At 39.2% G+C, this 72,089-nt stretch overlaps 1 protein-coding gene across 1 annotated transcript; it reads left to right on the top strand.

Moving 5' to 3' along the window:
- The first annotated feature begins 29,162 nt into the window (after positions 1-29,162).
- Positions 29,163-70,027, top strand: POMP (proteasome maturation protein). Its single transcript, XM_053708479.1, has 6 exons — positions 29,163-29,312; positions 36,481-36,581; positions 39,385-39,445; positions 40,834-40,935; positions 44,327-44,420; positions 69,744-70,027. The coding sequence occupies exons 1-6, from the start codon at positions 29,310-29,312 to the stop codon at positions 69,809-69,811; spliced, it is 429 nt and encodes a 142-aa protein (XP_053564454.1). The 5' UTR covers positions 29,163-29,309; the 3' UTR covers positions 69,812-70,027.
- The last annotated feature ends 2,062 nt before the right edge of the window (positions 70,028-72,089 follow it).

Genomic DNA, 72,089 nt, shown 5'->3' with positions numbered 1-72,089 from the left:
GTTACCAGTAGAACAGCTTACCACACATCAAATCCAAAAGGATAGACTTTCCTTAATACACCCTCAATACTGATACCAAGCAGAGAGTGGCTATGCCCCAGTACTCTTTCCTAAATGCCAATGTTCTATCTCTGCAGGAGACACATCTCCTTAATGCAAATATCCCAAAATAATTAATCCCACATTTAACCAAATTTTGTAATTATATACTGGAGGGGAATCATATCCCGAGAGAGTAATTGTTAGCAAAAATAGTAGTGATTCCCAAACGCGAAAAAGATCATAAAAGATGTCAAAATTACCAACCAATATCACTAATTAACCAGGACTTAAAGCTTTTTACCTAGCACATCAACTAAAGGGAATTCTCCCCGGTTTGATACTCCCAGATCAGGTTGGGTTTATTAAAGATAGGGAAGCCCCAGACAATATACGCAGAATCTCATTCATTATTTAGGGAGACAACGGACACCTTCTCTGCTGTTATCATTGGGCGCAGAGAAGGCGTTCGACAGAATTGACTGGAGATACATGAATTCTGTTTTACAGAAGATGGGTTTTGATGGTCCCTTTATGACAGCAATCCGAGCGATTTATTCTTTACCCCAAGCCCAAGTGACTACGGGAAGCTATAAATCTGACACCTTCCCTATTCTTAATGGCACGAGACAGGGCTGCCCTTTATCGCCTCTGTTATTCGTGCTCTGTATTGCTGGCAGCTAGGATAAGAACACACCCAGACATAAAGGGAGTTAAAATAGCAAAATCAGAATATAAACTAAACTGTTCGCGGATTACATTTTACTAACGATTACAAAACCTCTCATATCCCTACCTAATTTCTATGCAATATTAGACTTTTTTTCAGCTATCTCAGGCTACAAGATTAATTCGGATAAATGTGAAATTCTCCCCATAGCCATTCCCTGCCAGACCCAGAAACTATTGGAGCTAAACTTTGACTTCAAGTGGGTCAAGCATACACTTAAATATCTGGGAATTCACCTTCCGCAGCAGACACAACACTTGTACAAACATAACTATCCACCACTATTTCGAAAGATTAGGCAAGACATCTTGAAATGGAGTAAGTATAACTTCTCCTGGCTGGGAAGGATAGCGGCAGTGAAAATGAATATTTTGCCCCGACTACTTTATTTATTCAGAGCATTGCCAATAGCGGTTGTCAAATCAGATATAGAAAAGATACAGAAAGATCTCTTAGCCTTTATTAGTGGGACACAATCAGCAAGGATCTCTAAATCTTTAGTACTCTGACATAAATCACTAGGAGGGGTAGGGGGACCAAATTTGATGGAATATTATAGGGCAGCTAGAGCAGCGCAGGATGCCATGCTACTAAAAGGTCAGAGGAAGCCATTTGGATCACATTAGAGACAGAGTTAGAGGGGAGAGGGGACCCGGACTCCATTCTTTGGGATATAAAACAGACTAGAGTAAGCAATCAAACCCCGGGGGCGCACACAGGTGAGCTTACAATTAATCTATGGACAAAACTGAGGAAGAGAGAAGATATGCTTCTGAGAAATTAACTGTTAACGCCAATTAGGTATCTGTTACAGGGGGACACACGTAAACATCTCCAGAAATGGGAAAACAAGGGCTTAAATAGAGTGGCTGAAATTCTAGAGAGTGGATCGGTTTTGTCATTCTCCCACTTATGGGAGAGGATTGCACCCCTCAAGCTACACTGGTACCTTTATCTACAGCTACAGTCCTCTCTTAGAGATTTCCTTAAAAATGCACCAGGTAAGGTGTCCACGGTGTTAGAGGCCTCATGCATTAGCCCCCACAGATCCAAACACTCTATATCTAGGCTCTATGTGGCAATGTAATCCCCCCAAATGCACCCAAAACCCACATAATGTAAGCTTGGGAACGGGAACTAGACATAATTAAAGATAGGCAGGAGTGGGAAACACTTTTCCAGGAGGGAGAGAAGGGCCTACTAAGCGTTGATTTAAAGGAAAATGCTATGAAAACGGTCTTCCGATGGTACTTGACTCTAGTTAGGACCTCTCGTATGAACCCTCAGGGGAACGACTTGTGCTACAGGGGCTGCGGAGAAAGAGGTACATATAGTACATAGTGGCGGGTATAGGGTCTCTTAATGAGCCTCTATCAGAACTGGTTGATTTGTTTTTGCAACCTCTTGTACTGGCACTTCCCAGCCATATCTTGGAAATCTAACTATACACTTATGTCTATGGATGTTTCATCCCTTTATACGTCCATTCCCCATGACAAGGGGTTACAGGCGTTGGAAATTTTTCTCAGACATAGGTCCAACTATGATGAAGTCACCATAGTTTTTATGCTTATGGCCACCGAATATTTATTAACACACAATTATTTTTTGTTTGAAGTACGTTTCTATCTCCAAAGAGGTGGAACAGCTATGGGCGCTAAATTTGCGCCATCCTATGCCAACCTTTTTCTAGGTTGGTGGGAGCTATTCCACATCTTTGGAGATAGAAACCCTTTCTGTACTAACATCATATATTACGGACGGTACATAGACGACCTAGTTTTTGTATGGGAGGGGGAAAAGGAATCTATAAACAGATTCCATCATTATGTATCAAATAACAATCTAAATCTCAGTTTTACTATTGAGTCCAATGTTGATTCTCTGAATTTTTTGGATCTGACTTTGAGACCAGTTGATGGGAATATTGAGGTACAACTATACCGTAAACCCACATCAGGCAACAGCATTTTGAAATATGATTCCTGCCACCCTCATCATCTTTTGAAATCTATTCCCAAAAGCCAACTCATTAGGGTAAAGCGAAATTGTTCTGATCCTATAGTGTATGAACAAAAGGCAGCAAATACAATAGAGAGGTTAAAACTACAAGGTGATCCCAAAGTAGTTTTGGAACAAGCCAAAAAGGCTGTGGATAAGATACCCAGGATTCAACTCCTCAAGTACAAAAAGGAAACAAAAAAGAACAAACACACAACTACACCCACTTTCACCACTCCGTACAGTATGGAATATGGCAAGATTTGTAATTTGATTAGACAAAGTCTTCCCATACTCCAGAATGATGAGAGGTTGAGTGAGATTGTGAAGGGAGGCTGTAATTTTGTTTCACGAAAAGCGAAAACACTTAGAAACATACTATCTCCATCAATGTTGCCTAAGGTAATATCTGGTACATGATTACAGAAACGGAATGGTTGTTTCAGGTGCAATGCTTCCAGATATAAAACTTGTTTCCATATCATACAAGGTAATTCTTACAGATCAGAAGTACTAGATAAGGAATTTGACATTCACCATTTTGTAAATTGTAATAGTACACATGTGGTGTATCTCCTGACTTGCCAAGGATGCAAGATACAGTATACAGGTCGAACTAAGAGGTCTTTGAAGGATCAGTTTATGGAGCATCTTAGATCCATTGAGGATCCGGATGCCTGTAGCTAAACATTTCAGGCATCACCATAATTCGGATAGTACTTTACTTAAAGTCCAAGGCATTGACTTTATACCTAGGCACCCTAGAGGCGGAGACAGAGAAAAGAAACTAGATGAAAGAGAGGTCTTTTGGATCCTCCATCTTAAAACTAGGGTCCCTTCAGGTCTAAATTCAAGGATGGATGTCAATATGTTTATTAAATATTAAATATCAAAAGTGAATACAACACACACATACTAAGATCCTTTATTCTTAAACTAGGGTCCCATATCACATAATATGTTATAGAGAATGTTATCACTAATAAGCATAGTGTGCATTTTATACAATATGTATCTTTTGTTCATATTGTATTTAGATTGTACTATATATACAATGGTTGATGATGTGCTTAAATAAACTACTATTCATGTATAGCTAATTAACAGGGCTGAGGTTGTGTAGCATTTAGTGGAGGATTCTCTAGGGGTTAATTTTGACCATATAATTGATTTTTTCCTATTGGGTGTTATATCCTATTTAATGAGCTATTTACCCCCTGCTCTCCATCAGTGAACAAGTGCCCCAGAGGCATGAAACGCATATGGTGTCACAGGAGGGTGATGTTCCCCCTGTTTTCCTTTGCTGAAATGATTTTATTGGACTACCGTCCACTTTCATGCTTTTAAGTCTGTGTGCTTAATAAAGAACTTGCTTTTACCTTACATACCGGAGTGCTGAGGACTTGTTTGTTTCCTACATATGTACAGAGTCTGGACAGGGACGTGCCTCCTACGAGCACCCACATTGGCTGTTATGCCGGTTACGTGGTAGCGCAGAAGAACGCCACGGTGTGAGCCTGACTGGAGCATCCTACCGCATCCTGTGTGTTTTTCGTTTCATTTTCTGTGAAGGGTAAGTGGCTCATCAGTGTTTTAATTTGGAGAGTACAAACTGTATATTTTGAATATCCAACACCGTGTGTAGCCTAAATATAGCGCTGTCTGAAGATTTCATTACGGATTGAGGAGTGGGCACACAAATGTTTGATTTGGATTACGGCAGCCCTTAACATTAACTTTTACGTTACCCAGCTTTGTTTCGAGCTATTTGTATATTTATTGACGTCCTGTTTTGACTACTACTACAATTTATTTTGGACTTTGCAAGTTTTACATACTTTCTACCTACCTTTCTATGACGAACTTTACTTGAGAGTAATACAGTGCCTTTCTAATATACACTGGATGGACAATATTGGGTCAAAAATGTCATAAAGTATTTAATGACTCATTATATGCGTTAGCAATATAGGAGTGTTTTACGCATCATTGCAGCCAACTGACATTTGTTTTCCTTGTATGAGTACAGTTTCAACATATCGGGACTCTAATACCTTTTGTTTATACATCGTGTGCACCCGTTTTGTCTTTTATACGACCGACGTGATATAACTATCACGTTATATGGATGTTAATATCTCTTTTTTGTAAAGTGTGTTTAAACCGATGTGGCTACCGCAATGATATTCCACATCAAGTGCTTTATATGCTATACTAGAAAATGTTGACGAAGGTTAGGTATTGAATCACTGCACTACAGTTCTGTTATGACTCTGGGTTAATATGGTTAAATATGAATATCCTATAGAAAATGTTTTATTTATAGTGGTTGAAATCTACAATAACTACATACAATAATTTATACTTGCATGTATACACAAACAGGATCATATGTTTGGATGCAGTATTATAACTGTTTAAATGAATACTCTCCTTCATCTATGTATGCATGTCGATTTTGACTAAAAATTATAGAGGGTTTTCTTTTGGCTAACAAAATCTACCATACCTATATACACACTAACTCTGCAACTAGTGTTCCTTTGGAATTTCCATATTAAACGCTTCCACTATCTGGTTTATATAGATATCAGCAGAGAATGGAGTGCTCTGTTTTTGAGGACTTCACAAAGTCACTCGATCCCTCTGCTGATACTTTACAATCTTGGCTTAAAGGGACAGTATACACTCATTTTCATATAACTGCATGTAATAGACACTACTATAAAGAATAAGATGCACAGATACTGATATAAAAATCCAGTATAAAACAGTTTAAAACTTACTTAGAAGCTGTCAGTTTGGCTCTGTTGAAAAGGCAGCTGGAAAGCCCACTGCAAGTGTGAAACAAGACATTCCCCCCCTCCCCCTTGTTTTGCATATGAAAAGACCCTTTACACAAACAGGAGCAAGCTGGAGAAGGTAGCTGACAGTATTCACATAAAACTTTGGGACTTGGTTAGGAGTCTGAAAATCAGAGCAATGATATTTAAAAATTAGCAAAACTATACATTTATTTAAAAAAAAAACTTTATGGGCTATATAAATAGATCATCTACAAAACATTTATGCAAAGAAAAAATGAGTGTATAATGTCCCTTTAAAGATGCAGAACATGATTTGGAGAGTCTTTTTATACAAATGGATAGGCTGAGAAAAAAAGACATAAGACTAGAAATGGATATTAAGACCTATCTTATTTACCAACAGAGGGAACATATACCCAGGGGTCTCAGGATAAAAAAGTTTCCATCATTTCATGTTATGTGTCTTAAATTCATTGAGGAGTGGAACACTGCACTCACTTCATGCTCACAGACATTAATTGTCTATACTAGTCAATTATAAAAAGCAGCAGAGATTAGTCTTGATAAAACAAATGCAAAATTTGCAAGTTGAGTTAAAACAGGTACAGACAGAACCAGATTTTAGTTTGTATGATATCCAGTTTAAGGAGAATATGCAGAAATTTCAAAGAGAACTCTGGGAGTTTAAGACACAAACAATTAATAGGGACAAAATGGACTATGACTCTGAGAATGTGTATCTTTGGTCCCATAGGACTTCTAATTCCAACAATAACAAAAACAAAAAAATTCAGGTACATGAAATCTAAACAGGACAAGAGGGTATCGTTTAATGATACTGAGTATGATTATGACACTTCGGATAGTGACTCAGTGGTAGAAGTATTAGATCAATCATCAGTACTACACACGCCTAGCATTCACACACACGAACAGTCAAAAAACGGATTAGGCCCACCTCACTCTATTCTAAAATTAAAAAAAGGAAAAGAATACGTAGAGGGGGCCAAAACAGACACCGCAATAGATGTAGAAACAACAAAGAGATAAACACAAAGAGTAAGGAGGAAGCAAACACACAGGTATCTACAAAAGACGTGATAAATCTTTCAAGTTACATTTTGAGTAAAGATGAGGAGAGGGTTTTATCACGAGGACTACGTTTTTCTCCATCTTGTCATTTTAATCTGTTTCAGACCATATTAGATCTTAATAAATTTGTGAGATTACTCAATCTCAAAAAACATTTTTTGAAGGACGGGAATGATTCAAAGTTGCTGTCTGATTGTCAGGGTGCCAGGAATCAGACTGAGACGAGAAGTGCAAAAATAATCACACCTTTATTAATAGCGAAAAATAATTAAAAAAGTCCACAAGTCAAATAACAAGCCAGGAGTCAAAACCAGAGCTGGTAGCAGACGAGCCGAGTCAGGAGCCAAAGCGAATAGTCAGACGAGCCGGAATCAGGAACAAGGAAAACAGCAGGAAGGACGTCAGGAAGCCAGGTAATACACAGGAACTCTCAAAAACAGGTCTGAGACAACGCAAAGGCAAAGCATACTGAACAGAGGTCCTTTAAATAATAAGTGATGACATCACAATTCTGAGACTGCATCCTGTCTCACATGGATGATGCACACCAGTCTAGCCATAAAAGGAAGTGCAGGAAATGAGCAGCATCCCCCACAATGCATCAAGTCAGGAAGAGAGGTGAGTAAAATGGCTGCCAGCAGCACATGGCAAACACAACAGGGAAAAAACCCTGACAGTACCCTCCCCTCAACGACCCCTCCCCCGCAGGAGGACAAAAGGCTTATTGGGGAAACGGGCATGGAAGGCACAGAGGAGGGCGGTAGCATGAACATCAGTGGAGGGAACCCAAGAACACTCCTCCAGACCGTAGCCCCTCCAGTGAACCAAATACTGTACATGGCCCCTGGACATACGAGAGTCTATAATGCTGCTGACCTCATACTCTTCATGGTTGTCAACAAAGATAGGACGGGGACGAGGCAACACAGTGGTAAACCGATTACAAACCAATGGTTTCAAGAGGGAGACATGAAAAACATCGGAGATGCGCATAGCAGGAGGCAGGTCAAGAGCGTAGGCCACAGGATTAACCCGTCAGAGTATTCGAAAAGGACCAACATATCGGGGAGCGAATTTATGAAAAGGCACACAAAGGTTCAAGTTGCAGGAGGACAGCCAAAGTCTCTCACCAACCTGGTAGGAAGGTGCGGGCAGACGCCTACGATCAGCCTGGAACTTCTGGCGCTGCATAGAACGATGAAGGCAATCCTGAATCTGCACCCACGTGGAACGGAGTTGCCGGAGATGCTCCTCCAAAGCCGGAATACCCTGAGACATGAATGAATCGGGCAACAAGGATGGTCGAAACCCTTAATTCGCCATGAACAGGGATAACTTGGAGGAAGCATTAATAGCACTATTACGAGCAAACTCTGCCCAATGTAACAGTTCAGACCAATTATTGTGGTGATCTGAGACATAGCAACGGAGGAACTGTTCCAGAGCTTGATTAGACCGTTCCGCAGCCCCATTGGATTGAGGGTGATATGCCGAGGAGAAGGAAAGCTGGATCCCCATTTGAGCACAAAAGGAACGCCAAAATCTGGAGACAAACTGGCTACCCCGGTCCAACACTATCTCCTTGGGTAACCCATGTAAACGGAAGACCTCCCAGGCAAAAATCGAAGCAAGCTCCTGAGCGGTAGGCAGCTTCATCAAGGGAATGCAATGTGACATTTTAGAAAAATGGTCAACCACCATAAGGATAACAGTATTGCCATTGGAAACAGGGAGCTCGACAATGAAGTCCATGGAAAGATGTGTCCAAGGACGCTCACCATTAGCAATAGGTTAAAGAAGACCCACAGGAAGACGTCGAGGAGTCTTATTCTGTGCAAAAACTGAGCAAGAGGCAACATACACAGCAATATCAGAACGAAGACCTGGCCACCAGAATTGTCGAGTGACAGACCAAATCATTTGGTTCTTGCCTGGGTGACCTGCGGCTTTAGGATAGTGGTAAGTGTGCAACAGTTTAGTTTGAAGATTCTCAGGAACAAAACACTTACCACTAGGTTTCTCAGGAGGTGCTTTGGTTTGTGCAGCAAGGATCTCCTCCCCCAAGGGAGAAGTCAAATTAGTAAGTATGGTAGCCAAAATATGGTCAGGAGGTATAACAGGAGTAGGTACAGACTCCTCCTTGGACAGAGGCGAAAATTGTCGAGAGAGGGCATCAGCCATAACATTCTTACTACCAGGCAGGTAGGAGACCACATAATTAAACCGAGACAAAAATAGCGCCCATCTGGCCTGTCGGGGCAACAAACGTTTTGCTTCAGATAGATAAGTTAAATTCTTTTGGTCAGTAAGAATGAGCACTGGCACGCTATTACCCTCAAGAAGATGCCTCCATTCCTTGAGTGCCAAAATTATGGCCAGTCATTCCCTGTCGCCAATTTCATAATTGCACTCCGCTGGAGACAATTTCTTAGAGAAGAAACAACACGGATGCAAGGAACCGTCAGGCGTAGGACATTGAGACAAGAGGGCACCTATTCCAGTCTCAGACGCATTGACCTCAAGAACGAAAGGCAGGACAGGGTTAGGATGAAGCAGAACTGGAGCGGCAGCAAAGGCAGTCTTAAGACTATCAAAGGTCTTAATGGCAGTAGGTGACCAATGGAGTTGATCATTCTCTTTATGGGCCATGTCTGTGATAGGTTTGACCAAGGAAGAAAAGTTTTTAATAAACTTTCTATAGTAACTTGTCAGGAACCATGGAGAACCATGCAACGGAGATAACATAACCTAGGAAGGTTACTTGAGTCTGATGGAACTCACATTTCTCGAGTTTAAAAAACAGGCCGTTCTCACGTAGTCTCTGAAGAAACCATGTAACATCAGAACGATGAGCCTCAAGTGTGGGTGAGTGTATGAGGATGTTGTCTAAGTACACCACAACACACTGTTGCAACATATCTCGTAGGACATCATTAATAAATTCCTGAAAAACAGCAGGAGCATTACATATCTTACATTAAGATACTCATAATGCCCTTTCCTGGTGTTAAATGCTGTTTTCCATTCGTGGCCCTCCTTAATCCTAACGAGATTGTATGCTCCTCTGATATCAAGTTTAGTAAAGAACGTAGCCCCTCCAGTGAACCAAATACTGTACACAGCCCCTGGACATACGAGAGTCTATAATGCTGCTGACCTCATACTCCTCATGGTTGTCAACAAAGATAGGACGGGGACGAGCCAACACATTGGTAAACCGATTACAAACCAATGGTTTCAAGAGGGAGACATGAAAAACATCGGAGATGCGCATAGCAGGAGGCAGGTCAAGAGCGTAGGCCACAGGATTAACCCGTCGGAGTATTCGAAAAGGACCAACAAATCGGGGAGTGAATTTATTGGAAGGCACACGAAGGTTCAAGTTGCGGGAGGACAGCCAAACTCTCTCACCAACCTGGTAGGAAGCTGCGGGCAGACGCCTACGATCAGCCTGGAACTTTTGGTGCTGCATAGAACGATGAAGGCAATCCTGAATCTGCACCCACGTGGAACGGAGTTGCCGGAAATGCTCCTCCAAAGCCGGAATACCCTGAGACATTAATGAATCGGGCAACAAGGATGGTTGAAACCCATAATTCGCCATGAACAGGGATAACTTGGAGGAAGCATTAATAGCACTATTACGAGCAAACTCTGCCCAATGTAACAGTTCAGACCAATTATTGTGGTGATCTGAGACATAGCAATGGAGGAACTGTTCCAGAGCTTGATTAGAACGTTCCGCAGCCCCACTGGATTGAGGGTGATATGCCGAGGAGAAGGAAAGCTGGATCCCCATTTGAGCACAAAAGGAACGCCAAAATCTGGAGACAAACTGGCTACCCCGTACCAACACTATCTCCTTGGGTAACTCATGTAAACGGAAGACCTCCCAGGCAAAAATCGAAGCAAGCTCCTGACCGGTAGGCAGCTTCATCAAGGGAATGCAATGTGACATTTTAGAAAAACGGTCAACCACCATAAGGATAACAGTATTGCCATTGGAAACAGGGAGCTCGACAATGAAGTCCATGGAAAGATGTGTCCAAGGACGCTCACCATTAGCAATAGGTTGAAGAAGACCCACAGGAAGACGTTGAGGAGTCTTATTCTGTGCATAAACTGAGCAAGAGGCAACATACACAGCAATATCAGAACGAAGACCTGGCCACCAGAATTGTCGAGTGACAGACCAAATCATTTGGTTCTTGCCTGGGTGACCTGCGGCTTTAGGATAGTGGTAAGTGTGCAAAAGTTTAGTTTGAAAATTCTCAGGAACAAAACACTTACCACTAGGTTTCTCAGGAGGTGCATTGGTTTGTGCAGCCAGGATCTCCTCCCCCAAGGGAGAAGTCAAATTAGTAAGTATGGTAGCCAAAATATGGTCAGGAGGTATAACAGGAGTAGGTACAGACTCCTCCTTGGACAGAGGCGAAAATTGTCGAGAGGGCATCAGCCATACTCATAATGCCCTTTCCTGGTGTTAAATGCTGTTTTCCATTCGTGGCCCTCCTTAATCCTAACGAGATTGTACACTCCTCTGAAATCAAGTTTAGTAAAGACCGTAGCTCCCTTGAGGCGGTCAAAGAGTTCCGTAATGAGCGGAATAGGGTAAGCATTCTTAATGGTAAGACGATTAAGACCCCTATAATCAATACATGGTCTTAACTCGCCACCCTTTTTCTTCACAAAGAAGAAGCCAGCCCCTGCAGGAGAGCAGGATTTGCGGATGATTCCCCGTGACAGAGCATAAGCAACATACTCCTCCATAGCACAATTCTCTGCAACAGACAGAGGGTACACCCGGCCCCGAGGAGGAATGGCTTCCGGGTTGCAGGTCTATGGCACAATCGTAAAACCGGTGAGGAGGCAACGTAACGGCATGCACCTTGTCAAACACGTCTAGGAACTCTTGGTACTCCTCTGGCAATTGAGATACCGAAGAAGTGCACAAGACTTTAACTGGTTTCCGAAGACAAGTGGAAATACATTGCGGGGACCACGACAAAATTTCGGAACTGCGCCAGTCGAAACTGGGATTGTGCTTTTGGAGCCAGGGATAACCCAGAACAACCGGAAATTGCGGAGAGTTTATCACCTGGAACTGGAGGGTTTCAAAATGGAGAGCCCCAACAGCCATGGACAACGGAGCAGTTTTGTAAGTAACGAGTGCGGGCTGAAGGGCCCTGCCATCAATGGCCTCAATAGCAAGCGGAACGGACCGAGGCAAAACAGGAATGGAGTGCTTTGATACAAAAGCACTGTCAATGAAATAGCCCGCAGCACCGGAGTCAACAAGAGCCTGAGTGACTATGGAAGAGTCCACCAAGGAAAGGACAACCGTGACCAAAGGTTTCTCCTTTAGCAGTTCCGGGGACGAGGATAAACCACCCAAGGTCTGCCCCCGACAGGACCTTAGGTGTGAGCTTTTCCCGGCCGTGTAGAACAAGACTTCAAAAGGTGGCCCTGTAACCCACAATAGAGGCAGAGCACCTCCCTCCTCCTAAAGGCCCTCTCCGCCGCGGAGAGATGCATGAATCCCAACTGCATCGGCTCAGCAGTACCTGGTGACTCGGGACCAGGAGGCATGGGAGGAGAGGGAGGCATGGGTGGGAACGAACACGTAGGAGACAACGGAACAGGAGGCTTCCGCAAGCACTTCTTGAAAGAGGGCCTCTCTCTGAGTCTGATGTCAATTAGGATAAAAAAAGACACCAATGCCTCGAGATCCTCTGGTTAATCTCTGGCAGCAACTTCGTCTTTAATCGCATCAGAGAGCCCCTGAAAGATGGCGGCAACAAGGGCTTCATTGTTCCAACCTACCTCTGCGGCAAGCGTATACGGAACTCAATAGCATACTGAGCAACAGATCTTGTACCTTGCTGAATGGACATGAGTCCTTTAGCAGCAGAGGCGGAGCGAGCCAGAACATCAAATACCCTTCGAAAGGAGGCCACAAATTCAGGGTAATTTGAAATCACAGGTTTATTAGTCTCCCACAAGGGATTAGCCCAGGCAAGAGCTGTGTCAGAGAGTAACGAGATGAGAAATCCCACCTTAGCTCTGTCAGAGAGAAACGCCTGAGGTAACATCTAAAAGTAAATGCCCACCTGGTTCAAAAACCCTCTGCACTGAATAGGATAGCCTCCATATCACTGAGGCAGAGGTGCAGAACCGGACATGCTCCTGGTAGGCATAGGTGCAGCAGCGGAAACAGGAGCAGCCATAACTTGCGGGTCCAAATGTGCAGGGCGAGTCAGCAGGGTTTGCAGGGCTAGTGCAAATTGATCCAAGCGGTGATCCTGTTCATTCATCCTGGAAATGATGGCAGGTAAAGGTGGATTATTAGCACCATCAGGATTCATGGCCTTTGCGTAATGTCAGGGTGCCAGGAATCAGACTGAGACGAGAAATGCAAAAATAATCACACCTTTATTCATAACAAAAAATAATAAAAAGTCCACAAGTCAAATAACAAGCCAGGAGTCAAAACCAGAGCTGGTAGTCAGACGAGCCGAGTCAGGAGCCAAAGCGAATAGTCAGACGAGCCGGAATCAGGAACAAGGAAAACAGCAGAGTCAGGAACAAGCCAGGGATCAGGAACCAGGAAGGACGTCAGGCAGCCAGGTAATACACAGGAACTCTCATAAACAGGTCTGAGACAACGCAAAGGCAAAGCATACTGAACAGGCGATCAGAGGTAAAGAGCGCAGGCGCAAACCATTATTCTTATAGACAGAGGTCGGGTTACCATGGCAATAAACTTGTTGTGGCGTGCTTTTCGTCGGTTGGCAGCGCAAACTTTTTTTTTTTTAAATGAATTTTTATTCGATTTTAGAATGAGAGGTAACATTTGGGGACACGCAGGCCCCCTGATCTAACATACACAAACAAAAGGATCGGACACGCAGGTCCGGTTGCAATAGCTGTTCAAACATTGATATATTGTAGATAAATTGTAGGGAAAGGTAACACTTGGGGACACACAGGACTCCTGTTCAAACATACACAAACAAAAGGATCGGACACGCAGGTCCGATTGCAATAGCTGTTCAAACATTGATATATCATAAGTAAATTGCAGGGATATGTGGTGAAAATAATTCACCAAGGTGGAACCCTAATGTGGGCTCTAGAAATAAGGGGGGGGAGGGGTGATACTTATAGATTAGATTTAATTCCAGAGACAAGTAACATGCACATTGTGTCTAGTACATACTTTACCCAGCACTTATTGTGCCTAACACCCACTACACCTAGCCCTCATTACACCTAGCACATGCCGTACCCAGCACACATTCGCTGCACTTCACTCATTGTATTTAGCATAAACCATACCCAGCGCACACAGTTCCCAGCACACAATATACCTAGCACACACTGTACTTAACCCACATTGTGCCCAGCATACCTTGTACCTAGCACACAGCATACCTAGTCCACGTTGTACCCAACACGCTTAGTACCTAGAACCTACTGTACCTAGCTCACACTATGCTCAGCACACGCAGTACCCGGCACCCACCTTGCCTAGCACACGCAGTACTCAGCACACAGTGAACCTAGCACTCATTGTAGCCAGCACTCATTGCATCTAACGCGCGCTGCACCTAGCACACATTGTACCTAGCACGCACTGTACCTAGCACACACTGTACCCAGCACACACTGTGCCTAGCACACACTGTACCCAGCTCACACTGTACCCAGCTCACACTGTACCCAGCTCACACTATACGCAGCTCACACTGTACCCAGCTCACATTGTACCCAGCTCGCACTGTACCCAGCTCACACTGTACCCAGCTCACACTGTACCTATCACACACTGTACCCAGCACACGCCGTACCTGGCACCTCCCTTGCCTGGCACATGCAGTACCTGGGACACATTGAACCTAGCACACATTAAACCTAGCACACACTGTACCTAGCACACACTGTACCTAGCACACACTGTACCTAGCACACATTGTACCTAGCACACATTGTACCCAGCACACATTGTACCTAGCACACATTGTACCTAGTACCCACTGTACTTCGCTCAAACTGTACCTAGCTCACACCTTACCTAGCACACGCCGTACCCGGCACCCCCCTTACCTGGCACATGCAGCACCTAGCACACAATGAACCTAGCACACACTGAACCCGGCACACATTGTACCCGGCACACATTGTACCTGGCACACATTGTACCTGGCACACATTGTACCTGGCACACCTTGTACCTAGCACACCTTGTACCTAGCACACCTTGTACCTAGCACACACTGTACCTAGCACACATTGTACCAAGCACACCTTGCACCTAGCACACATTGTACCTAGCACACATTGTACCTAGCACACATTGTACCTAGCACACATTGCACCTAGCACACATTGCACCTAGCACACATTGTACCTAGCACACATTGTACCTAGCACACATCGCACCTAGCACACATTGTACCTAACACACATTGTACCTAGCACACACTGTACCTAGCTCACACTGTACCTAGCACACGCCGTACCCAGCACCCCCCTTGCCTGGCACATGCAGTACCTAGCACACATTGAACCTAGCACACATTGTACCTAGCACACACTGTACCTAGCACACAGAGAACCTAGCACACAGAGTACCCAGCACGCAAAATACCCAACACACACTGTACCTAGCACACACTGTACCTAGCACACACTGTACATAGCTCACAGTGTACCTAGCTCACAGTGTACCTAGCTCACACTGTACCTAGCACACACTGTACCTAGCACACAGAGTACCTAGCACACAGAATACCTAGCTCACAGAGTACCTAACACACATTATTCCTAGCACGCAGAGTATGTAGCACACAGAGTACCTAGCTCACAGAGTACCTAACACACATTATACCTAGCACGCAGAGTACCTAGCACACAGAGTTCCTAGCATACAGAGTACATAGCACACAGAGTATCTGGCACGTTGAGTATCTAGCACACACTGTACCTAGCTCACATTGTACCTAGCACACACTGTACCTAGCACACACCGTGCCCGGCACCACCCTTGCCTAGCACACGTAGTACTTAGCACGCATTGAACCTAGCACACTTTGTACCTAACACTCACAGTACCCAACACACACTACACACATAGTGCCCAGCACACACTATACCTAGCACACATTGTATCTGACACACATTATAACATCCTAGGTGTAGTTACCATTAAAGAGAATGTGTAACACCCATTGTACAGCACACACCGCACCTGTCACTCACCGCACCAAGCACACACCGCACCTAGCACACGCATCACCCAGCACAATCAATGCCTAGCATACGCAGTGCCAAACAGACAGTCCCCAGTTTAAGCAGTACTTAAAATGTGTGAAACCCTAAAGGTCTCTCATACCCCATACGTATAAATTAGCAGCATACAACGGCCATAACCCATTTAAATTACAGCTCTGTATGCTATGTACAGACATAGTGCTAAAAAGACTGAAAATTACAAAAGAAACAGGAACATTTAAACAACCCCTGAAGTGAACCTTCTAAGTGGATAGCAAGCTGGTCACTTACTAACTGAGGGAACTAATAGTGTTTAACTAAGGCATTATAGCTCAGAATGAGAATATTTTCATTATAATACAGGAGTATTCAGCACATAGGGGAAACGCTATCTTATTAGCAGTGTCTGAGTAGTGCCCAAAGAAGATAGAAAGGATTAACTGAAAGTTCCATAACATGTACTGGTAGGAAGCCACAATACTCCATCATTGATTGTCCCACATAATAAACAAAACAGTGCAAGGCGTAAGTATACAGGGGAGACATGTAGCTTTCTCTATAGGTATCACCCAACGAATAAATAACATAGAGCAGATCATGGTTAAGGTGCTACTAAGTAAGGGCATGTGAAAATGAAAATATTCAGGATACATAGCATTTTCACCAATGGTAAGAATGAATGCAGCCAATCGAAGGGCATACAGTTGTAGCAGTCCCATGTAGATCATGTAGCTTACCCACGTTAAGTCCACTCAAACACAAAGGTATTGTTTACCCAATAACAGTCTTGCCAGCAAGGGAAAAACATATAGACGCTGCTCTTCTCTAAATAGTATACGCCTTTGATTTCTGGGGAACCCACTACAGAGTGTCAGTTTTAGGGGTCGTGTGTTGTTGCAGCGAGAGAGATTTGAGCTGGTCTAAGCCATAAATGAAGAACTCTATAAGGTGTTAGCTATATCTCTTAGATGTTTAGCCATATTGCTCCGGGAAATACTCGCTCGATACTGACACTGTGTAAGGAGCGATCAGTCCATTCCGGTCAGGGTTTTTGAGGGCTTTAAATAATTCTATACAGGGCACTACAGTGTTGTTGCTAAGGCTGAGAAGCTTGCAGCCGGTGAGTCACTGTTCTGATATAATGGCGCATAGTGCGTCTCCACAGCCCTGCTCGTCGCAACTGAGACCAACAGCCCTGACACTTGAGTGCTCCCTCCCGAACCCTCAAAAGAGGGAGTAGCGGCAATTCTCCTTGCTCCGGTTTGTGGAGCTCCCAGCATAATTGTAATCCCTTTTTAGTGAGGCTATATAGGAGCTGCGGCATCATGCGCGAGACCTCCGATGCTGATCAGTAGCCATTTGCCTTGTGAGATATGTGTGTGCGGAGCCGCATGTGCTGTCTGGGAGTCCTACTCAGGCTTCTATAATATGTCTGTAGTACTGCGCTTTCCCAGGCCAAATTTCAACTTACTTTGCAGTGTCACTCTGATCTCATTGCCGGTCTCTCTGTTATCTCTATTACCAACATTATATAAGCGCAACTGCGCAACAAGTGAGGACGGATGCTGGCTGTCGCTGTGGTAGGCCTATGTTGCAGCCTGCTGTACAGGAGTGTCCAATTTTGGTTAAAAAAAGCCACCAACATGTGCCCTGTGGTTTCTGCTCTTAATGGCGGTATAGCATGAGGCTGATCTCTAGATTCAAGTCACCTCTAAGAGCAGTTGTTGTGTCACTCTTCACGGAGCTCTGGCCTCGAGCAGCCATCTTGGCTGCGGCCAGCTCCGCCCCCCCCATTACGGCTCCATTTTTAACGGCTCAATGGAAGCAAGCTCTAGGTTGGCCAACTTCTGGTTTTAAAGATTTCTGATATTTATTTGTGATAAGATATGTTATATTTGTCCTTTTTGTGTGCATTATGATATTCAGCATTACATAAATAAATTAAATTAATATTATCTCTGAAGAGCCTTTATCTATGCTTTTATTTGTATTTACTTATATATTTGCTTTGAGATCACGGTTGAGTTAGATATGTATCCACAGTGAAATTATTGCCTTAGAGGCACTTCCTTAAATCACACCTTTTTCCTATCCAATCCTGAAAACCTGGCCTGTTAGGAAGGCCTGAGGAAAGGTTTGAAAACCAGTGTTCACAGTGTTTCTCAATTGCGGTCCTCAAGTACCCCCAACAGGCCAGGTTGTCATTATAACTGAACCAGTGCACACGTGAAGTAATTAGCTGATCAGTAACACTATGGTTACTCACCTGCTCTCACTCATCAGCTGATTATTTCACCTGTGCACTGGTTCAGCCATAATGAAAACCTGGCCTGTTGGGGGGAAATGAGAACCGGGGTTGAGAAACAATGCTCTAGACCACTGGTTTTCAAACCTGTCCTCGGGCCTCCCCAGGACAGGTTTTCCAGATTACCTTGGATGAGAGCAGGTAAAATAATGATCGTTACTTATCAGCTGATTATTTTCCATGTGCTCTAGTTCAGATATCCTAAAAATGTGGCCTGTTAGGGAGGAAACAGTAGCAAAAACGCAAATTAATGCACAATATGAAATATTTTTTTCAAAATTAGCATGTTTCACAATCACTAGTCAGTAGTGTTAATTTGAATGACAGTAAAAAGAAGGCAAGTAGGTGACAGCAAAAACAGTTTATTCCATACTCAGATAGACAAAAGGACAGGCGACGTTTCGGGAAACAATCCCTTACTCATGTCATGCCAAACAAACATGTTACACATACTTATATACCCTTACACCACTAGGTGACACTATGAAGTAATTAACTCCTTATTTACAAAACAATAATCATCTTATTTATTTTACAATTTCAATATCAAAGAATATATCTAGTGGTATACAACTAGTTCTATATTAATAAAACTCATCTTAAAGGGACACTCAATCAAAATTAAACTTTCATTATTCAGATAGTGCATGCCATTTTAAACAACTTTCCAATTTACTTCCATTAACAAAATGTGCACAGACTTTTTATATTTACACTTTTTCAGTCACCAGCTCCTACTGAGCAAGAATAAGTGTGTATGCATTTGTGAATGGCTGATGGCTGTCACATGGTAAGTCTATGCATTTGTGATTGGCTGATGGATGTCACATGGTACAGGGGGAAAAAGACATAACTTTTAAAATTGTCAAAAAGAAATCTACTACTCATTTGAAGTTCAGACAGTGCTATTGCATTGTCTTGTTATCTTGCATTTGTTGATTATGCAAATCTACTGTGTTGACTGGTCCTTTAAGACGAAAAGGCAGAAAAAATGATCCTACAATTTATCCTGAATATCAATTTACAGGAAAACAGACAGATACCATTCTTTGTTCATACCCTTAAGGTCAAGGGTCTCTAACTCATAAATCCAAAAGGATTCTTTTTGCTTAAGCATTAATTCCCTATCACCTCCTTTACGGGGCTTCTCAATATGATCTATAATTTGAAACTGAAGCTGACTTATTGTATGACCATCTTTTAAAAAAATGGTAAGCAATGGGGGGCTTTCATATTATTAGTATGAATATTGCTTTTATGTTCAATTATGCGGTCTTTAGCACTTCTAGTCGACTACCCAATGTAAACCCTCCCATATTGACACCATGTAAATAATAAATGTAGTAAGATATGTGAAAAAAACTTTAATATTATATTTTTTCCCCGTGTGTGGATGATAGAACACTGTCCCTTTAGTCATGTTACTGCAACATGAACATCCCAGGTATGGATAATACCCTAAGTTTTTGGTAGTTATAAATCTCAAACCAGACTTGATATTAGTCCCTACATCTGCTTTAACTAGTTTTTCCTGGATATTCATATCCTTTTTAAATGCTAGCATTAGATACTTTTGGAATTCCTTTATGGTGGGATTACAATTAGATAATATACTCCAATGTTTTCAAATAATACTTTGGGCGATGTACTTGGAGAAAAAAAATAACTTTAGAATCTGGCTTACTTCTTTAAGAATCTCCATTTTGGTTTTAGGAGGTTGACTCTAGGGGACCTAAGTATCAAAGGTCTTGCGGACATGATCCAACAGTGTGGATCAGGTCCGCAAGACCTTGCTGAATGTGGAGAGCAATACGCTCTCCATATTCAGCATTGCATTAGGAGCTCACAAGAGCTGCTGGTGCAACGCCGCCCCCTGCAGACTAGCGGCCAATGGGCCGATAGCAGGGAGGTGTCAATCAACCCGATCGGGTTGAATCGTGGCGATTCCTGTCCGCCTTTTCAGAGCAGACGGACAGGGTTATGGAGCAGCGGTCTTTAGACCGCTGCTTCATAACTGCTGTTTACACAGGCCCACAAGCTCCATACGGAGCTTGATAAATGGGCCTCTTGGGATGTATTTGACTGCTACCATACCATTTGTAATCATGGTTTTCATGGTACCCCCTTTCTATGAACCTCTCACCCATTTCTGTAAGTCTTTTGACAATTAAGCTTTTGTCTGAGACGATTTTACATACTCGTAAGAATTGACTAAGAGGGAGAGACTTAATCAGAGAAGGGCGGTGGGCACTATCATACCTTAGTAGGCTATTGCGGTCAGTTTGTTTCATAAATAAGTCAGTTACAAAGGTATTACCTGATTTAATAATCCTCACATCTAGAAAATCTAGAAATTCTTCACTACTGGTTAATTTAAATTTAATGTTGCTAGTGGCTGAATTCAAGCCATTTACAAATCCTTCCAGGGTTCCAACGTCGCCCAACCATATTCCAAAGATGTCATCGATATAACGCCACCATATGGAATAAACGTAACATTGGAAAAAATAAATTTCTCTTCATATACGTTCATTAAAATAATTGCATAGTTTGGTGCGATGTTTGAACCCATGGCAGTACCCTAAAGTTGAAGAAAATAATCGTCCTTAAATAAAAAGTTATTCCCATACAAAATGATAGTAAGCAATTGCAATAAAAAAACAATTTCATCATTATTATACTTTTTATCAGACATTAATGCAGTCAACTGACTCAATTCCACTAGTATGTGTAATTGATGTATAAAGGCTTTCAACATCTAGACTGAAAAGAATAAATTGATTAGTTGGAAGCTCCAGGGAATCTAGCTTATTCAAAAAGTCTCCAGTGTCTCTAATGAATGAACTGGACAATTCTACATAAGGGCTAGGATTTTATAAAAAAAAAAAATGGAGAAATTAGTAAATACAGAGTTGGTGCTGGCTACTATTGGATGACCTGGGGGGGTGGTACGTTTTTTCTAACTTTAGGTAAGGTGTATATAACAGGGGTACAGGGTTTTTCTATTTTCAAAAATGACACTACATCTTTACCAATGATATCATTTTTATAAGCAAAGGATATAACCCTTTCAATTTCTCTCTGTATATTAAATAATGGGTTATATGTAAGCTTCTTATACACCTTATCATCCATCAACTTTTTATTTATTTCATTAATATAATACTCCTTATCTAAGACCACGACAGCACCTCCCTTGTCAGTCCTCTTCAGACTAATGTCAGATGGATCTTGGAGATCTTGTAATGCTTTCACTTGTTTTGCAGGTATATTATTGTCTCTATTGATATGTTTTTTTATTTCTATATCTTTCCACTTTAGGTTGTAATTTTTCTATATTGTGCTGATCAGGGAAAGCAAAAGTTTCTACACTATGATTAACACTACCAGGAGTGAAATAACTTTTTTTCTTAAGCTCAAGATGGTTCAAATGAATTGCAGGACTCTCAGATTTAAACATAGGCTTTTGTTCAAAACAAATTGTTTTCAATTTTAAGCTTCTAAAGAATCTATATAAATCCTTCTGAAGCTGAAAAAAGTTACAATTTCTTTAAGGGCAGAAGAAAAAACCTTTGTTGAGGAGCTCAAGTTCATCATTTGTTAATTAATTTTTAGAAATATTGATCACATTATTTGTACAGTCATTACAGTCCATACCCGGGTTCTCTGTGTTAAGCTGTTTGGTAAGAGACAAAAAAACTTAACTAACTTTTTGGGATCTCCATTTCCCCTTTACCTTCCGCATACGGAAAAAGACATACAGGTTTTAATGGTGGCGTGCTGTCCTCAGCTATCAGCCAAGCTTCTTCTCGTTGCTGCTTGTGTCTTGGCTTGTGTTTGCGCCCTCTGCGCCTCTTTCGTTGTCTGATCCCTCGGCGATGCTTCTGGTGATTCAGTGCCACTTTCGATTTGCGCTTGATTGCGGCCATAGCATTGTGCAGATCACAAAGTATATGGTGTTTGACTTAGCACAAAGGAAGATTGGGTACTCACATGTTAGATAATTATTATTTTTTTCATTTGTTTTTAATAAATAGTATTTTTTCATTTTTAAAAATACTCTTGTGAGTGATTTTACCTGCCTGCACCTGCTTGGAGTGGAACCTAACACACAGAAGTCTGCCACTTTTGGATATTGCATCCTAAGGAAAAGTCCCTTGGTGGTGAGCTGACACACCTTACCATAATATGCCAGCTTGCTCCTACTAGCACATAAGTGTGCTCATCTAACATGTGAGTACCCAATCTTTCTTTGTGCTAAGTCAAACACCATATCCTTTGTGATCTGCACAATTTGGTGCTTTTCCTGTGTTTTATCTTTCTACTACAGTTAATGACCGATAACCTCTGTGGGTGAGCTGTCACATCAGATTTTATCAGCCTGTCCCTACAAGCACATAAGTGTGCTCCAGGGCCTTGTGAGTACCCATTTGGCTTTTTTCTGTGGCTTTGTGCTTATTTGATAATACTACACATGAGGCGCCCCTTTGTTTTGTCTTTTCTCTGGACCATTGTTGGTGAGGAGGAGGCTGCCATCGTTGGGAAGATATACTTCTTAAAGGGACAGTCTAGGCCAAAATAAACTTTCATGATTCAGATAGAGCATGTAATTTTAAACAATTTTCCAATTTACTTTTATCACCAATTTTGCTTTGTTCTCTTGGTATTCTTAGTTGAAAGCTTAACCTAGGAGGTTCATATGCTAATTTCTTAGACCTTGAAGGCCACCTCTTTTCAGAATGCATTTTAACAGTTTTTCACCACTAGAGGGTGTTAGTTCATGTATATCATATAGATAACACTGTGCTCATGCACGTGAAGTTATCTGGGAGCAGGCACTGATTGGCTAAACTGAAATTCTGTCAAAAGAACTGAAATAAAGGTGCAGTTTGCAGAGGCTTAGATACAATATAATCACAGAGGTTAAAAATATATTATTATAACTGTGTTGGTTATGCAAAACTGGGGAATGGGTCATAAAGGGATTATCTATCTTTTAATACAATAAAAATTCTGGTGTAGACTGTCCCTTTAATCTGAAATTGAACTTTCCTTTAACATGCCAAAATTGCTGGCAATTCTAATTGTAATTACATGTTCATATATCATTGAGGTTATTACTAGCTATTGATTAGCGCTCACCCTTTTGTTGTCTAGATGTTAAAAGCCTTTATACATCGATTACACATACTAGTGGGATTGAGTCAGTTCACTCTGTATTAATGTTTGATAAGAAGTATAATAATGCTCAAATTGTTTTTTTTCTTGTAATTGCTTACTATCATTTTGTATGGGAATTACTTTTTATTTCAGAAAGATTATTTTCTTCAACTTCAGGGTACTGCCATGGGTTCCAACGTCGCACCAAACTATGCAAATATTTTTATGAACGTATATGAAGAGAAAATTATTTTTTCCAATGTTATGTTTATTCAATATGGCGCCACATGGTGGCGTTATATCGATGACACCTTTGGAATATGGTTGGGCGATGTTGGAACCCTGGAAGAAATTGTAAATGGATTAAATTCAGCCACTAACCACATTACATTTAAATTAACCTGTAGTGAAGAATATCTAGATTTTCTAGATGTGAGGATTATTAAATAAGGTAATACCTTTGTAACTGACTTAATTAAGAAACCAACTGACCACAATAGCCTACTAAGGTATTATAGTGCCAACCACCGTTCTCTAATTAAATCTCTACCTCATAGTCAATTCTTATGAGTACGTAAGATCGTCTCAGATGAAAGTTTAATTGACACAAGACTTACAGAAATGGGTGAGAGGCTCATAGAAAGGGGGTACGCTGAAACCATGATTACAAATGGTATGGTAGCAGTCAAATCCATCCCTAGAGTCAACCTCCTAAAACCTAATAAAAATGGAGATTCCAAAAGAAGTAAGCAAGATCCTAAAGTTATTTTTGTCTCCAAGTACAATGCCCAAAGTAAAGATATCCTGCGTATTATTAGAATACATTGGAGTATATTATCTAATTGTAATCCCACCATAAAGGAATTCCAAAAGTATCCAATGTCAGCATTTAAAAAAGGTATGAATATCAAGGAAAAACTAGTTAAAGCAGATGTAGGGACTAATATCAAGTCTGGTTTGAGATTTATAACTACCAAAAATTTAGGGTGTTATCTCTGCCTGGGATGTTCATGTTGCAGTAAGATGACTAAAGGTCAGTGTTCTATTATCCACACACAGGAAGAAAATATAATATTAAAGTTTTTTTCACGTCTTACTACATTTATTATTTACATGGTTAAGTGTCCGTGTTGGAGGGTTTACATTGGGGAGTCGACTAGAAGTGCTAAAGACTGCATCATTAAACGTAAAAGCAATATTTGTACTAATAATATGAAAGACCCCTTGCTTACCATTTTTAAAAGCCATACAATAAGTCAGCTCTGGTTTCAAATCATAGATCATATTGAGAAGCCCTGTAGAGGAGGCAATAGGGAATTAATGCTTAAGCAAAAAGAATCCTTTTGGATTTACGATTTAGGGATCCTTGACCCTAAGGGTGTGAACAAAGAATGGGATCTGTCTGTTTTCCTGTAAATTGATATTCAGGATAAATTGAATAATTTTTTCTGTTTTTTTTCTGCCTTTTCGTCTTAAGATGAGCAGGGCAGGCCTTTGGGCCCCGCCACGCTGGTGCAAACTGTTTTTTTTTTAATAAAATTTTAAAAACAAAATTGTTGCACTGGCATTTTTTTTTTTTTTTAATCATTTTTTGGCGTTATTTTGGAAGTTTTGTTTTGGCAAATGGCAACTGAATTGGCGGCAGAGCAGACACACTGACAGGAGGAGGCAGTTACTAACAGCGCGGGAGGAAGTATAGTTTCCTTTTCCCGCCCTGCAGCTGTAGACGATGGAGTTACTGTCAACTCAGACTCAGTCAGAGCGAGGAGAGAGGCGAGAGCTTTTGCTCCCCAGCCCCAGCGGTCCGGACGACAGGTGACAAAAGGCACTGGCAGTAAAGAAGAATAGTAAGTTCCTCCGGCTCCCAACCGGTCATCTTTCGTACCCCATGATAGTAAGTGTACCACAAGCAACCTACCAGGCATGTCATGATAGTAAGTGTACCCCATGATAGTAAGTGTACCCCCAGCAACCTACCATGCCATGATGAGTGTACCGCATGATTACAAGTGTACCACCAGCCACGTAGACCACCATGCCTGTAAGTGTACCCCCAATAACGTGCCAGTTATGCCATGCCTGTAAGTGTACCCCCAGTAACGTGCCAGGCATGGCATGATTATTAGTGTACCTACCCCCCAGTAAAGTGCCAGGCATGCCATGACTGTAAGTGTACCCCCAGTAAACTACAAGGCATTTTATGACTACAATGCATGCTATAATGGCTGCAACTACATCTATAGTCACAGTGAGACTACAAATACTGACAATAAAGTGTATAAATGTGTCACCTTGTGCCCTCCCATCTGCCAGAGAGGCTGCGACTAACTTACTATACAACCCCTGGACTAAGGTCCTCTACTACTACTGTAACAAAGTGTGCATCTGTGGCACAATGAGCAGCAATTAGAGACCAATAACTGCACAATAGTTATAACAACATGCCTGCCTTTCTGAAAATCTGTCCTGTCTCACTGTGCTGCCCCCAGCCAGAGCTGCCGCCTGTCACTGTGTCACTGACAGTATTCAGTGTGAACTCAATCGTAGAGAAATAAATGTACACATTGGGGAAAAAATTATAAGCAGTACAAGTAATAAATCTCTTTAGCTCTACTGCCAATTAAAAAGCAATGAAATTGCCACTGATGCTCATGCTTCCCCTTCCCATCTGTTTGCATGGTTGGATATATTGATTTGTTGGTTCTGAACACATATGTAGCAGTAGCAGGGTTTCTTGTAAAATTAAAATTATAATCAACTCAAACTAGTAGAATAATGAAAGGAATTAACACTCTATAGAACAGAAAGCTTTTACAATTGGATATGTTGTTCCCTGTGTTAATATTATATACAACAGCTTTCTTGTGCCTTTTTTTGTTGCAAAAATCTCCAGTTGTTCATAAAGTAGAGGGTTTGTTAGCCAAAAATGTATTCCCACATTAACGTTCTTATTTCACTTTTTTTTTTCCAGTTTATTATTTACTATATTGAGTTGGTTTGTATGTTGCATCAAGTATCTTCATAGCAAACAAACCCACATGTAGAATACATGGCAGATTCATTAATCATACACCTTTTCCAAAATTAAGCTATAAAGTTTAAATAGTAATCTAAACTATACATAGAAATTTGTTTTAGTGTCATGTCTTCTTAGACAACTCTGATAAAGAAGCTCTAGATTACTGTCAGAAGGATTACAGGGTAAAATTCCCTATTTGATAAGTCTATGTCAGTGGACTCGGAGAACCCTAAAACACATTGGGTCATTTGTGAGAAGCTGGGACAAAGGATACAACCTTTCTTGCTCAACTGTAGGTCAAGGGCTATGCTATTATATACAGGAGAAGATAATAAAGAACTTTGGCATTAGAAAGCGGCAGCCCATGCAAGTAATTACTCAGGTGTGTGGTGTACTGGAAACATGCACTGCTGCCATTTAAAAGACAATTCCTATTAAGTAGAGATTACTAAACCATGGATGAAAACATGACGTTGTGTCCGTGTTTTTTTTAATAAATGTAAAGGTGCCCAAAGGTTATGATTACATTAAAATACATAACTTAAGTTAGAATGTAATTTATATTAGATGCAGGTTACTGACCATGTAAACATATTTCTTCTGTACGTATAAATTCAAAATTGCTAAACTACCAAGCCCTCTCTGACCCCATTAGAATCACAATATACATGATATCTAGATTCTAAATCAATCAGTTTGAATTGATATATGTGTGGGGGGGAGGGGCTATCTGTATGTGTGTGTGTGGGGACTTTGTGGTGTGTGTGGGGGGTGTGGGCTGTGTGGTGTGTGTGGGCTGTGTAGTGTGTGGGGGCTGTGTGTGAGTGGGGGGGGGCTGTGTGTGTGGTGGGGCGGCTGTGTGTGGGGGGGGGGGCTGTGTGGGGGGGGGGCTGTGTGTGTGTAGACATGTATATGTATATATCTGTGTATGTATATATCTGTGTACCTGTGTATGTATCTGATTGTGTGGATGTATGTGTATATAAGTATCTCTGTGTGTTTGTGTGGTACAGTGCATTGCCACATTTAGCGACCTGCACTTGCTAGGGCCGGCCCTGGTGTTTCTATAATGTTTTTGTTATGATAATAAAACACATAAAAATAAGGCCCAGTTCAACTTAACTGTTCCTAATTGTCAGCATAATTCTTCATTATATACATAAACAGCTACAGTACAAATGGTATATTGCAATATATACAATGTTATAGTGCTCCACATGAGTGGATTTATATTTTTGTATATCTATCTATCTATCTATCTATCTATCTATCTATATAATCCATTATAGAAGAGGACTGCACTCACTGGATTTGGTATATAAAATAAAAATTGTTTTATTAAGGTGACGTTTCGGGGTACGCAGACCCCTTCCTCAGACCAGGCAACAGTGCAAATGAACAGTGTGCAATATAAAGCAACATAGCCCCTCCCATCAAACAATTAGTGAAATTGAGCCAAAACCTATGTAACCATGACAACAGGTGAATCACCTAATTAACATTATTCCTACCTTTACTAATGTGATAGTTAAAAACAGTATAATTGTGCAAACCATATATAAACCATATATATATATAAAATGATTTTTCTTCTATTTATTTTTTTTTCATTTTAAAAGCTGTGGAGTTGGGGGCGGAGAGAAAGGTGCCCCATTTTGTCATCATGCCTTGGGCCCCAATGGCTAGGCCGGCCCTGAAGATGAGTTTTATTAAAGGGGCATTAAACCCAATTTTTTTCTTTCATGATTTAGAAAGACCATGCAATTTTAAACAACTTTCTAATTTACATCTATTATCTAATTTGCTTCATTCTCTTGATATCCTTTGCTAAAAAGCATATCTAGATAAGACCAGAAGCTCATGATTGGTGGCTGCACATAGATGCCTTGTGTGATTGGCTTACCCATGTGCATTGCTATTTCTTAAACAAAGGATATCTAAAAAATGAAGCAAATTAGATAATAGAAGTAAATTGGAATGTTGTTTAAAATTGTATTCTCTATCTGATTAATGAAAGGAAAAATTTGGGTTTAATGTCCCTTTAATACAGAACTAGTTATATACCACTAGATAACTTTGATATTGAAACTGTAAAATAAATGATTGTTTTGTAAATAAGGAGTTAATTACTCCATAGTGCCATCTAGTGGTGTAAGGGTATATAAGTATGTGTAACATGTTTGTATGGAATGGCATAAGTAAGGAATTGTCTCCCGAAACCACAACTGTCCTTTTGTCTATCTGAGTATGGAACCGTTTCTGCTATCACCTACTTGCCTTCTTTTGATTGAATGTTTGCGCCTGGGAAGTGGTCCTAATCATGTGACCTGCATCCTATCCTGTGTGCTGGAATTCCTTGTGTTAATTTGAAGGACAGCCATTCTAGAATGACATCTACACTTCGTTCTCTATCGTCATATGCATTGTTTTTTTCTCATTGTCTATTAGAATATACTGTATTACTGTAGAGAAACACTGTTATCACTTGAGCCTCCTGTAAGAGTGACGTTCTACTGGTTATGTCAGGATGTAATAAAGAGCGACGCGAACGAGGTTAAAATTCATATCAGGATTTAAGACGCCTACAAAAATAAAACCATAAATGAGTTTCCTTTCTCTTGAAAAATGCACATACAATACTGACTTTCAGTTCCAAAAATGTATTGGGCACCTACTACGCATGTTCAAATTACGGCGCCATTGCGCCTGAGCACATCGCATCCAATAAGTACCTTTTAATTTCCCTATCCGTCCAGTTTTTGTGACGTTCGGTAGCTTTTGTCGCCTCACACATGCGCACTAGCAGTACTAAAGGAAGTGAATTTGCTAAACGCATTGTCATTTCGTTGAAGAGAGAGAAGTATTATTATTATCACTAGCACCATGGTGAGTTAGTAATGACTGAGTTATTTGTGTGCCCGGTTTTGTTTGTTCTCTAAGCGGCGGGCAAATTAGCTTATTTTCTCTTTCACTTTGTGCTGTGTCACCGGTCTCAGGATTCGCTATGGTCCTCGTGACAGCGCGTTCCGAAACTGTATTGTATTCAATGTTACTGTATCATAGCATTCTGTATTTGTATTAATAGTCGTTCCACTTATGTACAGCCTGGTTTGGATTGTCTGTATCTGCTTTCACTGTTCTGATTTCTGTGACATTTGTAAACTAGTTCTAAAATCACGAGAAAGAAGATGTAGAGGTCCCAGAAGTCTATTTAGCAAAATAGTCTGAAGATGTTATATTTATCCATATGTTCCTCAGCTTCGTGTCTATCACCCCTATTATAAAGTATGTTTAAAAAACTGGGTGCCTTTGCAGTTGAATAATAATGACATACTTATATGATTTGTCAGAGCATATTATTTACACTAAGAACGCTCCAAAGAAGTTAAAGGGACATGAAGCCCATTTTTTTTCATGATTTAGAAAGAGCATACAATTATAAACAACGTTCTAATTTACTTCTATTATCTATTTTGCTTCATTCTCTTGATATTCTTGGCTGAAAAGCATATCTAGATATGCTTAGTAGCTGCTGATTGGTAGCTGCACATAGATGCCTCATGTGATTGGTTCACCTTGTGCATTGCTATTTCTTCATTAAAGTATATCTAAAGAATTAAGGTAATAGAAGTAAATTGGAATATTGTTTAACGTTGTATTCTCTACCTTAAAGGGACATTATACACTCATTTTTTCTTTGCATAAATGTTTTGTAGATAATCTATTTATATAGCCCATAAAGTGTTTTTTTTTTTAAAAAAAAATAATGTATAGTTTTGCTTATTTTTAAATAACATTGCTCTGATTTTCAGACTCCTAACCTAGCCCCAAAGTTTTATGTGAATACGCTCGACTACCTACTCCAGCTTGCTCCCGTTTGTGTAAAGGGTCTTTTCATATGCAAAAGAAGGGGGGGGGGGGGGGGGGGGGAGTGTCTTATTTGTCACTTGCAGTGGGCTTTCCCACTACCTTTTCAACAGAGCCAAACTGACAGCTTCTAAGTAAGTTTTTAAACAGTTTTATACTGGATTTTTATATCAGTATCTGTGCATATTATTCTTTATAGTAATGTCTATTACATGCAGTTATATGAAAATGAGTGTATACTGTCCCTTTAATCATGAAAGAAAATGTTTGGGTATAGTGTCCCTTTAAATTCCTCTCAAGAGAAACAAAGCACTGGTGGCAGTCTCTGACCCAAACAGCAGTGTTATGTCGCTAGTACAGCTGATTGCTTGAACAGTACTTAAACTATATGTTTAACTACTTAATGACAGCAATGTACCCTGTACATCACTTCATAAGGGTCTCACTGACCGTAGCAAGACTGCACTATTTTGGCCACTGTTGGTGAGACCCTTGCTCTTACAGCTCTAGAAGTGCAACAGATCACTTGTTAAGGGGTTAAATGCACAGAGTTGGGCTTTCGCTAGTGTTAAAATAAGGTCTAAGGAGTTGAGCATGTAATTTTTTCATTTTTACGGCCGTTTAAATATATTGGTATGCATGGAGGCAAGATCATAAGCATTTAATGGTCATTATAGAGCAAAAAATACACCATCTAACAAATTAGATCATATAAGTGTAGTGCTGAAGACCCTGCAGGGGGGTCACCAGTGCTATATACATGTTATATATATTTTTTTTTTTATTATTTTTTTTTTTTTAGAACTTGCAATTTTTGCACTGTAATGGCCTATTAATTGGTCTCGTATGAACAATGTGTACCCCATAAAGGCAATTAAAAAGTCAATAGTACAAGATTATGTTTAATCAACAGGCAGTAATAGCAGACTAATATTTGTTATACAAGTAACACTTTCAGGTTTGGCTAGAGAAATCCTGGCTTTATATAATTGTTTGCTCCTGAATATATGCCAGTGTTCTGCTACTAAGCAATAATAGGTGCTGGTAACTTGGTTGGTCATCATATATTTTCCATATGGGCATCAGGAACTTGCCTTTATTATGATCCAATACCTAAGATTTATCTTTTTATATTTATTGCTCTATATTTATCTAAGTGTGTTAATTTCAGTAGAGCAGGAGTTAAAGTGAATGTAAATTTTGATGCTAAAGTGCCCGGTTTTTAAAAATTCGATTAAAAACAGGGGCACTTTAATTCATAAATTTACATTTCACTTGTGCTGTGAAAAAAAAAACTTACCTTTTAATCTTCACAGCAGCTCCAGCTTCCTCCACCCATCACAAAGCCTCTTCCTGGGTCTAAAATGATGAATCCGGCTTCTTCCAATCACAGCATTGAATCAGACACTGATTCCCCCGGGGGGGGGGGGGGGGAGCAGTGATTAGAGGATGACCGACCTATCCATCATTTCTGACATCAGAAATGGCTTGCGACGACTGGAGGAAGCTGGAGCCGCTGTAAATTTTGATGAATTAAAGTGCCCCTGTTTTTTAATCAAATATTTAAAAACTGGGCACTTTAGCATAAAAATTTACATTCACTTTAACAAATTTTAGTTTTCAAAGTGAAGTCTAGGCTTTTTACTTTTTCAAATGCTTGTTTTACTTTTCTTTTGCAAAAATGTTTTACAATTTTTAAATCTTAAAGGGATACTAAACCCAATTTTTTTTTTTTCCATGGTTCAGATAGGGCATGCAATTTTAAGCAACTTTCTATTTCACTACTATTATCAATTTTTCTTCATTCTCTTGGTACCTTTATTTGAAAAAGCAGGAATGAAAGCTTTGGAGCCAGCCCATTTTAGGTTCAGCACCTGGGTTGCGCTTGCTGACTGGATAGCTAAATATAGCCACCAATCAACAAGCACTATCCAGGAAGCTGAACCAAAAATTGTCCAGCTGCTAAACTTCCATTCCTGCTTTTTCAATTAAAGATACCAAGAGAATGAAGAAAAATTGATAATAGGAGTAAATTAGAAAATCACTTAAAATTGCATGCTCTATCATGAACCATGAAAGAAAAAATATGAGTTTGTATCAATTTAATAAAATTGCAAAATGGATTGCTGAGCTGTCTCCTCTCTGGTTCTTTATTCTGCCAAAGCTTTCTTCCCTCTATTATTCCTCCCGGATATCTTCAGTCAAGGGAACCTCAAGGATAAAATAGCTAACATGGTGCAATACAGTCAAACTGAAAAGATGCATTAAATGGAACACACAAGAAAGTGTGTAAAAGTGCGTTTCTATTCAGAAATAGCCGGAATCTGGTTTACATCCAAAAAAGTCGGAAAATATCAAAGCGCCAGCGAACCGGCTGGGTTCAGAATGTAAAACCAATTCCTTTACAATATGGGTTAAAACAAATAATTTATTACAGATTAAAAAAACAATTTTACAAAACATAAATTCTTGACAATACTTCTGAGATAGCTTTGAAGATTTCGAACATTCGTATCTAAACTTAATGCATATGTGATAAACAGAGTGGATTGATTACGAATCCACACAGTATTTTACAATAAGTAAAAATACAAATACAAATATAAAAAAACCTTTGTAATAATACAACAATGACTGAAACATTCAGTTCTACTTCTATGTTTTAGGAATTCCTTTAATCGATAACTTAAAAGCTTGCAAAATGCTGATTATAAAAATGTTAATAAAATAATCTGGAAACAAACCTTAAGTAGTGTTACCAGCTATATCAATTCGACCGGATAGGTATATATCACAAAAATGCAGGAGTACAGACCGATCTTTTAGCAGCGCTACCCACTATAATTATCAGATCAATCTACAATAGTATTCAGAGCAATTCACAGGATATGTATAAAGATGGTAAGATTATATGACACTGTTAACTTCCAAATGTGTTTGTATATTATAATGTTTGTTAGACACTTGTACCGGGTCCCTTGGGTTATAAGTGACCAGAGTGGAACCGATCAACTGTTCCTATAAAGGATCAGTGACCGTCTCCGCTAGCGAAGAGGATAGAAGATGCGTGTTCTATTTCGGGTGATTTTGTGACAGGTTAAATGTGAGTTATCAAATTTACAAAGAAACCTTATATCACAATACAAACTTCAAAATATGCAGTACAAACTTCAAAAAATGTGAATATCAAATCGGTGTTTCCGTGATGGGTGCAGAAATTTTAATACAAACTAAAAAATATATATGTATACTAAAAATAAAGAAACCTAAGATCAAACTCAGTGATTGGAAAAAATTATATAAGTGAATGGGAACAAATTCTGAGTGCCTTTAAAAAACTTGATCCTAAAATTGTGTTCCAATTTGTGTTCCAATTTAGACCTCATATGTCACTAGTGACCAACATGATTGCAACCGCCAAAAATTGTTTTCAATACAAAAAATAAAAAAGTAAAAAAACGAAAAAATAAAAATGTGTAACCAGAAAAATCTTTGTTAAAAGTCAGAGTTTATGTGTTTCCAAATGTGGGTGATTCCTGTCTTCTATGTGCTTTATCAGTCTATGTGGGATATATAGTTGCCTGCAGTGGAGTTTGGGCTTCAGCGTCAATAGACAATTTTCAGCTCCAGCGTCACTCAGGTTATTACTTCCTTCTGCCAAAAGAAATAATAATAGTGCAGATTGTTTTTCTAATAAATAAATAATTGGAATGCTACTCACCAGTCGACGCGTTTCGGTCCAACATAGACCTTTTTGCAGGCAACTATATATCCCACATAGACTGATAAAGCACATAGAAGACAGGAATCACCCACATTTGGAAACACATAAACTCTGACTTTTAACAAAGATTTTTCTGGTTACACATTTTTATTTTTTCGTTTTTTTACTTTTTTATTTTTTGTATTGAAAACAATTTTTGGCGGTTGCAATCATGTTGGTCACTAGTGACATATGAGGTCTAAATTGGAACACAATTTTAGGATCAAGTTTTTTAAAGGCACTCAGAATTTGTTCCCATTCACTTATATAATTTTTTCCAATCACTGAGTTTGATCTTAGGTTTCTTTATTTTTAGTATATATATATATTTTTTAGTTTGTATTAAAATTTCTGCACCCATCACGGAAACACCGATTTGATATTCACATTTTTTGAAGTTTGTACTGCATATTTTGAAGTTTGTATTGTGATATAAGGTTTCTTTGTAAATTTGATAACTCACATTTAACCTGTCACAAAATCACCCGAAATAGAACACGCATCTTCTATCCTCTTCGCTAGCGGAGACGGTCACTGATCCTTTATAGGAACAGTTGATCGGTTCCACTCTGGTCACTTATAACCCAAGGGACCCGGTACAAGTGTCTAACAAACATTATAATATACAAACACATTTGGAAGTTAACAGTGTCATATAATCTTACCATCTTTATACATATCCTGTGAATTGCTCTGAATACTATTGTAGATTGATCTGATAATTATAGTGGGTAGTGCTGCTAAAAGATCGGTCTGTACTCCTGCATTTTTGTGATATATACCTATCCGGTCGAATTGATATAGCTGGTAACACTACTTAAGGTTTGTTTCCAGATTATTTTATTAACATTTTTATAATCAGCATTTTGCAAGCTTTTAAGTTATCGATTAAAGGAATTCCTAAAACATAGAAGTAGAACTGAATGTTTCAGTCATTGTTGTATTATTACAAAGGTTTTTTTATATTTGTATTTGTATTTTTACTTATTGTAAAATACTGTGTGGATTCGTAATCAATCCACTCTGTTTATCACATATGCATTAAGTTTAGATACGAATGTTCGAAATCTTCAAAGCTATCTCAGAAGTATTGTCAAGAATTTATGTTTTGTAAAATTGTTTTTTTAATCTGTAATAAATTATTTGTTTTAACCCATATTGTAAAGGAATTGGTTTTACATTCTGAACCCAGCCGGTTCGCTGGCGCTTTGATATTTTCCGACTTTTCTCATAACTTATTAGACCACTAGGGGTCACTTATCAAAGCCAAGGGCACAATTAGTAGTAGGCGCTAAGTGATTTCTTCTCTCTGTACCTATTACATCCAAAAAACTCCAGTTTAATAAAATAGCAATAAAAAGCTCATTACAAATAACAATACTCGGTTGGCTGTTTTCTAGTTGAGGTTCACTTGACTGAAGATATCTGGTGGAATCCTAGAGGAAAGAAAGCTTTGGCAGAATAAAGATCAAGAGAGGAGAGAGCGCCGCCATTCCTTTTTGTAAATTAAAAATATTGTTTAATCCTCATGTATTCCTTTTGAATTTAAATTGTATTTTATGCCTTAGTGAATGGACATTATTTTTTTCTAAATTAATAAAATCACTTCCTGAAGATGGCACTAAATGCAGTGTGGCACCTGACACAGTGACATGTGTCAGAGGCAGCGGTATAGCAAGCACTTTCAAAAGTAGTTAGGAAAATGTCTTTAGGAAACTATTTAACACTAAACAATAATGGCAAATCATCCAGCTTCAAAGGGACATAAAAGTACATTTAAAATCTACAGTAGATTTTTTTTTTTTTTTTTAAATATATGTCAATTTGATGAAAAACGTATTTTAAGTCATTACACGTCTTTATGTTAATGCTGTCTACAGATGCAATCCACCAAACAGTGATGTCACTCTTCGACTCTCTGAGTGGTTAATTTTGTATGCACCTTTAAATTGGTTAGGGACCTTTATAAATAAATTTAACGGGCATAGAACCCACAGTTAAACTTTCAGGATTTAGATGGAGTATATCATTGTTAAAAAAAAAAAAACTTTCCAATTTTACTTCTATTATCAAGAAGTAATTCTGATAATAGGAGTCAATTAGAATTTTTTTTATAATGTAAGCTCTATCTGAATTGACATTTTAATTTTTTTGCTTCCGTGTCCCTTTATTCTATTTGTCTCATTTAAGAAGAAAACTATCAGGAAGTGCATAATAATGTACAACCTGTTGCCTCGCTGGCTGATTAGTTTTATTTATCATGGGAACATACATTTAAACAAACCAAAAAAAAACGTATAATGTAAAAGTGAAAACTGTCATTTTTGTTATGCATATCATTTTTCTATTCCGTTTTGTAAATATTTTCTTTTATCTAATGTTTTTTGCTTTATGTAATTTAAAGACATTTTATGCATATTTCAGAATACTAAAGCACTTGGGTCTCAGCTTAAGGACAGCATCCCGATTGGTGAGCTTTCTACTCAGTATGGTGGTTATGGAATTCAAGATACTCTTCGTACAGGGTATGTTTGTACACATGTTTTAGGCCAAGTCTTGGGGGATATTATATTTGACTCAGTGTTTCAGTATTTCCATAGTTTTATTTCCATTTTGTTCTTTAAACCGCCTGTGCTTTTTCTCATAACAACTAGATATTTTGTCTCCGTGATGCGATTATAAATGTTTGATGCCTTTAATGCAGATAGTGAGGTTAGTGTTGTGCAATAAATTATTTGGCATTTAGCTGCTCACCAGGTCCCTGTGCTGAAAGCTACTTGGAGAACCCAGAACACAAAGTAAGCACATAGTTTGTCTTTACACAGTACTTACTTTTTGTTTCAGGTCCCTGCTATGGGCTGTAACAAAGTAAGCACAGTGACTTTATACCAGGGACCTAGTAAGAGTGCAGAGATTGTGAAATGGTGGTGCCAAATGGAAAACTGATCCTCTGGATGTTCCCAGGTACAGGATAGAGGAGCTGTATCAGATTTACTGCTATCATTGCACCCCATTAGAAAAGGCTTCGGGTGGTGGGTGGCAGACAGTATGGGGAAAGCTGCAGGGTTCACAAATCCAGGTGATAAGCCCGATTTATTAAGTCCCCACAGGTGCCCTAGTGCATAGCTTTGTAGGAATCCTGCTTTATGTGAAAATATCAAAGCCAAATCATTATTGATGTAAAAAAGTTAACTTTTTCACAAACTTTATTTTTTTTTTTAAGGTTGTGCGGTTATGGTTGCAAATGCTTCTCTAGGATCCCCTTTGTTCAGAAATAGCACTAAATGCCGCTGTGCACCACACTTGTATTATGCCCAGCAGTTAAGGGGTTAATTAGGTAGCTTGAAGGGTTAATTTTAGCTTTACTGTAGAGATCAGCCTCCCACCTGACACGTCCCACCCCCTGATCCCTCCCTGACCCACCTCAAACCGTTTATTTCCCCCTCCTATTTTCCCTCTTCCTCCATCAACATACTGTTTAATGTGTAACGGGAGCGGAACTCCTCTCCAGCGATGGGCTGCCCACCCGCCTCCCTCGTCACCAATGATCGGCACCATCGCTGGCCGATTTAGAGAGGGCCACAGAGAGTGACCCTCTCTGCATCTGTTTGCTTAAAGGACCAGTCAACACAGTAGATTTGCATAATCAACAAATGCAAGATAACAAGACAATGCAATAGCACTTAGTCTAAACTTCAAATGAGTAGTAGTTTGTTTTTGTTTTTCTGACAATTGTGAAAGTTATGTCTTTTTCCACTCCCCCTGTACCATGTGACAGCCATCAGCCAATCACAAATGCATACACGTATCATGTGAAAGCCATCAGCTATTCACAAATGCATACACACTTAGTCTTGCACATGCTCAGTAGGAACTGGTGACTCAAAAAGTTTAAATATAAAAAGACTGTGCACATTTAGTTAATGGAAGTAAATTGGAAAGTTGTTTAAAATGGCATGCTCTTTCTGAATAATGAAAGTTTAATTTTGATTGAGTGTCCCTTTAAAAAAGGGTATTGCACAATGCCTCAATATTGAGGCATCACTGCAATACCCTGAAAGCTGCTTGAAGCGATCAGGATCGCTTCCAGAGCTTGAAACCCCAGAGGACATGCCAGGCACATCCTTGGTCATTAACAACAGTTTTGTACCATTTTTTTTTTGTTTTTGTTTTTTTTTGTAGGACGTCCCTAGAATTTTACCTCTGGATCCTAACTTTTTGAGTTATTCCTCATATATCTCTAAAGCAAAATTTGCCTTTACTTAATTGTTAGGGACCACACAGTATGAATACATTTTTTTAGAAATGGGTCCATAGTAAAAATGAGTAAATACATTTAAAACCCAAAACCAGATAAAGAAAACACTATTAATGCTAACGCTGACAAGCGCAAAAAATCTGATCCTAGTTCACTGGAAATCTGCACAAATACCTCAGGCCTCGGACTGGAGGCAAGGAGTGCAGAAATTGTTACAACTTGAGAAATATCATTATGCCTGAATAGCCGAACTAGACGCCTATGAGATGTTGATCCAACTATGGAATAACTGAGACACAGGAAAAGAATAGGTACTTTTTTTTTTTTTTTTTTTTTTTTTTTGAGGGTGTACGATTTGCGGCAGCGGCCCAGAGTGTCTGGGGCCTGCTGCACAAGACACCTTATTCTTTCCTTCTGGGGGCTTTTTTTTTCCCTCTTCTCCTCTCTTCCCTCCACTTATTGTCTGCTATGGATAGACACACTCACATTTAGACCAACATCTCTTGTTAATATAAAGATGAGCGCTAACGACTCTTGGTGCAACACAGATCTTTCATTTATACGCAACAAGTTATTGTTAAATTATAATATAGTCAGTAGTTATTGACTAACTATCCCTTTGGAGTCACTGTTGTCTATACCACCGCTGATGATAAACTTGCTTTGACTGTTAGATACACAACAGGACTAAATAAGAAAAAGTGAAAATGTAGAGCTTTAGCATAATGGAATCATCTCATCATTGTACATCGGTGCCAGCCTATACAGGACACCACCCCAAAACCACCTGGACTAAATTATGCATACCATTCTCGGATCTGCTCAGTCACCAGTCCTAAGCCCAGGACAAAGTATTTTTGTTGTAAAGGTGTGGGTGTCTACTGTAAACCCAAATTGTAAAAATTAAGATGTATGTATGTCTTTATTTTTATTTTCCAATAAAGCTCTTTTTGGGGGGAAAAAAAGAGTAAATGCAGAAGAGAGGGTTTCTTTTTATTCCAGCTTTGAAGTTCGTAATCTCCCTTTTTCTGTAAAGTGACATTAATTTCGCCTTTTATTTCTTATTACAGGTTTACAAGTGTGCAGAATGAACTTCTACCAAGCCATTCTTTAGAGTTGAGTGAAAAGAATGTAAGTTGGAATATACATTCATATTACATTGTTAGGGCAACATAAAAACTTAAAGGGACCCTTAACACATTTCATGCAACTCCCTCTAATCATTGGTGCTGGCATCATGGAACTTAAATACACTGCAGGTATCTGAAAGAGAGCACTCAAATGTAGTAAGACAGATTTGAACATGGCGGCACCCACGACTAGGAGGAGGAAATTACCTTAGCACTGCTTATAAAATGTATTTAGTGTTTAATGTCTCTACAAATGATTTATATTATCTTGCAACAATATATGCTTACAATTATGAAGAATTGATTAGTAACTAGAAAAAAATTAAGTAATTCTGATTTTAAATAACTTGGTAGTAATTAAGATTTTCTAGTGTTTCACATCGGAAATATCAACTGTATCTTTATCAAGCTAATTTGGGAGATAGGACCTATCAGAAATGCTTTACGTTGGCAAATATTCAACAACCATAAACTTTAATTGTTAAACACACGGATTCACTTTTTTTTAACCCCTAACAATTAACTGGTTAATGTAGACCATTCTTTATCTATTCTAGTCTTCAGGGCACAGTAACAGGCCAGATTTTTAGGATTATGTTGGGTGAGAGCATGTTTAAAGAGATACGAAGAAACCCAATTAGTTTGTTTCATAATTCAAACCAGAGCATACAATTGTAAAAAAAATTAACAAGTTACTTGTTATCAAATCTGCTTTATTCTCATGGTACTACATAGCTGCCACCTAGTGCTCCAGATACGCACGCTCCTGAGACTACCTACTTCCCTTTTAGCAAAAGGTAACAAGATAAAGTAAATTTTAAGAACAAAAGTACATTGGAACTTTTTTTTTTTTTTTTTCGTACAAGATGTTTGTTTCATGTCTATTTAAAACAGGGGAACTTTCATTCATGAAATTTTACATTGCAGCATATTTTGAAAAATACTTACCTTTTTATCTTTTGCAAAGCCGGATCAGTGATCCCCCGCCCGCAGGTCGTCTGTACATATGTCATGAATGATGAAACAGACTTCCTCCAATCATGGCTCATCTCGTGAGGTCCTTCCGTGATTGGAGGAAGCTGGTTTTGTCATTGCTATGCAAGTACAGCAGGAAGAAGCCGGCGGGGGTTCACCGATCCAGCTTTGCAGAAGATAAAGGTAAAGAGTTTCCAAAATACAGTACAATGTAAACTTTCATGAATGAAAGTGCCCTCGTTTTTTTAATAGTATTTTTAAAAACAGGGCAATAATTCATGAAAATTTACATTCACTTTAAGCACAAGTAGTTATTCAAATTCATTGACATTATTTCTGCTTTTGCAGGGACATCCTGAAAGCCTTCTCTGTTTGTAGCAGTGGTGTTCTAATGCCTGTTAAAACCTCTTGTAGTTTCAGATAAACCAAGAGAAGGTCAACTTTTCTACCGTAAGAAATATTCAAGGTTTGCATGCACCCCTGAAACTGCAAATGGAGTTCAAAGCTGTCAAGCAGGTATGTTTTCCGTTTTATTTGTGTGTGTTTGTGGGGGGGGGGGGTTCTGGATTCTATAATCAACATATACATAATATTAACAAGTCAATGCAATGACACTTGCTGACTTTCAGATGACCAGTAGATTTTATTTATTTTTTCTAAAAGCTTTACCATTTTCTTCCATGTCCCTGATACCTTTTATCATGTGATGACCCCTAAATGTGTTTCAAATTACTTGAAGTTGTCATATTTGCAGTAGTATTTAATGATAACTTGCTCATTTAGGTTTGGGTTTTTTTGTATATAAAAAGCCCTTTTTGTTCTTTGACAGCACAACTAGTTAAAATAGGCTGAATTTGCAGGGAAAACAGGCCTCTTTACTTGTATAACTTTCTATACATACAAATGCTTCCTTATCTTATATCTGTCTGTATACCAAAACCCAATACTCGAGAGTTAAAAAATTAGCATTTTATTGCTTCTCTCCTACATCCCACTAGGAGTGTAATTTCATCTGCTGGCTATTTTTACCTAGCTTTTCTATAGCAAATACTTAAGTGTTGGAATTTTCAGGATAAGTTGGGATACCAAAGACACAAATGACTATTTCAAATGCCTAAATAAAGGTAAAGGAGCTATATGTAATATAATATAGATAATTTGGAACAAAAGTAAAGGGGAGACAATTTTACAGTACACTGTCCCTTGAATCACAGGCTCATGCAGATATACAATGAGCTGTTGTAAGGCTCAGTAGTGGCTGGTGCCATCTAAAATTGTGCATATAAAAAGTGTGTGCACAATTGGATAATGGAAGTGGAATGTTTATTTAACCCCTTAATGAGTCAATGTATGTCACCTGTAAGGGGTTAAAATTGCAAACTCTATCTGAATCATAAAAGTTTAAAGGGACAGTCATGTCAAAATGATCTTTTATGATTCAGATAGGAAATGCAATTTTAAACAATTTTTATTTTTATCATCAAATTTGCTTTGTTCTGTTGGTATTCTTTGTTGAAAGCTAAACCTAAGTAGGCTCAAGCCTAAGCTTAAGCTAAACAGTTGAAAGCCGCCTCTTATGTCTGTGCATTTTGAGTTTTTCACACTTAGACAGTGCTAGTTCACGTCTGCCATATTGATAACTCCACTGGAGTGAGCACAATGTTATTTATGAGTCAGCACTTATTGGCTAAAATGCAAGACTGTCAAAAGAACTGAAATAAGGGGGCAATCTGTAGAGGCTTAGATACAAGGTAATCAGAGCTAAAAAGTGTATTAATATAACTGTTTTGGTTATGCAAAACTGGTGATTGGGTAATAAAGGGATTATCTATCTTTTTAAACAATAACAATTTAGACTGTCCCTTTTTTAATTTTGACTTTATTATCCCATCAATATAATATACCTGTTATTTGTTGGCTCTTGAATTATGTTATTGTGCTTAAAGGGACAGTCTAGTCAAAATAAACTTTCATGGTTCAGATAGGGCATGCAATGTTAAACAACTTTCCAATTAACTTTATCATTAAATTTGCTTTGTTCCCTTGGTGGTATTTTTGAAAAGCTAAACCTAATTAGACTTAAACTGATTTCTAAACGGTTGAAAACCGCCTCTTAGCTCAGAGCATTTTTCACAGTTAGACAGTACTAGTTCATGTGTGTCATATAGATATTGTGCTCACACCTGTGAAGTTATTTAGGAGTCTGCACTGGTTGGCTAAACTGCATGTCTGTCAAAAGCACTGAGATAAGGGGGCAGTCTGCAGAGGCTTAGATACAAGGTAATCACAGAGGTAAAACATATATTAATATAAACAAGTTGGTTATGCAAAACTGGGGAATGGGTAGTAACGGGTTTATCTATCTTTTTAAACAATGAAACTTCTGGTGTAGACTGTCCCTTTAACAAATATTAATAATAATCTCGTCACTCTATTTTAAGATCCTGACACAATGGCATTACACCCCCTTACGCTTATTTCAGATCTCTAAAACAAATTCCCCTATGTGTTGGAGGGGATGCGGCAAAGTGGGATCCCCCGCTCACATGTGGTGGGAGTGCCCTAAGATTCAGAGAATCTGGACTAGGGCATTCTACTACTGCACCAAATTAGGCTTGGCGGAATCTAATCGGCCAGCTGTAGCACTATTCCATTTATTCTCTGACCAGATACCTCGACATTTGAAATATCTGTGTATCTATATTTTCATGTCTGTTAAGCTAAACATTGCTAAGGCATGGCTCCAATCTAAGGGCCCTAGATGGAGCCAGATTAAGTCTACAATGGCACACATTGAAACCATGGAATGCGCGGTCTTTGCAGCTAATAACAAAATCCCAATTCACTGTTTATGTTGGGAAGCCTGGCGACAATGCCTAGAAGGGGAAATTATTACGTGTTAGTAATCCTTCACGCCTTATATAGTAAGATTGTAGATGATACCAAACGTGGGGTGTGAACGTCGGTTGCCGGTGGGTTCTCCTGTAGAGATTCAAAGATGTAGGGAAAATTAGAACCAGAGGTGGGAGTCACCCCTCACCCACCCCTCTCACTCTACATCCTTCCTCCTCCCCCCCCCCTTTTTTTTTCTCTCTCTCCTTCCTTCCCCTCTTCCCTTTCCCTATATTACTTTCTATATATTTGCTGAGTTGCTCCTTTTCTTGCTTGATATTAGTAAACAACTCGTTAATTTATGTCTATATTTTATATCGTCTATTGACTGTTAACGAATCATTGTGTTAAGTGCTACAAAAGTAAAAATGTATGAGGCTTGTCTAATTTTGGAACTCTATGTATGACATAATAGTGTTTACTTTTCTCCTGTCAGTGGAAACTACTGTATAAATATGCTGCTAGTGAATTGTAACTGATAGCTACTGAGCTCTTTTGGTTTGACGATGTTTCCCATTGTTACATGAGTTTCGCTTGTATCTGTATTTACATGTCATTTTACCACAAACCTCAATAAAAAAACTATTTAAACAAAAAAATAAATAATAATCTCGTCTTTGAGACCTGAGAAGATGGTGAAACTGTTTTAAATGCTGCACGCTTTGCTTGACTTACCTAGTTTGTGTATCGTGTTACAAAAGAAAAAAAAACTCTTGACTTTTATATGCCCCTCCCTTTTTGGACTATGGTTTTAATAAAATTCTTACTGATAACTGTGCTGTTTTTGCATAAAATTATTAAGTACCTTCTAAAGGGACATAAAAGTACAAACCGAAGATGCTTTACACAGACTTGCAGCATAGCTAGTGATAAAATTAGATGCTTTTTATGGATTACAGAATGTCATTCTTTTCAATATAATGGCCATCTTATGCTGTGACTATTGAATATGCCTCTGTACAACTGTTATTGTTCAGGTAAAACTCTAAACGTGCATCTTTACTCTTGTCTATAGGTACAACGTCTCCCATTTCTTCAGAGCTCTAACATAGCATTGGATTCGCTGAGAGGGAATGATGACTCTATTGGATTTGAAGATATTTTAAATGGTAACCATGTTTTACCTTAAACTGGGGCTTGACAAACCCAATAGCCAGGAAGCCACTGGCTCCTAGAATTTTACCCCTTGCACCTAACCTGATAAATTCATTTCTTTCATATTAGCAAGAGTCCATGAGCTAGTGACGTATGGGATATACATTCCTACCAGGAGGGGCAAAGTTTCCCAAACCTCAAAATGCCTATAAATACACCCCTCACCACACCCACAATTCAGTTTAACGAATAGCCAAGAAGTGGGGTGATAAAAAAGTGCGAAAGCATATAAAATAAGGAATTGGAATAATTGTGCTTTATACAAAAATCATAACCACCCCAAAAAAAGGGCGGGCCTCATGGACTCTTGCTAATATGAAAGAAATGAATTTATCAGGTAAGTTCTTACATAAATTATGTTTTCTTTCATGTAATTAGCAAGAGTCCATGAGCTAGTGACGTATGGGATAATGATTACCCAAGATGTGGATCTTTCCACGCAAGAGTCACTAGAGAGGGAGGGATAAAATAAAGACAGCCAATTCCTGCTGAAAATAATCCACACCCAAAATAAAGTTTAATGAAAAACATAAGCAGAAGATTCAAACTGAAACCGCTGCCTGAAGTACTTTTCTACCAAAAACTGCTTCAGAAGAAGAAAATACATAAAAATGGTAGAATTTAGTAAAAGTATGCAAAGAGGACCAAGTTGCTGCTTTGCAAATCTGATCAATCGAAGCTTCATTCCTAAACGCCCAGGAAGTAGAAACTGACCTAGTAGAATGAGCTGTAATCCTTTGAGGCGGAGATTTACCCGACTCAACATAGGCAAGATGAATTAAAGATTTCAACCAAGATGCCAAAGAAATGGCAGAAGCTTTCTGGCCTTTTCTAGAACCAGAAAAGATAACAAATAAACTAGAAGTCTTTCGGAAAGACTTAGTAGCTTCAACATAATATTTCAAAGCTCTAACAACATCCAAAGAATGCAATGATTTCTCCTTAGAATTCTTAGGATTAGGACATAATGAAGGAACCACAATTTCCCTACTAATGTTGTTAGAATTCACAACTTTAGGTAAAAATTCAAAAGAAGTTCGCAACACTGCCTTATCCTGATGAAAAATCAGAAAAGGAGACTCGCAAGAAAGAGCAGATAATTCAGAAACTCTTCTGGCAGAAGAGATTGCCAAAAGGAACAAAACTTTCCAAGAAAGTAATTTAATGTCCAATGAATGCATAGGTTCAAACGGAGGAGCTTGAAGAGCCCCCAGAACCAAATTCAAACTCCAAGGAGGAGAAATTGACAATGACAGGTTTTATACGAACCAAAGCTTGTACAAAACAAAGAATATCAGGAAGATTAGCAATCTTTCTGTGAAAAAGAACAGAAAGAGCAGAGATTTGTCCTTTCAAAGAGCTTGCGGATAAACCTTTATCTAAACCATCCTGAAGAAACTGTAAAATTCTCGGAATTCTAAAAGAATGCCAAGAAAAATGATGAGAAAGACACCAAGAAATGTAAGTCTTCCAGACTCTATAATATATCTCTCTGGATACAGATTTACGAGCCTGTAACATAGTATTAATCACAGAGTCAGAGAAACCTCTTTGACCAAGAATCAAGCGTTCAATCTCCATACCTTTAAATTTAAGGATTTGAGATCCTGATGGAAAAAAGGACCTTGCGACAGAAGGTCTGGTCGTAGCGGAAGAGTCCACGGATGGCAAGAGGCCATCCGGACAAGATCCGCATACCAAAACCTGTGAGGCCATGCCGGAGCTACCAGCAGAACAAACGAGCATTCCTTCAGAATCTTGTAGATTACTCTTGGGAGAAGAACTAGAGGCGGAAAGATATAAGCAGGATGATACTTCCAAGGAAGTGATAATGCATCCACTGCTTCCGCCTGAGGATCCCGGGATCTGGACAGATACCTGGGAAGTTTCTTGTTTAGATGAGACGCCATCAGATCTATTTCTGGAAGCTCCCACATTTGAACAATCTGAAGAAATACCTCTGGGTGAAGAGACCATTCGCCCGGATGCAACGTTTGGCGACTGAGATAATCCGCTTCCCAATTGTCTATACCTGGGATATGAACCGCAGAGATTAGACAGGAGCTGGATTCCGCCCAAACCAGAATTCGAGATACTTCTTTCATAGCCAGAGGACTGCGAGTCCCTCCTTGATGATTGATGTATGCCACAGTAGTGACATTGTCTGTCTGAAAACAAATGAACGATTCTCTCTTCAGAAGAGGCCAAGACTGAAGAGCTCTGAAAATTGCACGGAGTTCCAAAATATTGATCGGTAATCTCACCTCCTGAGATTCCCAAACTCCTTGTGCCGTCAGAGATCCCCACACAGCTCCCCAACCTGTGAGACTTGCATCTGTTGAAATTACAGTCCAGGTCGGAAGCACAAAAGAAGCCCCCTGAATTAAACGATGGTGATCTGTCCACCACGTTAGAGAGTGTCGTACAATCGGTTTTAAAGATATTAATTGAGATATCTTTGTGTAATCCTTGCACCATTGATTCAGCATACAGAGCTGAAGAGGTCGCATGTGAAAACGAACAAAGGGGATCGCGTCCGATGCAGCAGTCATAAGACCTAGAATTTCCATGCATAAGGCTACCGAAGGGAATGATTGTGACTGAAGGTTTCGACAAGCTGAAATCAATTTTAGACGTCTCTTGTCTGTTAAAGACAGAGTCATGGACACTGAATCTATCTGGAAACCCAGAAAGGTTACCCTTGTCTGAGGAATCAATGAACTTTTTGGTGAATTGATCCTCCAACCATGATCTTGAAGAAACAACACAAGTCGATTCGTATGAGATTCTGCTAAATGTAAAGACTGAGCAAGTACCAAGATATCGTCCAAATAAGGAAATACCACAATACCCTGTTCTCTGATTACAGACAGAAGGGCACCGAGAACCTTTGTAAAAATTCTTGGAACTGTAGCTAGGCCAAACGGCAGAGCCACAAACTGGTAATGCTTGTCCAGAAAAGAGAATCTCAGGAACTGATAATGATCTGGATGAATCGGAATATGCAGATATGTATCCTGTAAATCTATTGTGGACATAAAATGCCCTTGCTGAACAAAAGGCAAGATAGTCCTTACAGTTACCATTTTGAACGTTGGTATCCTTACATAACGATTCAATATTTTTAGATCCAGAACTGGTCTGAAGGAATTCTCCTCCTTTGGTACAATGAAGAGATTTGAATAAAACCCCATCCCCTGTTCCAGAACTGGAACTGGCATAATTACTCCAGCCAACTCTAGATCTGAAACACAATTCAGAAATGCTTGAGCTTTCACTGGATTTACTGGGACACGGGAAAGAAAAAATCTCTTTGCAGGAGGTCTCATCTTGAAACCAATTCTGTACCCTTCTGAAACAATGTTCTGAATCCAAAGATTGTGAACAGAATTGATCCAAATTTCTTTGAAAAAGCGTAACCTGCCCCCTACCAGCTGAGCTGGAATGAGGGCCGCACCTTCATGTGGACTTAGAAGCAGGCTTTGCCTTTCTAGAAGGCTTGGATTTATTCCAGACTGGAGATGGTTTCCAAACTGAAACTGCTCCTGAGGATGAAGGATCAGGCTTTTGTTCTTTGTTGAAACGAAAACGATTATTAGCCCTGTTTTTACCCTTAGATTTTTTATCCTGTGGTAAAAAAGTTCCTTTCCCACCAGTAACAGTTGAGATAATGGAATCCAACTGAGAACCAAATAATTTGTTACCCTGGAAAGAAATGGAAAGTAGAGTTGATTTAGAAGCCATATCAGCATTCCGAGTTTTAAGCCATTAAGCTCTTCTAGCTAAAATAGCTAGAGACATAAACCTGACATCAACTCTGATAATATCAAAAATGGCATCACAGATAAAATTATTAGCATGCTGAAGAAGAATAATAATATTATGAGAATCATGATCTGTTACTTGTTGTGCTAAAGTCTCCAACCAAAAAGTTGAAGCTGCAGCAACATCAGCCAAAGATATAGCAGGTCTAAGAAGATTACCTGAACACAGATAAGCTTTTCTTAGAAAGGATTCAATTTTCCTATCTAAAGGATCTTTAAACGAAGTACCATCTGACGTAGGAATAGTAGTACGTTTAGCAAGGGTAGAAATAGCCCCATCGACTTTAGGGATTTTGTCCCAAAATTCTAATCTGTCAGACGGCACAGGATATAATTGCTTAAAACGTTTAGAAGGAGTAAATGAATTACCCAATTTATCCCATTCTCTGGAAATTACTTCAGAAATAGCATTAGGAACAGGAAAAACTTCTGGAATAACCACAGGAGATTTAAATACCTTATCTAAACGTTTAGAATTAGTATCAAGAGGACCAGAATCCTCTATTTCTAAAGCAATTAGTACTTCTTTAAGTAAAGAACAAATAAATTCCATTTTAAATAAATATGAAGATTTATCAGCATCAATCTCTGAGACAGAATCCTCTGAACCAGAAGAGTCATCAGAATCAGAATGATGATGTTCATTTAAAAATTCATCTGTAGAGAGAGAAGATTTAAAAGATTTTTTTTATTTTTACTAGAAGGAGAAATAACAGACATAGCCTTCTTGATGGATTCAGAAACAAAATCTCTTATGTTATCAGGAACATTCTGCACCTTAGATGTTGAGGGAACTGCAACAGGCAATGGTACATTACTAAAGGAAATATTATCTGCTTTAACAAGTTTGTCATGACAATTAATACAAACAACAGCCGGAGGAATAGCTACCAAAAGTTTACAGCAGATACACTTAGCTTTGGTAGTTCCAGCACTAGACAGCGATTTTCCTGAAGTATCTTCTGACTCAGATGCAACGTGAGACATCTTGCAATATGTAAGAGAAAAAACAACATATAAAGCAAAATTGATCAAATTCCTTAAATGACAGTTTCAGGAATGGGAAAAAATGCCGATAAACAAGCTTCTAGTAACCAGAAGCAAAGAAAAAATGAGACTGAAATAATGTGGAGGCAAAAGCGACTCCCATATTTTTTGGCCACAAATAATACGCCCACATTGTTTGGCGCCTAAATGCTTTTTGGCGCCAAAAATGACGCCACATCCGGAACGCCGACATTTTTGGCGCAAAAGGACGTCAAAAAATGACGCAACTTCCGGCGACATGACGCCGGAAACAGAAAAGATTTTTTGCGCCAATAAAGTCCGCGCCAAGAATGACGCAATAAAATGAAGCATTTTCAGCCCCCGCGAGCCTAACAGCCCACAGGGAAAAAAAGTCAAATTTTTAAGGTAAGAAAAAATGATTAATTCAAATGCATTATCCCAAATATGAAACTGACTGTCTGAAAATAAGGAATGTTGAACATTCTGAGTCAAGGCAAATAAATGTTTGAATACATATATTTAGAACTTTATAAATAAAGTGCCCAACCATAGCTTAGAGTGTCACAGAAAATAAGATTTACTTACCCCAGGACACTCATCTACATGTTTGTTGAAAGCCAAACCAGTACTGAAACGAAAATCAGCAGAGGTAATGGTATATAAATAAGAGTATATCGTCGATCTGAAAAGGGAGGTAAGAGATGAATCTCTACGACCGATAACAGAGAACCTATGAAATAGACCCCGTAGAAGGAGATCACTGCATTCAAATAGGCAATACTCTCCTCACATCCCTCTGACATTCACTGCACGCTGAGAGGAAAACCGGGCTCCAACTTGCTGCGGAGCGCATATCAACGTAGAATCTAGCACAAACTTACTTCACCACCTCCATAGGAGGCAAAGTTTGTAAAACTGAATTGTGGGTGTGGTGAGGGGTGTATTTATAGGCATTTTGAGGTTTGGGAAACTTTGCCCCTCCTGGTAGGAATGTATATCCCATACGTCACTAGCTCATGGACTCTTGCTAATTACATGAAAGAAAGGTATACAAATGCACACTCACGTGGTTTAACCTCATCCAATATGAGGTATAAATCAGGCACTGGTTTAAAGTTGGTGTCTGTATGTGGTGGTCTCCTAATTCTCTTTTTTTTTTTTTTTTTTTTTTTTTTTTTCCTCCTGCTTTAATCTTGTTCCTCTTTGTCCTTTTGAAACCAGGATCAGTCTCTCTGAAAGAGATAGGGGCTTGTGTTAGTGGCCCTAGCGTTAACGGTCCTCTTATGTGTGTGACACTGTGCTGTTATGCCTTACACTGGAACCGTAACCTTGCTGTTGTATATAGTGTAAAAGAACTATGCCATAAACCCAGCAGGCCTACAGTAACCCTTATCACACTGTAATGTGTGCAATCTCGAGTCTGTTTGTAGCCTTCTATGGTATTGGCACAAAGATGTGTTGCGGGGGCGGAGACTGACGCGTTTCGCAGCGCTATTGGCTGCTTCATCAGAGGTAGGGGCCGCCCCCCTCCTATCCGATTTAAGTAACGTGTGAGAGCTAATTAGCTCTAAGGCTGTGTCCTCCTTTTTAGTACTGGAAAGTGCCCATACTTTGCTGGTAATGTTATTGTCATAGAAAATGGGACATATAGATCCTGTATGTGCACTTCTACTAGCGTTTTTTACTAGTACATGTAAGCTCTATATGGGTCTTATTTGTATTCGACATTAAAATTATCAAAACTTTTAAAGAGATACACTATATACATGCGTGTAGTTCAATTAATATACAGGAATACTCATTTCTTTTTAGACACGATGAGTCCACGGATTTCATCCTTGTGGGATTACGCCTCCTGGTCAGCAGGAGGAGGCAAAGAGCACCACAGCAGAGCTGTGTATATATAGCTCCTCCCTCCCCCCACTCCAGTCATTCTCTTTGCCTACGTTGGTGATAGGAAGAGGTAAAGTGAGGTGTTAGAAAAGATTCTTCAATCAAGACTTTATTATTTTTAAAGTAGTGCCAGAGAGTGCTACTTCTACTTTGTTCTGGGGTGTAGCCGTAGTCCATATCAGTCTCTACAGGAGAGCTATTGGTGGCTTTAAAGCAATGGGAACTTGTGGGACATAATTCTCACTGCGCCTCCCATACAGTGATGCTGCCCTTATCCTTATAGCCTAAGCAACATTAACTCAGGCTTTTTCATCTTCCACAGGGCTATGGGAGGGAGAGGACCTCCTAAACCTGCTGTGCTGCCCTGCTGTCGGGCAGAATGTAAAGGTAAGTGCTAACTTTTTTTTATTCTGGGTCTGAAGCACACAGAGGATTCAGGACAGCGGAAGTATAGCACTTTACTGGGACAAATATCTCCTATAGACAACTTTAGGAGGATTTTCTGACAGCATGATTATAGCAGGCACTGGGGCTCAGGAGAGTGGCTTTGTGGGGGACACTTGATTCGAGTGGACACCATGAGGGGTATGCCCTGTGGCTAAGGAGAGGGCTAATTCTCTGTTAATATTGCTTTTATGGACCGGCTCAGTTCAGTTTTTATGAGCCTGCTAATTTCATTAAAGGAATTTCAGCTATTTCTTTTAATTCATCCGTTGTGACTTTGGATGGAAAAGCACACAAAAATTAGTTACTTTTAAGATTTAAAGCGACAGTAACGTTCTTTATGTGTGAATTTCTTAGACTTTCAGCTGTTTATTTGTTATTCCATCCTTTGGGACTTGGATGGTACAAAAGCACACAAAAATAAGGTTCCTTTTATGATTTAAAAAGACTAACTTTTTTATGTGTAAATTTTATTGAAGAATTTCAGTTGTTTATTTGTTTATTCATTCTTAGGATGGAACAAAAACACACAACAATAAATTTACTTTTAAGTCTTAAAGAGACTGTAACATTTTGTATGTGAAATTTTTTTAAGATATTTTTCTGAATCTACTTCCTCTAAAGCAATTTCTGTTTAGGAGTCTGAGGATAGTCAAGTTTTGCCACAATTTTCTCCTATAGTGTCCCACAAAAATTAATGGCCCGCATACAGTGCACTGCGCTTCCTTTTACACTCTACTCAGAGTTCTGATATTATGTTGTTGGGTTTTTTTGGGGTTTTTTTTTTTTTTTTTTTTTTCCCACGAGGTAGAAAACATTACCAGAGGAATTATTTTTGTCGTTGCTATTATTCCTCATTGTTCCTCCATGTTACTGAAGGAGGAAAATACGTTGGGATTATCTGTGAGAGAATTCTCAGACTCAGATGGAAGGTTACTTTAGGATTTTATCTATCCTGGGCGTTCCCAACATAGTACGTCCAGTAATGACATTTCCGGTATAATCTATACTAGTGCTTCCAGTGATTATAAGGATGGAGGCATTCCCTATGTTTACGAAACTGTTTCCCATCACCAACTCAGCTAAAGAGGCTGGACAAACATTTTCTGGGGGGACGGAGTAGTCTCAGCTTGGATCAATGAACTGATATACCTTTTAGAGGATAGGTCCTATTGACAAAGATTGCATGTGGGATGTACACCAGGGTTTACACTGGCAACCAGGGGTGTACTTGTCTACCGTCACTAGTGCAACGGTGGATTGGCTTGATGCATTGTCTAATGCTACTAAATCAGAAACTTCTTCCCTGGATAAAATCCAGGACAGGATTCAGGCTTTCAATTTGACTAATTCCTTTATTTCAAATTATTCAACTTATCAGTCTGGGAGCTTAGTTTGCTCTGTTCCAGCTCACGGGGCTTTATGGTTAGAGCCTTGTTCTACGGAGGTATGCTCTAAGTCTAAGCTTTTAGTGATTCCTTACAAGGTGAAGTCCCTGTTGGGACCTGGCTTGAGGGAAATAATGTCTTAAAAATTTAAGGATTAAAATAAAAAAAAATGGATCATAGCCTGATGTTGAATCAGGACAACATGGACATGCTCCCGATCCGGGATCGGATCTTGTAAGGGGCAGACATTCCGTCCTTGCTCAGGATTGGGTTCGATCAAAAGCTCTCTTGAGGCAGGTTTCGTTTTTCAAGATTATCTGTAGTTCAGACACAGAGAGAGATGTTCTTAAAATGTGTAGGAGACCTCTCAGACCTGGGAATAATTGTTCCAGTTCCCATGCAGGTACAGGTTCTGGGTTTTATATCCCAATCGGGTTGGGGTTCCCAAAACAGGAGGGAACCTTCAGACCACTTTTTAGATTTCAGATTCTACACAAATTTCTTAGTGGACCGTCCTTCCAGTAGGAAACTATTCGTTTTTGTTCTTTCTTGGGTTCAAGAGGATCAATTAAGGATTAAAGGACACGTACCTGCATGTTCCCTTTCTCTGGGACCATCACAGGTTCTTAAGGTTTGTTATTCTGGATAAACATTTCCAGTTTGTGGCTCTTCCGTTAGGTCTTGCCACGGCTCCCAGAATCTTCACAAAGGTTCAGGGGTCTCTGCTTGCAGTACTTTGTTCCAAAGGAAGTGTGGTGGCACTGTCTCTGGACAACATTATAGTTCAGGCACCGTCCTTTCAGCTAGCAAAATCACTCAAGTGACTTTCTTAAGGTCACACAGGTGAAAGGAGAATCTAGAAAAGAGCTATTTAGTTCCTCATACAAGAGTGACCTTTATAGGGACCATCATAGATCATCTGTCTATGAAGTTTTTTCTGACAGATGTTGGGTAGATAAAGATTATTGATTCTTGCCTGGTTCTGCAATCTTCTCCTTGCCCTTCAGTGGTTCAGTGCATGGAGTTAATAGATCTGATGTTAGCGGCAATGGACATCGTCCCGTTTGCTTGCTTTCATCTCAAAGCTCTGCAGTTGGGCTTACTCAAAGATTATTTGGAGTTTGTCCCCTCGACTTCTATTGGCTAGGGAGACAAAGGAGTCTCTTCGTTGGTGGTTGTCTCTAGCTCATCTCTCCCAGGGAACATGTTTTCGCAGACCATACTGGGAGATTGTGACAACAGATGCCTTCCTTCTGGAATGGGGAGCAGTTTGGGACTCCCTGAGGGCTCGGGGGCTATGGTCTCAGACAGAGTCTTTGTATATCGCTCTCAGATCTAGAATGTCTGAGTAACAATGTTCGCCTGGACTGACTTCGGTTCAGTTTACCAGGTTCCAGTCGGACAACATAACGTCAGTTGCCTACATCGATCATCAGGGAGGAACAAGGTGTTCCTTGACTATGACAGAGGTCTCCAAAATAATTCAGTGAGTGGAGACCCATTCTTTTTGTCTATCGACAATTCTTTTCCCAGGAGTGGTCTTCTGGGAGGCAGATTTTCTGAGCAGACAGACCTTTCATTCGGGGAGTGGGTCTTCATCCTGGTGTGTTCTCCAGTCTGATCCTCAACTTGGGTCAGCCGGAGTTGGATCTCATGGCATCCAGACAGAATGTCTACCTTCTGAGGTACGGGGCGAGATCCTCAGGCGGCTCTGATAGCTGCTCTGGAGGCCTCTTGGTCCTTCAATCTAGCATTTTCTTTTTCCCCATTTGTTCTCCTTCCTCGAGTGATTGTCCGGATCAAACAGGAAAGGGGCTTCAGTGATTCTCATAGCTCCGGCCTGTCTTCACAGGATCTGGTATGCAGACCTGGTAGAGATGTTGTCTCTACCCCCTTGGAGGCTTCCGTTTTGTAAGGACCTTCTGATTCAGGGACCCTTCCATCATTCAAATCTAGATTCTCTGAAGCTGACTGCTTGGAGATTGAACCGCTTATCCTAGCCAAGCGAGGTTTCTCTGATTCGGTCATAGATACCTTAATTCAGGCGCGTAAGCCTGTAACTAGGTAGATTTACCATAAGGTATGGCGTAAATATCTTTATTGGTGTGAATCCAAGGGCTACTCATGGAGTAGAGTTAGGATTCCTAGGATTTTGTCTTTTCTCCAAGAAGGATTGGAGAAGGGTTTATCAGCGAGTTCCATAGAGGGTCAGATCTCTGCCTTATCTATTTTGTTACACAAGCGTCTGGCAGATGTCCCAGATATTCAATTCTTTTATCAGACTTTGATTAGCATCAGGTCTGTGTTTCAACCAATTGCTCTTTCACGGAGTTTGAATTTCGTTCTTCAAGGGGTTCCGTTTGAGCCTATGCATTCCATAGATATTAAGTTGTTATCTTTGAAAGTTTTATTTCTTGTTGCCATTTCTTCTGCTCGAATGTCTGAGCTTTCGACATTACAATATAATTCACCTTACCTTATTTTCATTCGGATACAATGGTTTTAAGTACTAAACTTGGGTTTCTTCCTAAGGTTGTTTCAGACAAGTACATTAATCAGGAGATTGTTGTTCCTTCTTTGTGTTCTAATACCCCTTCTCAGAAGGAACGTCTTCTGCACAATTTGGACGCAGTCAGTGCTTTAAAATTTTACTTACAGGCGACTAAAGACTTTCGTCAATCGTCTTCTCTATTTCTCATTTTTTCTGGAAAACGTAAGGGTCAGAAAGCTACGACTACCTCTTTCTTTTTGGCTGAAGAGTATCATCCGTTTTGCATATGAGACTGCTCTACAGCAGCCTCCTGAGCGAGTTACGGCTCATTCCACCAGGGCTGTTGCTTCCTCATGGGCATTCAAAAATGATGCTTCTGTGGAACAGAGTGCCAAGGCTGCAACTTGGTCCTCTCTTCACACTTTCTAAATTTATCAAATTTGATCCTTTGCTTCGGCTGAGGCTGTTTTTTGGGAGAAAGGTTCTTCAAGCAGTGGTGCCTTCCGTTTAGGTTCCCTGTCTTGTCCCTCCCTTATCATCCGTGTACTCTAGCTTTGGTATTGTATCCCACAAGTAAGGTTGAAATCCGTGGACTCATCGTGTCTTTAAAAAGAAAAGAAAATGTATGCCTACCTGATAAACTTGTTTCTTTTTAGACACGATGAGTCCACGGCCCACCCTGTTCTATGAGACAGGTTATTAATTTTTGTAAACTTCAGACACCTCTGCACCTTGGCTTTTCCTTTCTATTCCTAACTTCGGTCGAATGACTGGAGTGGGAGGGAAGGGAGGATATATATCTATATATATCTCTGCTGTGGTGCTCTTTGCCTCCTCCTGCTGACCAGGAGGCGTAATTCCACAAGTAAGGATGAAATCCGTGGACTCGTGTCTAAAAAGAAACAAGTTTATCAGGTAAGCATACATTTTCTTTTCATAAAATGTGTATATAGATGGTATTGGTCCCTGAATGGGTGACCTTTGTTTTGAATGTATGTATATATAAACCATTACCTTAAGTGCACAGGTATATCGTTAATCTTTATTTCTATAATAGGAAAGATGATTTACCTTTATCTGTAATCTTTGGTTTATAGTGGATTCATATAGATTGTACTTGTTATACCACTATGATAGTAGCTAGAGGGTTAATAAACCAGAAATACTTCTATATAGAAGTCTATAACCCTGTCTATTCACTCATTATGGATTCATGAGTGGACACACAAGAGACTTATAGGTGCTTTAATACTGGCACAATTCAAATTTCAGAGAAATCTATATCTAATGTAAAGAGCTATATCCTTTATAGTGGACATCTGTATAGACCTATTCTAATTTACTTACACCCGTCTATACAGGCTGCTAGTATTCTGGTGCGGGGTACTGTGGGACTAAAAGAATGCAGCTAGATCTAGATCTTTGTTCAGGCCATTAGGTTCTAGTGTATTAAAGGGACATGAAAGCCAATTTTTTTCTTTTGTGATTTAGAAAGAGCATGTCATTTTAAACAACTTTCTAATTTACTTCTATTATCTAATTTGCTACATTCTCTTGATATCACTTGCTGAAAAGCATATCTAGATATGCTCAGTAGCTGCTGATTGGTTGCTGCACATAGAGGCCTTGTGTGATTGGCTCACACATGTGCATTGCTATTTCTTCAACAAAGGATATCTAAAGAATTGAGCAAATTAGATAATAGAAGTAAATTGGAAAGTTGTTTAAAATTGCATGCCCTATCTGAATCATGAAAGTTTAATTTTGACTAGACTGTCCCTTTAAGTGTATAGATCCAAAATGTTTCCCTTCTCCTCAGTTCCAATAGTCTACTGCCTCCTCTATTTCCTGTATCTACTTGTTCTATTGCCTTAATATAAAAGTCCTTTTTGTTTTTGTTGTGTACATTACAGAAATGCTGGATCAGTGGGGTTTTAATGGTTCCTTCTTCAATATTTTTCAGATGCTCTAGGCATCTGATCTTTGATCCCCTTTTGGTTCACCCTATATACCTCATAGGAGTGTTACACATACATTCCAGCATGTATACAACGTAGTCTGATCTACAGTTTAGGAATTTTTTAATTGGAACATTTTCCACTCCATCTATAATTTGTACACATCGATTATACTTCTTTGTCTTGTGAATGTGCTCACAACAGACGCAATTTTTTATAGAACATTTAAAAAAAAACTTTTAGCGCTAGTGTTATTCTTTCCTAGATTTTGCTCTAGTGTTTCTATTTTTACTTGTAATACTAGGCGCTAACAGGGTTTTTAAATTTTGATTCTTTTTGAAAACTACATCTGGTGCATTCCCTATCGCCTCTCTCAATAAAGGATCTTTTTGCAGGATTGCCCAGTGTTTTTTTTTTAAAATGGTTTTTTAATTTTCCAGTGCCCTTCATTGAAAGTAGTCACAAATTTAACTTGGGTCTTAGTCCTTGTTACATTTCCCTTTCTCTCTTGTCCACTTTTATCTTTTGTGTTCTGTACAAGCGTGTGTCTATCTAAGGCCCTTGCTCTTTCATATGCCCTTTTTACCAATTTATCTGGATAATTCTTCTCCTTGAACTTCAATTTTAATTCTTCAGATTCCTTTTCAAAATCGCCTACATCTGTGCAGTTCTGCCTGACTCTTTGGAACTGCCTACATCTGATGTTATGATGGTATATTTTCACCGTGGATGGTGAGCACTCCTCGTATCCAGATATCCATTTGTGTCTGTCTCTTTTCTATAGAGTGCACTCTGGATTGCACCATCCGCGGTGGACAGGGTAACATTTAGAAAATCAATTTGGCTTTTACTTATTTTGTCTGAATTTTAGGTTCATGTTGTTAGCATTCAGACCTTGCACGAACAAATCCCATTCTATATCCTCTCCTTCCCAGATTATTATGATATCATCTATAAACCTGTGCTAAAACTTTACCTGGCTATGTTTATAGCCTGTACCCTCATAGATCATCTCCTCTTCGAATTCCCCCGTATAGAGATTCGCACAATTTGGCGCAAACTTTGTACCCATAGCCGTACCTGTTTTTTGTAGATAAAATTTCTCCTCAAATCGAAAATAATTTTTCTCTAGAACAAATCTAATTGAATCTAGAATAAATAGTTTTTGGTTTTCTACCATTTCATCTGTTATTTCTATAGAATGTTGTATGGCTCTTATACCCATATCATGAGGGATCGAAGTGTATATAGGGCTGTCACATCTAGAGTAGCCCACTTATAGGTGGGTTTCCATTCAAACCCTTCTATGATCTGTAGTAGGTGGGGTGTGTCTCTAAGATATGATTTTAAATTTAATACCATCGGTTTCAGAAATATATCTACATATTCTGATAAACGAGAGGTGAGTGAGTCTATGCCGGAAATTATAGGTCTACCCGGGTTTTTTTTCTAAAGATACATAAGAGTCTAGAAAAACCCCCGGGTAGACCTATAATTTCCGGCATAGACTCACTCACCTCTCGTTTATCAGAATATGTAGATATATTTCTGAAACTGATGGTATTAAATTTAAAATCATATCTTAGAGACACACCCCACCTACTACAGATCATAGAAGGGTTCGAATGGAAACCCACCTATAAGTGGGCTACTCTAGATGTGACAGCCCTATATACTTGGATCCCTCATGATATGGGTATAAGAGCCATACAACATTCTATAGAAACAACAGATGAAATGGTAGAAAACCAAAAACTATTTATTCTAGAGTCAATTAGATTTGTTCAAGAGAAAAATTATTTTCAATTTGAGGAGACATTTTATCTACAAAAAACAGGTACAGCTATGGGCGCCAAATTTCGCAAATCTCTATATGGGTGAATTCGAAGAGGAGATGATCTATGAGGGTATAGGCTATAAACATATCCAGGTAAAGTTTTGGCGCAGGTTTATAGATGATATCATAATCTGGGAAGGAGAGGATATAGAATGGGATTTGTTCGTGCAAGGTCTGAATGCTAACAACATGAACCTAAAATTCACAGACAAAATAAGTAAGACCCACATTGATTTTCTAGATGTTACCCTGTCCACCGTGGATGGTGCAATCCAGAGCGCACTCTATATAGAAAAGAGACAGACACAAATCGATATCTGGATGCGAGGAGTGCTCACCATCCACGGTGGATAGAAAATATACCATATGGACAGTTCCAAAGAGTCAGGCGGCACTGTACAGATGTAGGTGATTTTGAAACTAAATCTGAAGAATTATCCGGATAAATTTGGTAAAAAGGGCATATGAAAGAGCAAAGGCCTTAGATTGACACACGCTTGTACATAACACATAAGATAAAAGTGGACAAGAGAGAAAGGGAAATTTAACAAGGACTAAGAGCCAAGTTAAATTTGACTACTTTCAATGAAGGGCACTGGAAAATTAAAAACATTTAAAAAAAACACTGGGCAATCCTGCAAAAAGATCCTTTATTGAGAGAGGCGATAGGGAATGCACCAGATGTAGTTTTCAAAAATACTAGCGCCTAGTATTACAAGTAAAAATAGAAACACTAGAGCAAAATCTAGGAAAGAATAACACTAGCGCTAAAAGTTTTTTTTTTTTAAATGTTCTAGAAAAAATTGTATCTGTTGTGAGCACATTCACAAGACAAAGAAGTATAATCGATGTGTACAAATTATAGATGGAGTGGAAAAAATTCTTAAACTGTAGATCAGACTACCTTGTATACATGCTGGAATGTACGTGTAACACTCCTATGAGGTATATAGGGCGAACCAAAAGGGGATTAAAGATCAGAAGCCTAGAGCATCTGAAAAATATTGAAGAAGGAATCTTAAAAACCCCACTGATCCAGCATTTCTGTAATGTACACAAAAACAAAAAGGACTTTTATATTAAGGCAATAGAACAAGTAGATACAGGAAATAGAGGACCTGGTCAGTTAGCCTGATCATAGAATATTAAGTCTTCCTACATTTATATTCCCTTAAAAAATTCCATTATTTATGCTATTATGAGCTTTTTAAACGTGCATTTAAATTTTTTTTTCAATTCACAAAATGCTTAAACCACAAGTTATTATTGTTCAGTAAACACACCACACCTTCTCATAGTCTTTGCTGATGCAATACACACTACCGCCAGCTCTCTGATGTGCTTATGAGGGTGAAAACGTAATTACCAGAAGCATTTTTGTTAGTGGAAGTATATTGCAAAAATGATTTTGTTTAAAACTGAAATGCACCCAAACACATTTCAATTCTGATATTTCTATCCCTTTTCTTCTACAAGATATGACGAGTCCACGGATTTCATCCTTACTTGTGGGATATTAATCTCCTGCTAACAGGAAGTGGCAAAGAGCAACACAGCAGAGCTGTGTGTATATATAGCCCCTCCCTTCCCCTCCACCCCCAGTCATTCTCTTTGCCTGTGTTAGTAAATAGGAAGAGGTAAAGTGAGGTGTTAGTTTAGATTCTTCAATCAAGAAGTTTTTTTATTTTTAAATAGTGCCAGAGAGTGCTATTTTTCTCAGGGGGAAATTGCTTCACAAGGAGGAGACTTATTTATTGTCTGCCCTGATAATGATCTTAGCAAACATTATCTAAGATCCATAATGGTTCCCACAACGTAGCTGAAGGTATGTGTGAGAAAATCTTCAGTGTGGAGATCGGTGTTTGCTACAAGCAGCTTTGAGGTATGTGCAGTCTTTTATTTTCTGGGGAGACTTGATATACCAGAACAGACGGTCATTGTCCCCTATATGGGGAAGGGTAAGTAGTATGCACTAAGAAAAATATTTGTGTACCTGAAATCACTTAATTTATTTCATGGCCAGAAGTTGGTGGCTTATGTTTGGGCTTGACGCTGGGAGACTAAAGCGGTTTTATGGTGCAAGGTTATGTGGTGCAAGGGTTTGATCTGCATTAGGATGCATGTTTTTTACTTTTTATTTTTCATGTCAGGCATGTTTGTTTGGACCCATACGGGTCCTAGTCAAAATTCAGTACGCCCACGGTGGGCGGTGCCTATTTTTGCGCGCTCCGTCGCGCATTCTTCATTGACATCGCATAGCTGGCAGAGGCTGGAGGCTTAAGTTGTCTGTACTCGATGTCTTTTTTCTGTATATCCGGACATCTGGTTCATTCCGTGGGCAGGTAGGCGCCACATCTGAGCTGTGGCGTGGTGCAGGGGCCAATAGAATATAAATTTAATTATTTATACAATTTGAGTGTTAATATTGTGTTTGGGCTTATCTTGCAAGTGGATGCAATATTAAGTAACATTTTTAGACACATTGAATTAGTTTGTTAAATGGACAGTCTACACCAGAATTGTTGTTGTTTTAAAAGATAGATAATCCCTTGTTTACCCATTCCCTAGGTTTGCATAACCAACACAGTTATATTTATATATTTTTTACCTCTGTGATTATCTTGTATCTAATCCTTTGCAGACTGCCCCTTTATTTGTTCTTTTGACAGACTTGCAGTTTAGCCAATCAGTGATGGCTCCCAGGTAACTTCACGAGCACAGCGTTATCTATATGAAAAACGTGAACTAACATCCTCTAGTGGTGAAAAACCTGTTAAAATGCATTCTTAAGAGGCGGCCTTCAAGGTCTAAGAAATTAGCATATGAACCTCCTAAGTTAAGCTTTCAACTAAGAATACCAAGAGAACAAAGAAAAATTGGTGATAAAAGTAAATTGGAAAATTGTTTAAAATTACATGCCCTATCTGAATCATGGAAGTTTTATTTGGACTAGACTGTCCCTTTAAAGCTAAAAAGCGTTTTTGCAGGTTTCAGTATAATAGTTGCGCTTTTAAAATTTAAAGGCACAGTACTTATAATCAAGACTCAATATTTAGCAAGGTACGACTATTATCAGTACTGCTAATCTGTTTAACATGTCGGACAGTGAGGAGGAAACTCCTGTTCTATGTGTTTAGATGCCACTGTGGAACCCCCTCTGACTTTTTGTCCCTCGTGTACTGAGAGTGCCTTACAATGCAAAGCACACATTTTATGTAAAGAAAATGTGTGTAAAGATGATTCTCAGGCTGAAGGGAATCGGGGTGTACCGCCAGTTTCTCCCCAAGCGTCACAACCTCTAACGCCCACCCAAGCGACGCCTGGTTCTTCAACCGCGTCTAATTAATTTACTTTGCAGGATATGGCTGCAGTTATGTCAACTACCCTTACAGAGGTGTTATCTAAGTTGCCAGTGTTACAGGGTAAACGCAGTAGAACAGAGGACAATGTGATTGCTGATCACTCTGATGCGTTGTTGGCTATTTCCGATGTACCCTCTCAGGGATCTGAATTTCCTAATTTTTCTGAATTTCCGAATCGTGGAGTGCGTTACCTCAGACAGACTCAGACGTCATTTCCTTTAAATTTAAGCTTGAACACCTCCGTCTTTTACTCAGGAAGGTTTTAGCGACTCTGGATGACTGTGACCCTATTATTGTACCACCAGAGAAGTTGTGTAAGATGGACAAATACTTAGAGGTACCTGCTTATACTGAAGTTTTCCCGGTTCCTAAGAGAATTGCGGAAATTATTAAGAGGGAATGGGACAGACCGGGTATCCCGTTCGCTCCCTCTCCTAATTTCAAAAAAATGTATCCTATTTCTGACAGTGTTCGGGACTCCTGGCAAACAGTCCCTAAGGTGGAAGGAGCTATATCTACTCTGGCTAAGCGTACCACTATTCCTATTGAGGACAACTGTGCTTTTAAAGACCCTATGAATAAGAAATTGGAGGGTCTCCTAAAGAAAATGTTTATTCATCAGGGTTTCCTCTTGCAACCTACGGCATGCATTGTACCAGTTACAACTGTGGCGGCCTTTTGGTTTGAGGCCCTAGAAGAGTCTCTCTTAAGACTGAGACTCCTTTAGAAGATATCTTAGATAGAATTAAGGCTCTTAAGCTGGCTAATTCTTTTATCACAAATGCCGCCTTTCAAATTGCTAAATTGGCGGCTAAGAATGCTGGATTTGCCATTTTGGCGCGTAGAGCGCTATTGTTAAAGTCTTGGTCTGCTGATGTGTCATCTAAATCAAAGCTTTTGGCTATTCCTTTCAAGGGTAAAACCCTATTCGGGCCAGACTTGAAGGAAATAATTTCTGATATCACTGGAGGTAAGGGTCATCTCCTACCTCAGGATAAGGCAGTTAAATTGAGGGGTAAACAGAATAATTTTCGTTCCTTTCGGAATTTTAAAGGAGTACCCTCTTCTTCCTCCACAAAGCAGGAAGGGAATTTTGCTCAGGCCAAGTCCGTCTGGAGACCCAACCAAGCCTGGAACAAGGGTAAACAAAACAAGAAGCCTGTTGCTACTACCAAGTCAGCATGAAGGGGCGGCCCCCGATCCGGGATCGGATCTAGTATGGGGCAGACTTTCTCTCTTTGCCCAGGCTTGGGAAAGAGATGTTCAGGACCCCTGAGCACTAGAAATCGTGACCCACGGGTATCAACTGGAATTCAAAAGTTTTCTCCCAAGAGGGAGGTTTCTTCTTTCACGAATATCTGTAGACCAGATAAAGAGAGGTGTTCTTACGTTGTGTAAAAGACCTCTCTACTATGGGAGTAATTTGTCCTGTCCCAAGACTAGAGCAGGGACAAGGATTTTACTCAAATCTTTTCATGGTTCCCAAAAAAGAGGGAACGTTCAGACCCATTTTAGATCTCAAGAGTCTAAACAAATTTCTCAGTGTTCCATCCTTCAACATGGAGACCATTCGCTCAATTTTACCAATGATTCATGAGGGTCAATATATGACTACCGTGGACTTGAAGGATGCATACCTGCATATTCCTATCCACAAGGATCATCATCAGTACCTAAGGTTTGCTATTCTGGACAAGCATTTTCAGTTTGTGGCTCTTCCCTTCGGGTTGGGCACAGCACCCAGAATCTTCACAAAGGTTCTAGGGTCCCTTCTGGCGGTTCTCAGACTGTGCGGAATAGCAGTGGCGCCTTATCTGGACGATATTCTGATTCAGGCGTCGACTTATCAGCTAACAGTCTCATATGGACACTGTGTTAGCATTTCTGAGATCTCACGGATGGAAGGTAAATCTAGAAAAAAGTTCACTAATTCCACAGACAAGAGTTCCCTTCCTGGGAACTCTAATAGATTCTATAGACATGAAGATTTTTCTGACGGAGGTCAGAAAGTCAAAGATTCTAAATACATGCCGAGCTCTTCAGTCCAATCCGCGGCCATCAGTGGCTCAGTGCATGGAGGCAATTGGATTGATGGTGGCGGCAATGGACATCATTACGTTCGCTCGATTTCATCTCAGACCACTGCAACTGTGCATGCTCGGACAGTGGAATGGGGATTATGCAAATTTATCTCCTCAGATAAATCTGGACCAGGAGACCAGAGACTCTTCTTTGGTGGTTGTTGCCGGATCATCTGTCCCAATGGACGTGTTTCCACAGACCCTCGTGGGTGATAGTGACGACGGACGCCAGTCTACTAGGCTGGGGTGTAGTCTGGAATTCCCTGAAGGCTCAGGGTGTATGGACTCGGGTGGAGTCTCTACTTCCAATCAATATTCTGGAACTGAGAGTAATATTCAATGTGCTTCATGCGTGGCCTCAACTGGCTTCGGCCAAATTCATCAGATTCCAGTCGGATAACATTACGACTGTGGCTTACATCAATCATCAGGGGGGAACGAGGAGTTACCTAGCGATGACAGAAGTATCCAAGATAATTCGGTGGGTGGAGGCCCACTCTTATCTGTCAGCAATCTACATCCCAGGAGTGGACAACTGGGAAGCGGATTTTCTAAGCCGACAGGCTTTTCATCCGGGGGAGTGGGAACTCCATCCGCAGGTATTTGCCTCACTGATTCTCAGATGGGGCAGACCGGAGTTGGATCTAATGGCGTCTCGACAGAATTGTAAGCTCCCAAGATACGGATCCAGGTCGAGGGAACTGATGCCTTGGCAGTGCCTTGGTCGTTCAACCTAGCTTATGTGTTTCCACCGTTTCCTCTCCTTCCCCGGGTGATTGCTCGGATCAAACAGGAGAGGGCTTCAGTAATTCTAATCACGCCTGCGTGGCCACGCAGGATTTGGTATGCAGATCTAGTGGACATGTCCTCTCTACCTCCGTGGAAACTTCCAGTGAGACAGGACCTTCTCATTCAAGGTCCTTTCCAACATCCAAATCTAATTTCTCTGCAACTGACTGCTTGGAGATTGAACGCTTGATTTTATCCAAGCGGGGATTCTTTGAGTCGGTCATAGATACTTTGATTCAGGCACGTAAGCCTGTCACTAGAAAGATCTATCATAAAATATGGCGTAAATATCTTTTTTTAGTGTGAATCCAAGAGCTACTCATGGAGTAAGGTTAGGATTCCCAGGATTCTGTCTTTTTTCTCCAAGAAGGATTGGAGAAGGGGTTATCAGCGAGTTCCTTAAATGGACAGATTTCTGCTTGATCAATTTTGCTACATAAACGTTTGGCAGATGTTCCAGACGTTCAGTCTTTTTGTCAGACTCTAACCAGAATTAAGCCTGTGTTTAGACCAATTGCTCCACCCTGGAGTTTGAATTTAGTCCTTAGTGTTCTTCAAGGGGTTCCATTTGAACCCATGCATTCCATAGATATTAAGTTATTATCTTGGAAAGTTTTTTTGGTTGCTATTTCTTCTGCTCGTAGAGTTTCTGAGCTTTTAGCGTTACAATGTGATTCGCCTTATCTTATCTTCCATTCTGATAAGGTGGTTTTACGTACCAAACCTGGTTTCCTTCCTAAGGTTGTTTCTAATAAGAATATTAATCAGGAAATTGTTGTTCCTTCATTATGTCCTAACCCTTCTTCTAAGAAGGAGCGTATGTTACATAACCTGGACGTGGTCCGTGCCCTGAAGTTTTACTTGCAGGCGACTAAGGATTTCCGTCAATCATCTTCATTATTCATTGTTTTTTCTGGAAAGTGTAGGGGTCAGAAAGCTACGGCTACCTCCCTTTCTTTTTGGCCGAAGAGTATCATCCGTCTGGCGTATGAGACTGCTGGACAGCAGCCTCCTGAAAGAATTACGGCTCATTCCACTAGGGCTGTGGCTTCCTCATGGGCATTTAAAAACAATGCTTCTGTTGAACAGATTTGCAAGGCTGCAACTTGGTAGTCTCTTCACACTTTTTCCAAATTTGATACTTTTGCTTCTTCTGAGGCTGGTTTTGGGAGACAGGTTCTTCAAGCAGTGGTGCCTTCCGTTTAGGTTCCTGTCTTGTCCCTCCCTTTCATCCGTGTCCTGTAGCTTTGGTATTGTATCCCGCAAGTAAGGATGAAATCCGTGGACTCGTCCTATTTTGTAGAAGAAAAGTAAATTTATGCTTACCTGATAAATTAATTTCTTCTACGATATGACGAGTCCACGGCCCACCCTGTCATTTTTAAGACAGATTTATTTATATATATATATTTATTTTATAAACTTCAGTCACCTCTGCACCTTTGGCCTTTCCTTTCTCTTCCTAACTTCGGTCAAATGGCTGGAGGTGGAGCGAAGGGAGGGGCTATATATATATATATATATATACAGCTCTGCTGTGGTGCTCTTTGCCACTTCCTGTTAGCAGGAGGTTAGTTAATATCCCACAAGTAAGGATGAAATCCGTGGACTCGTCATATCGTAGAAGAAATTAATTTATCAGGTAAGCATAAATTTACTTTTTCTTTAGAGATGAAAAGCTCTTATTTTAACTAAGGGGTATATAAATTTGAGATATATCCGATTTAAATGTGAGGTTAGATTTTTGCTTTTATTATTGCTGTATACTTCTAAGCCTACAAATCTCTAGGGTAGACAATTTGTTCAAGTACATGTTGGTGAAAATCAAAATGCATATGAGTACATTTAAATTTTAAATAGAAGCAGTATTCTCCACAGAAAATATTGCCATCCGGGTGGGTTTAATACTTTCTAATATTATAACATTTTCTGCTATCCAAAGCACAAATTAATTGTATAATCATTTAACTTAAATTAATAACTATAATAAACATTGAACATTTTTAATTTTATCTTAAAGGGACATTAAAGTAAAAAATAAACTTTAATTATTCAGAGCATGCAGTTTTAAACAACTTCCAATTTACTTCTGTTATCAAATTAGTTTTGTTCTCTTGATATCCTTTGTTTAACGTAATTTTTAGTAGGCTGGTAGGAGCTTAGGAATGTGCACATGTCTATGGTATCGGTGTTTGCAACATTGTTTATAGTAATGTAATATATAAATTACAAACACTGCTGCAAGGTGGCTAAAGACACATGCATGCTCCTGAACTCACCTTGTATTCCTCTTTAACAAAGGATACCAAGAGAACTAGGGGAAATTGATAATTGAAGTAAATTGTAAAGTTGTTTAAAATTGCGTATTCTATCCAATCCAATCCATTTAAGTTTGACTTTGCTGTCCTTTTTATTATTGGCTAAAATGTTAGCTGGGTGGTCCACGTATTAAAAAGGTTCTAGCGAGAAAACTGAAGCGTTTTTGTAGTACATTTGTATTTGCAAAAATGCTTCTAGTAGTGACAGCTTTTTACTCAGTAAAATGCTTCTAGTAGTAATAGCTTTTACTTAGCAAAATGCTTCTAGTAGTGATAGCTTTTACTCAGTAAACTGCTTCTAGTAGTAATAGCTTTTACTTAGCAAAATGCTTCTAGTAGTGATAGCTTTTACTTAGCAAAATGCTTCTAGTAGTGATAGCTTTTACTTAGCAAAATGCTTCTAGTAGTGATAGCTTTTACTCAGTAAACTGCTTCTAGTAGTGATAGCTTTTACTTAGCAAAATGCTTCTAGTAGTGATAGCTTTTACTTAGCAAAATGCTTCTAGTAGTGATAGCTTTTACTTAGCAAAATGCTTCTAGTAGTGATAGCTTTTACTTAGCAAAATGCTTCTAGTAGTAATAGCTTTTACTTAGCAAAATGCTTCTAGTAGTAATAGCTTTTACTTAGCAAAATGCTTCTAGTAGTAATAGCTTTTACTTAGCAAAATGCTTCTAGTAGTAATAGCTTTTACTTAGCAAAATGCTTCTAGTAGTGATAGCTTTTACTTAGCAAAATGCTTCTAGTAGTGATAGCTTTTACTTAGCAAAATGCTTCTAGTAGTGATAGCTTTTACTTAGCAAAATGCTTCTAGTAGTGATAGCTTTTACTTAGCAAAATGCTTCTAGTAGTGATAGCTTTTACTTAGCAAAATGCTTCTAGTAGTGATAGCTTTTACTTAGCAAAATGCTTCTAGTAGTGATAGCTTTTACTTAGCAAAATGCTTCTAGTAGTGATAGCTTTTACTTGGCAAAATGCTTCTAGTAGTGATAGCTTTTACTTGGCAAAATGCTTCTAGTAGTGATAGCTTTTACTTGGCAAAATGCTTCTAGTAGTGATAGCTTTTACTTGGCAAAATGCTTCTAGTAGTGATAGCTTTTACTTGGCAAAATGCTTCTAGTAGTGATAGCTTTTACTTAGCAAAATGCTTCTAGTAGTGATAGCTTTTACTTAGCAAAATGCTTCTAGTAGTGATAGCTTTTACTTAGCAAAATGCTTCTAGTAGTGATAGCTTTTACTTAGCAAAATGCTTCTAGTAGTGATAGCTTTTACTTAGCAAAATGCTTCTAGTAGTGATAGCTTTTACTTAGCAAAATGCTTCTAGTAGTAATAGCTTTTACTTAGCAAAATGCTTCTAGTAGTAATAGCTTTTACTTAGCAAAATGCTTCTAGTAGTAATAGCTTTTACTTAGCAAAATGCTTCTAGTAGTGATAGCTTTTACTTAGCAAAATGCTTCTAGTAGTGATAGCTTTTACTTAGCAAAATGCTTCTAGTAGTAATAGCTTTTACTTAGCAAAATGCTTCTAGTAGTAATAGCTTTTACTTAGCAAAATGCTTCTAGTAGTAATAGCTTTTACTTAGCAAAATGCTTCTAGTAGTAATAGCTTTTTACTCAGTAAAATGCTTCTAGTAGTAATAGCTTTTACTTAGCAAAATGCTTCTAGTAGTGATAGCTTTTTACTCGGTAAAATGCTTCTAGTAGAGGTGGTTAACCTGTAACTGTTTTCAAACCTAAAACTAAGAAAAATGCCCACGCCTATAGTAAAATGCCTGACTAATATGGAAACGTAAAATAAAGTTTGTTAGCATCATCAGAGTTCTGTACCATCTGACAGGTCTAGATTTTATTTCACATGAACTAAAGACACTTTATTTTGTTTTGCAGATCCTTCACAGTGCGAACTTATGGGAGAGCCTCACATGATGATGGAATATAAACTGGGTTTATTGTAATATCTGTAAAAAGAAAATAATAAATACAAATTAGGGAATTATTTTGTAATGGTCTAAGATACTTGGTTTGAAATTATTCTTTGTACTGTATGATCAAGTTATCCATACTTCCTTTTCCCAGTATGACATTTTACTTATTTTGTGTGTTGTAAAAACAAATGCAAACATATCATCTGCTGCCAAACACATTAAAAAGATTCTACAAAAACGGAAAAATTTAGTTTCTGTATGTTTCTGATTTGAATAGAAGTCCAGTAATCACACTGTTGATTAACAAAAAAAAATTCAAGTTGTAGTGTTGCTATTTTATATAGGACAAACCTTTCAATAAATACTTTTAAATTTAGCTGAAAATATAATAATAATAATATAAAAGATCTTTGTGGGAACGAAAACACTGAATATAGGGTCTTGAATAAGATTGGGGAGACAGGAATGATTTAAAAACAAACTGTTAGCTTAAAGAGAATATAGGAGTAAAAATTTAAAAACTTCTGATTCATATTAAATACAATGTACATATTTCCGTGGTGTCTGTTGAAACTTGGCCCTTATTCATGAGGACAAACTGAAGTAGATTTAGCAGCATGCAAGTGTATTGCGCACTATATGGCCGCAGTGTGCACGTATATTTGGCTTTAAATGGAAGCAGAGTATAGCAATGTTTTGCAAGCGGCCTGTAAAATGACGCTGCAACAGGGAGCATGGACAGCTCTGCCTTCACTTACTGCTACTCACTTTCTTTGGTATCTCCTATTCAGAGTTACATAGTGCTTAAGCAAACCAGCACATAAGAAAAATAGACGTAATAGAAAAAAAGTAAGCTTTGCTACGGATAGACAGGAATTCACAAATGAGGAAAGCTCTGCAACGGGGACTGATCTTTCTGCCTCAGATGGAAGCTCAGCCTCTGACTGGGAAGTTAGATCTATTGAACCAATGGCTAATATAGACTCAGCCACTAGTAGTGTCACACAGGAAGATGAAAACACTCCAGTTAGAAACACACAATCCATTAAATATAGAATTAGGAACTAGACCTAAAGAAAGAGTTCATATGGAGGTTTTTCAGGAGGCTTCGGATGCCCCAAAGGGAGGAGGACAGCAGACAATTTTGAAAGAACAGAAAAGTATAGAAAAGAAACAGGCGAGGTATCCCACAAGGGAGAACAAAAGCAATCGGAAATATGTCTAAATACAGTGATTAACTTATCCTCTTATAGTCTGAGTGAGACTGAATGTAAGGTGTTAAGTTATGGGTTAAATTTTTGCCCTTCCAGAGACTTTGTTCTTTTTCAAACCATCCTGGATATTAATAAATTTGTTCGATCCCTAACCTTGAAAAAACATTTCATTAAAGATCAACATGACACATATAATAGTAGACAACAAGTACAGGCTGCTGAAAGTTGGAAAATCAATGATCTTAGCTTTCAAGACCTCTGCACTCGCAGGGATCTTGAACAGCTTTTAACCGAAGATCTTAATTATCCACAAAATGAGCACCCTAAAGATAAACACACAGGGTTTAAGAGTAAGTCTAATTTTTACCCCTTACAATCCAGGGGTAAACAACTTGAACTTTTTCAGAAAAGGGTGGTAGAAGATCTAACTGAACTTAACAAATTTAAGACAGGAAATATATATAAGAATAAAAACAAAAGAAAACACAATGATCTAACAAGAAAAGAGAAAGATGCATTGGTATCTCTTGAAAAAAATGAGAACATCATTATTAAACGTGCGGACAAGGGCAGTAGTATTGTTGTCTGCGATACGTCCTGGTATATAGCAGAAGCTAAGAGACAGCTAGAAGATCCTAATGTATACAAAAAGGTCAGCTATAACCCACGTATTGACTTTCAAAAACAATTGTTTAAAATCCTCAATGAGGGTAAAAGAAATGGATTCATAGATACATCTACTTTTGATTATCTATATGTTGAATTTCCAAGAACAGCTGTGTTTTATCATCTACCCAAGACACACAAAGGCCTAGAAAACATTAAAGGAAGACCTATTGGGTCTGGTAATGGCTCTTTGTTAGAACACGTGTCTGAATGGGTAGATGATATACTACAGCCATATGTTCTTTCCCTCACTAGCTATGTTAGAGACACCATACATATTGTAAATATCTTCAATGACTGAGTGGAAAGAAAGCTATAGCTGGCTCACAGTAGATGCTATTTCGTTGTACTCTTCAATCCCCCATTCTATTTGGCTACAGGCTATTGAATATTATCTAGATAAAGACAACAAACTAGAGGATGCCTTT

The sequence above is a fragment of the Bombina bombina genome, chromosome 3 (genome assembly GCF_027579735.1).
Source record: "Bombina bombina isolate aBomBom1 chromosome 3, aBomBom1.pri, whole genome shotgun sequence".
NCBI classification, from domain to species: Eukaryota; Metazoa; Chordata; class Amphibia; order Anura; family Bombinatoridae; genus Bombina; species Bombina bombina.
This window is presented reverse-complemented; position numbering and strand designations above follow the sequence as displayed.

Excerpts from the sequence above, each read along its gene's own strand:
- POMP (XM_053708479.1), top strand. Across the intron at positions 36,582-39,384 it reads CAAGATACTCTTCGTACAGG|GTTTACAAGTGTGCAGAATG; the intron begins GTATGTTTGTAC and ends TTCTTATTACAG. Across the intron at positions 40,936-44,326 it reads AGTTCAAAGCTGTCAAGCAG|GTACAACGTCTCCCATTTCT; the intron begins GTATGTTTTCCG and ends TCTTGTCTATAG.